A 57,830-nucleotide genomic window follows, 5' to 3' on the forward strand; every position below is an offset into this window, starting at 1 on the left:
GTTTAGATTAAAGAAGTGTGTTGCTGTTGGTAGAGAATTAAACCAGGAAGACTTTCTACACTTAAACACGGGAATTAGAATTTTATCATATAGTTTAACAGTGCATTAACCCTTTGAGTACTAGATTTTATATGATTTTATCACTCATTCATTATCTACAGGGTCAGGTAGTAAAGATAGCAAAATACTGCGGATGCTGGAAATCTGAAACAACAACAGAAAATGCTGGAAACACTCAACGGGTCAGGCAGCACCCATGGAGAGAGAAACAGAGTTAAGGTTTCAGGTCGCTGACCCTTTGCCAGTCTGACTCTGTTTCTCTCTCCACGGATGCTGCCTGACCCACTGAGTGTTTCCAGCATTTTCTGTTGTTGTTTCAGGTATAAAGATATTTGCCCCAAATTTCCATGGGGTTGTCCTGATTTCCCACTGTAACTTCGGCACCAGCCATGGAGAGTTACAGTAACCGGCTGTTTTTATCATTTCTCCAAGAGTTCCATCAATTTCCTACCAGAGAAGCCCCAGGAAATTCCAGGTGATCAGGGGCATCCAAAATAAATTAATTTGATACTAAGACAGAAATTGAAGGACTAGAGGGTGGGACATCAATGGCAGAGTTAGGGGACCAGAGGGATGGGCTTCGATGGGAGAGTTAGGGGACTGGAGGGATGGGCTTCGATGGGAGAGTTAGGGGACTGGAGGGATGGGCTTCGATGGGAGAGTTAGGGGACTGGCGGGATGGGCTTCGATGGGAGAGTTAGGGGACTGGAGGGATGGGCTTCGATGGGAGAGTTAGGGGACCGGAGGGATGGGCTTCGATGGGAGAGTTAGGGGACTGGAGGGATGGGCTTCGATGGGAGAGTTAGGGGACTGGAGGGATGGGCTTCGATGGGAGAGTTAGGGGACCGGAGGGATGGGCTTCGATGGGAGAGTTAGGGGACCGGAGGGATGGGCTTCGATGGGAGAGTTAGGGGACTGGAGGGATGGGCTTCGATGGGAGAGTTAGGGGACTAGAGGGATGGGCTTCGATGGGAGAGTTAGGGGACTGGAGGGATGGGCTTCGATGGGAGAGTTAGGGTACTGGAGGGATGGGCTTCGATGGGAGAGTTAGGGGACTGGAGGGATGGGCTTCAATGGGAGAGTTAGGGGACTGCAGGAATGGGCTTCGATGGGAGAGTTAGGGGACTGGAGGGATGGGCTTCGATGGGAAAGTTAGGGGACTGGAGGGATGGGCTTCGATGGGAGAGTTAGGGGACTGGAGGGATGGGCTTCGATGGGAGAGTTAGGGGACTGGAGGGATGGGCTTCGATGGGAGAGTTAGGGGACTTGAGGGATGGGCTTCGATGGGCGGGTTAGGGGGCTGGAGGGATGGGCTTCAATGGGAGAGTTAGGGGACTTGAGGAATGGGCTTCGATGGGAGAGTTAGGGGACTGGAGGAATGGTCTTCGATGGGAGAGTTAGGGGACTGGAGGGATGGGCTTCGATGGGAGAGTTAGGGGACTGGAGGGATGGGCTTCGATGGGAGAGTTAGGGTACTGGAGGGATGGGCTTCGATGGGAGAGTTAGGGGACTGGAGGGATGGTCTTCAATGGGAGAGTTAGGGGACTGGAGGGATGGGCTTTGATGGGCGGGTTAGGGGACTGGAGGAATGGTCTTCGATGGGAGAGTTAGGGGACTGGAGGGATGGGCTTCGATGGAAGGGTAAGGGGACTTGAGGGATGGGCTTCGATGGGAGAGTTAGGGGACTGGAGGGATGGGCTTCGATGGGAGAGTTAGGGGACTGGAGGGATGGGCTTTGATGGGCGGGTTAGGGGACTTGAGGGATGGGCTTCGATGGGAGAGTTAGGGGACTGGAGGGATGGGCTTCCATGGAAGGGTAAGGGGACTTGAGGGATGGGCTTCGATGGGAGAGTTAGGGGACTGGAGGGATGGGCTTCGATGGGAGAGTTAGGGGACTGGAGGGATGGGCTTCGATGGGAGAGTTAGGGTACTGGAGGGATGGGCTTCGATGGGAGAGTTAGGGGACTGGAGGGATGGGCTTCGATGGGAGAGTTAGGGAACTAGAGGGATGGGCTTCGATGGGAGAGTTAGGGAACGAGAGGGATGGGCTTCGATGGGAGAGTTAGGGGACCAGTGGGATGGGCTTCGATGGGCGGGTTAGGGGACTGGAGGAATGGTCTTCGATGGGAGAGTTAGGGTACTGGAGGGATGGGCTTCGATGGAAGGGTAAGGGGACTTGAGGGATGGGCTTCGATGGGAGAGTTAGGGGACTGGAGGGATGGGCTTCGATGGGAGAGTTAGGGGACTGGAGGGATGGGCTTTGATGGGCGGGTTAGGGGACTGGAGGGATGGGCTTCGATGGAAGGGTAAGGGGACTTGAGGGATGGGCTTCGATGGGAGAGTTAGGGGACTGGAGGGATGGGCTTCGATGGAAGGGTAAGGGGACTTGAGGGATGGGCTTCGATGGGAGAGTTAGGGGACTGGAGGGATGGGCTTCGAGGGGAGAGTTAGGGGACTGGAGGGATGGGCTTTGATGGGCGGGTTAGGGGACTGGAGGGATGGGCTTCGATGGAAGGGTAAGGGGACTTGAGGGATGGGCTTCGATGGGAGAGTTAGGGGACTGGAGGGATGGGCTTCGATGGAAGGGTAAGGGGACTTGAGGGATGGGCTTCGATGGGAGAGTTAGGGGACTGGAGGGATGGGCTTCGAGGGGAGAGTTAGGGGACTGGAGGGATGGGCTTCGATGGGCGGGTTAGGGGACTGGAGGGATGGGCTTCGATGGAAGGGTAAGGGGACTTGAGGGATGGGCTTCGATGGGAGAGTTAGGGGACTGGAGGGATGGGCTTCGATGGGAGAGTTAGGGGACTGGAGGGATGGGCTTTGATGGGAGAGTTAGGGTACTGGAGGGATGGGCTTCGATGGGAGAGTTAGGGGACTGGAGGGATGGGCTTCGATGGGAGAGTTAGGGAACTGGAGGGATGGGCTTCGATGGGAGAGTTAGGGAACTAGAGGGATGGGCTTCGATGGGAGAGTTAGGGAACTAGAGGGATGGGCTTCGATGGGAGAGTTAGGGGACCAGTGGGATGGGCTTCGATGGGAGAGTTAGGGGACTAGAGGGATGGGCTTCGATGGGAGCGTTAGGGGATTGGAGGGTTGCCACATTGGGGAAACACTGTGTGTATGTAGATAAACCTGTATAATCCCATTTTAACTGCTGTATTCCCCTCCCCCTGCAAGACAGTTGCAAGCTGAGAGGAGTAAGGCATGTTCAGACTTGCCTGCTGCTGATAGAAGGAAAACCAATCAGGTTCCAGCAGGTGACCAATCCATGAGTCATCACAGGTTCGCGGGCTTCACGAATTTAGTACTGTATTGTGAGAGTTGGAGTAAAGACCTATTTCTTGTAGCTCGCTGTGTTGCCTATTTCTTTACGCGGGAGACCGTAGTCCCCCACATTGGTGACCCCAAATGTCGGCGGCCGAAGCCCCCGACTCACACAGCCCTACAGAGGCCAGCAACGACCCGATGGCAACCAGCAGCAGCTTGATGTCGGCCGGCGCCGCGTCCTTGAAGCTCCCCACCTTCTGGGAACACCAAGCACCAGCTTGGTTCACGCACTCGGGGGCCCAATTCACCCTTCGCAGGGTTCAAGACGATGAAGAAAGGTACCTCCACGTAGTCTCAGCACTAGCAAGCTCCACCGCCGCCGAAGTTCTCGACCTGCTGGGGAACCCACCACAGACTGGCAAGTACTCAACCATTAAGGGCCGCTTGCTGCAGGCTTACAGCCTGTCCAAGGAGGAGAGGGCCCGCAGGCTTCTCTCACTACCAGGCCTCGGCGATTCTACCCCGACCCAATTGATGAGCCGGATGCTTGCGCTCCTGGGCTCTGAACCGCAGTGCTTTTTGTTTCGGGCCCTTTTCCTCAGCCTGCTTCCTCAGCAGGTACAGACTGCCCTCGCGGGGTCCCCGATCACGGACTGTGTACAACTGGCAGCCGCCACGGACAAAGTTTTCACCGTCGCCCAACTCGGCTGTGCAGCCGCGAGGCTCCCCGACACCACCGAGCGCGCGCCGCCACGCCAGGCCGCAGAACTATGCTACTACCACGCGCGTTTCGGCCACAAGGCCCAACGCTGCAGAGCACCCTGCTCTTTTGATCAAACCAAGATGGCCGCCCGGCCCAACGCACCAGCTCCGCGCTGCCGCCTAGGCCCGCTTGACCGCACCCCCGCCGCCACGATGGCCATTGGCACCGCAGGTAAACTGCTGTACATAACCGACTCTCTTTCAGGGCGCAGATTCCTTTGCGACACCGGAGCCCAATGCAGCATAATTCCTGCCTCCCAGCTCGACATCCAGGCAGGCCGTAGCGGCCCACCCCTCGTGGCGGCAAATGGCGCAGCCATCGCTACTTTCGGAAAGCGACGGGCCGAGGTTTGTTTCAACGGCCAGCGATTTACGTGGGATTTCGTGACAGCCTCGGTGGCACATCCTTTGCTGGGCGCCGATTTTCTTTGCGCCCACGGACTCCTGGTCGACGTCCGCGGCAGGCGCCTGATCGACGCAGCAACTTTCGCTTCACTGGCCTGCCAGCAGAGCAACAGCCCGGCCCTCATCGGGTCCTGCTCCGCCCCGGCGCATGATGACTACGCCCGCCTACTCGCAGATTTCCCAAGGCTCACACAACCGACCTTCTCAGCCACGGCAGCCAAGCATGGGGTCGAGCACCACATCGCCACCACGGGACCACCAGTGTTCGCTCGAGCCAGACGCCTGGACCCAGCCAAGATGGCGGTGGCCGAGGAAGAATTCGCCACGATGGAAAAACTGGGCATCATCCACCGCTCGAACAGCCCTTGGTCGTTCCCCCCTCCATATTGTGCCCAAGCCGGGCGGTGGCTGGCGCCCCTGTGGCAACTACAGATGGCTCAACGACGCCACCACGCCCGATAGATACCCCATTCCGCACATCCAAGACTTCTCGGCACACCTAGCAGGAAAGTCCGTCTTTTCCAAGGTCGACCTGATTCGCGGCTACCATCAGGTCTCCGTCCACCACGCAGACGTCCAGAAGACGGCGGTCATCACCCCCTTCGGACTGTTCGAGTTCCTGCGCATGCCCTTTGGGCTTAAGAACACCGCACAGGCCTTCCAACGGCTCATGGACTCCGTCCTACGGGACCTGAGCTTCCTGTTCGTCTATCTGGATGATATTCTCGTGGCCAGTACCAGCAAGGCCGAGCACATTGCGCATTTGCGCTCCCTTTTCCAGCGCCTCAGCCAACACGGGCTAATCGTCAACCCGGCCAAATGCCAGTTCGGAGCAGCCCAAATTGACTTTCTCGGCCACAGAATCTCGCCAAGGGGAGCCATTCCCCTACCTTCCAAGGTGCAGGCGGTGGTGGACTTTCCCCAGCCCACCTCGGTTAAGGCACTGCAGGAATTTTTGGGGATGGTCAATTTCTATCATCGGTTCGTGCCCAAGGCCGCCGCACTCATGCGCCCCCTCTAAGAAGCCACCAGGGGCAAAACGGGCAAAGAGCAACTCGAGATGGCGACAGCCTTCCACCAGACCAAAAGCGCCTTGGCCAACGCCACACTACTGGCCCACCCCATCCCAGGCGCCAAGACCGCCCTCACCACGGACGCCTCGGATTATGCCGTCAGCGCCGTCCAGCAACAGTGGGTCGAAGGCGCGTGGCAGCCACTGGCATTTTTCAGCCGACAGCTGCGCAAGAACGAGCAGGCTTACAGCACGTTCGACAGAGAGCTCCTGGCCCTGTTCCTGGCAATCCAGCACTTCCGTTTCCTTCTGGAAGGCCGGCCGTTCACCGCATTCGTGGACCACAAGCCGCTCACTTTCGCCATGGCCAAAGTAACAGAACCCTGGTCCGCGCGCCAACAGCGCCAACTCAACTTCATCTCGGAGTTCACCACGGACATCCGCCACGTCGACGGCAAGGATAATTTGGTGGCCGACTGCCTCTCAAGACCCTTGCTCCACGCAGTGCACCTGGGCGTCGACTACGCCAGCATGGCGAGAGACCAGGCTGCCGACGCGGAGATCCAGGCCCTCAGGACGTCAACTACCAGTCTCACCCTGGCCGACATCCACTTCCACGCAGCTCGCACAACCCTCCTGTGCGACGTCTCAGTCCCTTCGCCTAGGCCGGTCGTTCCATCCACCTGGGGCAAGCGAGTTTTCGACATCATCCACGGCCTCTCACATCCAGGGATGCGTGCGTCTCAGAAACTTATGTCCGCCAAGTTCGTCTGGCCTGGACTCCACAAGGATGTGAGAGACTGGACCAACACATGCGTGCCGTGTCAGCGCGCTAAGGTCCAGCAGCACACCAAGGCGCCATTGGAGTGTTTCCCGGTACCCGAGAGGCGTTTCGACCACGTCCACGTCGATCTGGTAGGCCCCTTGCCGCCGTCGCATGGTTTTACACACCTGCTCACGATCATCGACCGCACCACCAGATGGCCCGAGGCGGTTCCCCTCGCCTCCACCACCACGACCGACGTCGCGCGAGCATTCGTCTCGACATGGGTGGCCCGGTTCGGCGTGCCGACCGACATATCCTCGGACAGAGGCCTCCAGTTCACCTCCCACTTGTGGAATGCCATCATCGCCGGCCTCGGCACCAAGTTGCACAGGACAACAGCCTACCACCCGCAGGCCAACGGGCTCTGCGAGCGCTGTCATCGTTCTTTGAAAGCCTCTCTCCACGCCAGCCTGGTCGATACCAGCTGGATCGACAAACTACCCTCGGTTCTCCTGGGATTGCGTTCCGCGCCCAAAGAGGACCTCCGCGCCTCTGCGGCCGAGATGGTTTACGGCCAACCGCTCAGAGTACCAAGCGGCTTTCTCCCCCTGACAACGGAGCCATGGTCGGCCGCCAGACAGCTTTCCCTGCACCAGGACGCGGCCCAGCAATTCCGTCCAGTGCCCACTTCGCAACACGGCCCACAGCTGTCCTACGTGCCTCGAGACTTACGACATGCGGAGTTCATCTTCGTGCGCCGGGACGCGCACAGAGGCCTGCTGCAGGCACCATACACCAGCCCCTTCCCAGTATTGGAGACGGGGGACAAAGCTTTTCTTATCGATGTCGGCGGGAAGCCGGACCTGATTTCAGTAGACCGCCTCAAACCGGCGCACCTGGACCTTAGCTTCCCGTTTCGGCCGGCTCTTCCCCCATGGCGGGGCAGACCTCCCGCGTTGACGGCGGCCCCACAAGAGGACCAAGACACGCCAGAACCTTACTTTCCAGCCGCCGCCCCACCTTCGCCGGTAGCCTGTCCAGCCAGCCCACCGGCAGACCAGCTGCCAGACCAGCCGACGAACCAACCGGCCGACCTCCCAGACAGCCCTCCTCACACGCCAGATGGCTACTACAGCCGCTACGGCCGCTTGGTCAAACCTCCGCAGAGACTGACTTTTACAGTTAACGAGGATTCTGGGGGGGCGTATGTGGCATTGCCACATTGGGGAAACACTGTGTGTATGTAGATAAACCTGTATAATCCCCTTTTAACTGCTGTATTCCCCTCCCCCCGCAAGACAGTTGCAAGCTGAGAGGAATAAGGCATGTTCAGACTTGCCTGCTGCTGATAGAAGGAAAACCAATCAGGTTCCAGCAGGTGACCAATCCGTGAGTCATCACAGGTTCGCGGGCTTCACGAATTCAGTACTGTATTGTGAGAGTTGGAGTAAAGACCCATTTCTTGTAGCTCGCTGTGTTGCCTATTTCTTTACGCAGGAGACTGTAGTCCCCCACAAGGGATGGGCTTCGATGGGAGAGTTAGGGGACTGGAGGGATGTACTTCGATGAGAGAGTTAGGGGACTGGAGGATGGGCTTCGATGAGAGAGTTAGGGGACTGGAGGATGGGCTTCGATGGGAGAGTTAGGGGACTGGAGGGATGGGTTTCGATGAGAGTTAGGGGACTGGAGGGATGGGCTTCGATGGGAGAGTTAGGGGACTGGCGGGATGGGCTTCAATGGGAGAGTTAGGGGACTGGAGGGATGGGTTTCAATGGGAGAGTTAGGGGACTGGAGGGATGGGTTTCAATGGGAGAGTTAGGGGACTGGAGGGATGGGCTTCGATGGGAGAGTTAGGGGACTGGCGGGATGGGGTTTGGTGGGAGAGTTAGGGGACTGGAGGGATGGGTTTCAATGGGAGAGTTAGGGACTGGAGGGATGGGTTTCAATGGGAGAGTTAGGGGACTGGAGGGATGGGCTTCGATGGGAGAGTTAGGGGACTGGAGGGATGGGCTTCGATGGGAGAGTTAGGGGACTGGCGGGATGGGGTTTGGTGGGAGAGTTAGGGGACTGGAGGGATGGGTTTCAATGGGAGAGTTAGGGGACTGGAGGGATGGGCTTCGATGGGAGAGTTAGGGGACTGGAGGGATGGGTTTCAATGGGAGAGTTAGGGGACTGGAGGGATGGGCTTCGATGGGAGAGTTGGGGTACTGGAGGGATGGGCTTCGATGGGAGAGTTAGGGGACTGAAGGGATGGGCTTTGATGGGAGAGTTAGGGGACTGGAGGGATGGGCTTTGATGGGAGAGTTAGGGGACTGGCGGGATGGGCTTCGATGAGAGAGTTAGGGAACTAGAGGGATGGGCTTCGATGGGAGAGTTAGGGGACTGGAGGGATGGGCTTTGATGGGAGAGTTAGGGGACTGGAGGGATGGGCTTTGATGGGAGAGTTAGGGGACTGGAGGGATGGGCTTCGATGGGAGAGTTAGGGGACTGGAGGGATGGGTTTCGATGGGAGAGTTAGGGGACTGGAGGGATGGGCTTCGATGGGAGAGTTAGGGCACAAGAGGGATGGGCTTCCTTGGGAGAGCATGCGTACCCTGCTGGACGTCAACCCAGTATTCAGAGACCAGACCTTTGGTCTCCACTCCCGGGGATGTCTGGAGTGGGGTTCGAATCCCCCCTGTGGACAGGTCTCCACTGCACTTGGTGCCTCCAACTCACCAAGATCAGGAGCTCGTGGTTTGGAAGCTGAGTTTAGTAATGAGTTTGAATGGGGTTTTAGACGTGGCCCATCTCTTACCCTCACACTAGCAGCTCTGGTGCAGAACAGAGGGGCCACATATCAGAGTAATGGCGAGAGGAGCTCGGCGAATCCAACTCTCGCATTATATTTGCTCATAATCCAATAATGTAACCAATAAATTTACCCTTCAAGTAATTTGTGTACCTTGTTTTGCTCTGTTGGCTCTGAGCTGACTCATCTATTCTGTTCCCAATAATTTAAACTTTACATTCAGAGTTAGTGCTGTGTCTGCCCACTAACTCTGATGTCACTGCAGTGCAGAATTGCAATCAGCGCCGTTCCTGTCCGAATGCTTCCAGCGCTCAGACTGAAATCTCTCGGTGCTATTTTAAGGTGGGACAACCTGGATTATCGCCTGCATTAAAACAGCACCGAGTGGGATCCGGGCTGAGTGTTGGCCATTGTCCCCACCCTCTCTCTAAACTGCGACAGACACTGAACGATTGCAATTTATTGCATCAATTGAGCAAGCCAGTGTTCAATTTAAAGACCATTTGTGTTAAAGTAGTGAAAAATAATGATTGATAGACTTATTGGAAAGAATTGCAATATTAGTGGGCCAGCATTTAATCTGTCTGGATGACAGTATTTTGCCTGCTAATTTAACAGAGGTGTGAACCCACAAACGTCATACCAAGACTCTGTAGAATGAGGCCAGTCTTTATCATTTTAAAATGAGACACGAACCGCCCCTTAGTATCTTCCTTCAGTCAAAAATGAACAGAAATTCTCCTGAGATCTAATGTTTCGGATGGGTTGTGCTGTGTTGTATTCAGCGGGTGAACAAGGATGTGCTGGTTTGTGATGAGGTGAGGTTTCACATACTGATTCATTCTCATTCTCCTGCAGGTTTGGAGATGATATTCCCGGAATGGAGAGGCTTGGCACAGGTAAGTGTGGAGACTGTTCCCAACCGCTCACTTTCAGGTACTGGACTCTAGTCTGGCCAATAAGGGGTCGGCCATTTAGGACTGAGATGAGGAGAAATTTCTTCACTCAGAGGGCTGTGAATCTTTGGAATTCTCTACCCCAGAGGGCTGTGGAGGTTCAGTCATTGAGTATATTCAAGACAGAGATCGATAGATTTTTGGACTCTCGGGGAATCAAGGGATATGGGGATAGTGCAGGAAAGTGGAGATGAGGTAGAAGATCAGCCATGATCTTATTGAATGGTGGAGCAGGCTCGAGGGGCCGAATCCTGCTCCTATTTCCTATGTTATGTTCAATCTCACACTTGCTCTCGGATTCTGCTAGAAAGTGTATGTCGGGTGGGGACAGAACTGGCTGTGGCTGGAATGCCCTCCATGTACTGACACTAAATATGATCAGTGCTTGAGGAAAGGAGCAAGGAGAACATTGATAGAGTAAAGAATATTGGTGTAAGGATGTCTAATTCTCACTCTGTTTCTCACAGATATCACGGTGATCTGTCCCTGGGAGGCATTCAACCACTTGGAGCTGCACGAGCTGGCACAGTGCGGTATTGTCTGAGCCCGGGAGATGCGAGCCAGGCATCAGAAACTGGCCCATGTTTCAGCTTCAACATCAACCATAGTGAAGCAGACGGAGGGGGCTGGGTTACTATTAGAAGTCACTGTGTGCTGTACTTCACCAGCACTCTCCAACTCCATTAACCTGAACATTAATGTAGCTGTCAGTATTCAGACAACATAGAAACATAGAAGATAGGAGCAGGAGTAGGCCATTCGGCCCCTTGAGCCTGCTCCGCCATTTAATGAGATCATGGCTGATCATCCAAATTCAGTACCCTGTCCCTGCCTTCTCCCCATATCCCTTGATCCCTTTAGCCTTAAGAAATATATCCAACTCCTTCCTGAATATATTTAATGAATTGGCCTCAACTGCCTTCTGTGGTAGAGAATTCCACAGATTCACCACTCTCTGGGTGAAGAAATTCCTCCTCATCTCTGGCTTACCCCTTATCTTTAGACTGTGACCCCTGGTTCTGGACTCCCCGGCCATCGAGAACATCCTTCCTGCATCTAGTCTGTCTAGTCCTGTTAGAATTTTATAAGTTTCAATGAGATCCCCTCTCATTCTTCTAAACTCCAGCAAATATAAGCCCAATCGACCCAATCTCTCCTCATACGTTATTCCTGCCATCCCAGGTATCAGTCTGGTAAATCTTCGCTGCATTCCCTCCATGGCAAGAACATCCTTCCTCAGATAAGGTGACCAAAACTGCACACAATACTCAAGGTGTGGTCTCACCAAGGCCCTGTACAACTGCAGCAAGACATCCTTGCTCCTGTTTGCAACGATTGTTGAGGAGCAGTGTATAGTCTAAAGTCTAAATACATTTAAGTTGCTTATGTGGCATTCCGTTGTATGGTAAAGTTCTATTTTTTAATAATATAGAACTGCAATCTTTGCATCCATCTTTTGTTTGATTTGTAAAACTCTGTCTATGTGGATCCTCTCCTGTGAATTGGGAGAGGCGGTGAAAGGATTTTAATTCTTGCTGTCGATGAGTCGGCTCAGCTGCGAAAGTGAAATTGGAATAAGCATCAATGTCTAGGGAATAAAAGTAAAAATGCGTAATTTAAATTTTGCTGTCTTTGAAGTAGACAAGAATTGGGTTAGAAAATGGTCCCTTGGTTGAGATCCTGGTGTTCCCTTGGCTCCATCATGGTTTGGAACCTGATCTGTTGTAGCTCGCTTCTTCTTCTTAGGCAGTCCGTCTGAACCGAGGATGACTTGCTTCCACATTAAAAATGAATTCTCAGGTGACTGATGAGTCCAATGTGGGACCGACAGTCTCTGTCACAGGTGGGGTTGTCCATGAGGGTCCTGACATTCCAGGTCCCGAACTTTATTTTAAAGGGTGGAAGATGCCTGTGCGTGAATTCTTTTAACGTGGGATGGCCGTTGCACACCAGCTACCACACGGGCTTGACAGAGCAAGGTCTTGGTCCAATGGCAAGGGGATCCAAGACGATTGGAGACCAGGCTCTGCTACATCGGCCTAGCACACACACACACAAACAAACATACTCCTACTGTCCTCCTCCCTCCTTCCCGCTGGTCCTCTCTGCCTGGGTTTCATAGACTGCAGTGTGCTCCCCCCGACCCTGCTGCTGGTCCACGCTGCGCCACTCCTGGGCCTTGACTTATCAACTTACATAGTAACAGAGTAACAGTGTAACAGTGTTAGACAGGAGAAAACCATCCGTCCATCTCGCCCTCCGAACCACAGTATTCCTTTGGTAGATATCTAAAAGCCCTGTATCACATTTATTGACAGGTTCTGACTAGTTCCTCTTGAACCCATTAAGATTTCTTGTTCCACCACCCGTGCCGATAATTTGCTCCACATACTTACCACACTTTTGGTTAAAAAGAATTACTCCTGCACTTCCTATTTTCTGTTTTCTTTAATTTGTTAATATGATCCCTTGTGCTTAAATTCTGTACATGGCAGAAAAGATTACTTCTATCCAATTTGTCCAAACATTTCAGTTTTAAACACTTCTATCATATCCCCTCGTAGTCTTCACTTTTCAAGGGAGAAAAGACCAGGGTAGTCAATTTTCCCTCATTAGTCATTCCCTTAAACTCAGGGATTAACCGTGTTGCTCTTCTCTGGACCCCGCCACTTGTCAGCCCACTTTTAAAGCTCTACTCACCTCACGGCTGGCCACATCTCTAGAACCTGCCCTATTGTGTCTGTTCCTCACTATTAAAAACTGTAAGAATAAACTCACAGAAACCAGCTGGTATAACATTTATTGTAACAGAATAAAGTGGGAAAGCCCCCCCCCCACCCCGAGGGGGGCGGTCACTGAGCCTGTAACTGTCCCGTCTTCACCCACTCAATTTTTTTCTTGATGCCGTAGGTGTTGAGCGTCAGATCAGCGTGTCGCCGCCTCAGCACCTCCAGCTTGTGGTGCAGTCTGTCACTGGCGTCCACATTCTCCTCGAAGTCACGAAGCAGCACCTTGTTGCACAGCAAGCCGCACTCCTGCTTCAGCTTGTAGTTGGCCGCCCGGACTCTGTCCCGCGCCTGTTTGGTTTTGGTCAGGATTTCCCGTTTCTGTAACAACCCCAAATGGAAGCCGGGTTAGAGATCAGGGCATGGTCACTGCAACCAAGAATCAAAGCTGTCGCGACAATGTAAAGAGAAAATAAAATCTCTACCCAGTTTCTATTGGGCCAGGTCTTGTCTCAAACCTGCCCATTATTCAGCATTAAAGCTGGGGAATGACTGTTACTGAAACCAGCCCACTAAGCACGTGCTTCTATTTTAACAGAGGCATTAGCACATATAAATCAAAAGGATTAATACTTTCTGAAAAACAATCACATCTAGAATAACATAGAATTTACAGCACAGCAAAAGGCCATTCGGCTTTCTCTCTCTCTCCTGGTACCTGCGCTCTCTCCTGGTACCTGCGCTCTCTCCTGGTACCTGCGCTCTCTCCTGGTACCTGCGCTCTCTCTCCTGGTACCCGCGCTCTCTCCGGGCACCCGCGCTCTCTCCTGGTACCCGCGCTCTCTCCGGGTAGCCGCGCTCTCTCCTGGTACCTGCACTCTCTCCTGGTACCTGCTCTCTCTCCTGGTACCTGCGCTCTCTCCTGGTACCTGCGCTCTCTCTCCTGGTACCTGCTCTTGCTCCTGGTACCTGCTCTCTCTCCGGGTACCCGCGCTCTCTCCTGGTACCTGCGCTCTCTCCTGGTACCCGCGCTCTCTCCTGGTACCTGCTCTCTCTCCTGGTACCCGCGCTCTCTCCTGGTACCTGCGCTCTCTCCTGGTACCTGCTCTCTCTCCTGGTACCTGCGCTCTCTCTCCTGGTACCTGCGCTCTCTCCTGGTACCTGCTCTCTCTCCTGGTACCTGCGCTCTCTCCTGGTACCCGCGCTCTCTCCTGGTACCCGCGCTCTCTCCTGGTACCTGCGCTCTCTCTCCTGGTACCCGCGCTCTCTCCTGGTACCTGCGCTCTCTCCTGGTACCTGTTCTCTCTCCTGGTACCCGCGCTCTCTCCTGGTACCTGTTCTCTCTCCTGGTACCCGCGCTCTCTCCTGGTACCCGCGCTCTCTCCTGGTACCTGCTCTCTCTCCTGGTACCTGCGCTCTCTCCTGGTACCTGCTCTCTCTCCTGGAACCCGCACTCTCTCTCCTGGTACCCACGCTCTCTCTCCTGGTACCCGCGCTCTCTCCTGGTACCTGCGCTCTCTCTCCTGGTACCTGCGCTCTCTCTCCTGATACCTGCGCTCTCTCTCCTGGTACCTGCGCTCTCTCCTGGTACCTGCGCTCTCTCCGGGTACCTGCGCTCTCTCCGGGTGCCTGCGCTCACTCCGGGTACCTGCGCTCTCTCCGGGTACCTGCGCTCTCTCTCCTGGTACCTACGCTCTCTCTCCTGGTACCTGCGCTCTCTCTCCTGGTACCTGCGCTCTCTCCTGGTACCTGCGCTCTCTCCGGGTACCCGCGCTCTCTCATGGTACCTGCGCTCTCTCTCCTGGTACCTGCGCTCTCTCTCCTGGTACCTACGCTCTCTCTCCTGGTACCTGCGCTCTCTCTCCTGGTAGCTGCGCTCTCTCCTGGTACCTGCGCTCTCTCCTGGTACCCGCGCTCTCTCATGGTACCTGCGCTCTCTCTCCTGGTACCTGCGCTCTCTCTCCTGGTACCTGCGCTCTCTCTCCTGGTACCTGCGCTCTCTCCGGGTACCTGCGCTCTCTCCTGGTACCTGCGCTCTCTCCGGGTACCTGCGCTCTCTCCGGGTACCTGCGCTCTCTCCGTGTACCTGCGATCTCTCTCCTGGTACCTACGCTCTCTCTCCTGGTACCTACGCTCTCTCTCCTGGTACCTGCGCTCTCTCCGGGTACCTGCGCTCTCTCCGGGTACCTGCGCTCTCTCCGGGTACCTGCGCTCTCTCCGTGTACCTGCGCTCTCTCCGGGTACCTGCGCTCTCTCCTGGTACCTGCTCTCTCTCCTGGTACCTGCTCTCGCTCCTGGTACCTGCTCTCGCTCCTGGTACCTGCTCTCGCTCCTGGTACCTGCTCTCTCTCCTGGTACCTGCTCTCTCTCCTGGTACCTGCTCTCTCTCCTGGTACCTGCTCTCTCTCCTGGTACCTGCGCTCTCTCTCCTGGTACCTGCTCTCTCTCCTGGTACCTGCTCTCTCTCCTGGTACCTGCTCTCTCTCCTGGTACCTGCGCTGTCTCCTGGTACCTGCGCTGTCTCCTGGTACCTGCTCTCTCTCTCCCGGTACCTGCTCTCTCTCCTGGTACCTGCTCTCGCTCCTGGTACCTGCTCTCGCTCCTGGTACCCGCGCTCTCTCCTGGTACCCGCTCTCTCTCCTGGTACCTGCGCTCTCTCCTGGTACCTGTGCTCTCTCTCCTGGTACCTGCTCTCTCTCCTGGTACCTGCGCTCTCTCTCCTGGTACCTGCGCTCTCTCTCCTGGTACCTGCGCTCTCTCTCCTGGTACCTGCGCTCTCTCTCCTGGTACCTGCGCTCTCTCTCCTGGTACCTGCGCTCTCTCCTGGTACCTGCTCTCTCTCCTGGTACCTGCTCTCTCTCCTGGTACCTGCTCTCTCTCCTGGTACCTGCTCTCTCCTGGTGCCTGCACTCTCTCCTGGTACCTGCTCTCTCTCCTGGTACCTGCTCTCTCTCCTGGTACCTGCTCTCTCTCCTGGTACCTGCTCTCTCTCCTGGTACCTGCTCTCTCTCCTGGTACCTGCTCTCTCTCCTGGTACCTGCGCTCTCTCCTGGTACCTGCGCTCTCTCCTGGTACCTGCTCTCTCTCCTGGTACCTGCGCTCTCTCCTGGTACCTGCTCTCTCTCCTGGTACCTGCTCTCTCTCCTGGTACCTGCTCTCTCTCCTGGTACCTGCGCTCTCTCCGGGTACCTGCGCTCTCTCCTGGTACCTGCGCTCTCTCCTGGTACCTGTGCTCTCTCTCCTGGTACCTGCTCTCTCTCCTGCTACCTGCGCTCTCTCCTGGTACCTGCGCTCTCTCTCCTGGTACCTGCGCTCTCTCTCCTGGTACCTGCGCTCTCTCCTGGTACCTGCTCTCTCTCCTGGTACCTGCTCTCTCTCCTGTACCTGCTCTCTCTCCTGGTGCCTGCACTCTCTCCTGGTACCTGCTCTCTCTCCTGGTGCCTGCTCTCTCTCCTGGTACATGCTCTCTCTCCTGGTACCTGCTCTCTCTCCTGGTACCCGCACGCTCTCTCCTGGTAACTGGTCTCTCCTGGTACCTGCGCTCTCTCCTGGTACCTGCGCTCTCTCCTGGTACCCGCTCTCTCTCCTGGTACACGCGCTCTCTCCTGGTACCTGCGCTCTCTCTCCTGGTACCCGCGCTCTCTCCTGGTACCTGCGCTCTCTCCTGGTACCTGTTCTCTCTCCTGGTACCCGCGCTCTCTCCTGGTACCTGTTCTCTCTCCTGGTACCCGCGCTCTCTCCTGGTACCCGCGCTCTCTCCTGGTACCTGCTCTCTCTCCTGGTACCTGCGCTCTCTCCTGGTACCTGCTCTCTCTCCTGGAACCCGCACTCTCTCTCCTGGTACCCACGCTCTCTCTCCTGGTACCCGCGCTCTCTCCTGGTACCTGCGCTCTCTCTCCTGGTACCTGCGCTCTCTCTCCTGATACCTGCGCTCTCTCTCCTGGTACCTGCGCTCTCTCCTGGTACCTGCGCTCTCTCCGGGTACCTGCGCTCTCTCCGGGTGCCTGCGCTCACTCCGGGTACCTGCGCTCTCTCCGGGTACCTGCGCTCTCTCTCCTGGTACCTACGCTCTCTCTCCTGGTACCTGCGCTCTCTCTCCTGGTACCTGCGCTCTCTCCTGGTACCTGCGCTATCTCCGGGTACCCGCGCTCTCTCATGGTACCTGCGCTCTCTCTCCTGGTACCTGCGCTCTCTCTCTTGGTACCTACGCTCTCTCTCCTGGTACCTGCGCTCTCTCTCCTGGTACCTGCGCTCTCTCCTGGTACCTGCGCTCTCTCCTGGTACCCGCGCTCTCTCATGGTACCTGCGCTCTCTCTCCTGGTACCTGCGCTCTCTCTCCTGGTACCTGCGCTCTCTCTCCTGGTACCTGCGCTCTCTCTCCTGGTACCTGCGCTCTCTCCGGGTACCTGCGCTCTCTCCTGGTACCTGCGCTCTCTCCGGGTACCTGCGCTCTCTCCGGGTACCTGCGCTCTCTCCGTGTACCTGCGATCTCTCTCCTGGTACCTACGCTCTCTCTCCTGGTACCTGCGCTCTCTCCGGGTACCTGCGCTCTCTCCGGGTACCTGCGCTCTCTCCGGGTACCTGCGCTCTCTCCGTGTACCTGCGCTCTCTCCGGGTACCTGCGCTCTCTCCTGGTACCTGCTCTCTCTCCTGGTACCTGCTCTCGCTCCTGGTACCTGCTCTCGCTCCTGGTACCTGCTCTCGCTCCTGGTACCTGCTCTCTCTCCTGGTACCTGCTCTCTCTCCTGGTACCTGCTCTCTCTCCTGGTACCTGCTCTCTCTCCTGGTACCTGCTCTCTCTCCTGGTACCTGCTCTCTCTCCTGGTACCTGCTCTCTCTCCTGGTACCTGATCTCTCTCCTGGTACCTGCTCTCTCTCCTGGTACCTGCGCTGTCTCCTGGTACCTGCGCTGTCTCCTGGTACCTGCTCTCTCTCTCCCGGTACCTGCTCTCTCTCCTGGTACCTGCTCTCGCTCCTGGTACCTGCTCTCGCTCCTGGTACCCGCGCTCTCTCCTGGTACCCGCTCTCTCTCCTGGTACCTGCGCTCTCTCCTGGTACCTGTGGTCTCTCTCCTGGTACCTGCTCTCTCTCCTGGTACCTGCGCTCTCTCTCCTGGTACCTGCGCTCTCTCTCCTGGTACCTGCGCTCTCTCTCCTGGTACCTGCGCTCTCTCTCCTGGTACCTGCTCTCTCTCCTGGTACCTGCTCTCTCTCCTGGTACCTGCTCTCTCTCCTGGTACCTGCTCTCTCTCCTGGTACCTGCGCTCTCTCCTGGTACCTGCGCTCTCTCCTGGTACCTGCTCTCTCTCCTGGTACCTGCGCTCTCTCCTGGTACCTGCTCTCTCTCCTGGTACCTGCTCTCTCTCCTGGTACCTGCTCTCTCTCCTGGTACCTGCGCTCTCTCCGGGTACCTGCGCTCTCTCCTGGTACCTGCGCTCTCTCCTGGTACCTGTGCTCTCTCTCCTGGTACCTGCTCTCTCTCCTGGTACCTGCGCTCTCTCTCCTGGTACCTGCGCTCTCTCTCCTGGTACCTGTGCTCTCTCTCCTGCTACCTGCGCTCTCTCCTGGTACCTGCGCTCTCTCTCCTGGTACCTGCGCTCTCTCTCCTGGTACCTGCGCTCTCTCCTGGTACCTGCTCTCTCTCCTGGTACCTGCTCTCTCTCCTGTACCTGCTCTCTCTCCTGGTGCCTGCACTCTCTCCTGGTACCTGCTCTCTCTCCTGGTGCCTGCTCTCTCTCCTGGTACATGCTCTCTCTCCTGGTACCTGCTCTCTCTCCTGGTACCCGCACGCTCTCTCCTGGTAACTGGTCTCTCCTGGTACCTGCGCTCTCTCCTGGTACCTGCGCTCTCTCCTGGTACCTGTGCTCTCTCCTGGTACCTGCGCCCTCTCCGGGTACCTGCGCTCTCTCCGGGTACCTGCGCCGTCTCCGGGTACCTGTGCTCTCTCCGGGTACCTGCGCTCTCCCCTGGAACCTGCACTCTCTCCTGGTACCTGCTCTCTCTCCTGGTGCCTGCACTCTCTCCTGGTACCTGCTCTCTCTCCTGGTACCTGCTCTCTCTCCTGGTACCTGCTCTCTCTCCTGGTACCTGCTCTCTCTCCTGGTACCTGCTCTCTCTCCTGGTACCTGCTCTCTCTCCTGGTACCTGCGCTCTCTCCTGGTACCTGCGCTCTCTCCTGGTACCTGCTCTCTCTCCTGGTACCTGCGCTCTCTCCTGGTACCTGCTCTCTCTCCTGGTACCTGCTCTCTCTCCTGGTACCTGCTCTCTCTCCTGGTACCTGCGCTCTCTCCGGGTACCTGCGCTCTCTCCTGGTACCTGCGCTCTCTCCTGGTACCTGTGCTCTCTCTCCTGGTACCTGCTCTCTCTCCTGCTACCTGCGCTCTCTCCTGGTACCTGCGCTCTCTCTCCTGGTACCTGCGCTCTCTCTCCTGGTACCTGCGCTCTCTCCTGGTACCTGCTCTCTCTCCTGGTACCTGCTCTCTCTCCTGTACCTGCTCTCTCTCCTGGTGCCTGCACTCTCTCCTGGTACCTGCTCTCTCTCCTGGTGCCTGCTCTCTCTCCTGGTACATGCTCTCTCTCCTGGTACCTGCTCTCTCTCCTGGTACCCGCACGCTCTCTCCTGGTAACTGGTCTCTCCTGGTACCTGCGCTCTCTCCTGGTACCTGCGCTCTCTCCTGGTACCCGCTCTCTCTCCTGGTACACGCGCTCTCTCCTGGTACCTGCGCTCTCTCTCCTGGTACCCGCGCTCTCTCCTGGTACCTGCGCTCTCTCCTGGTACCTGTTCTCTCTCCTGGTACCCGCGCTCTCTCCTGGTACCTGTTCTCTCTCCTGGTACCCGCGCTCTCTCCTGGTACCCGCGCTCTCTCCTGGTACCTGCTCTCTCTCCTGGTACCTGCGCTCTCTCCTGGTACCTGCTCTCTCTCCTGGAACCCGCACTCTCTCTCCTGGTACCCACGCTCTCTCTCCTGGTACCCGCGCTCTCTCCTGGTACCTGCGCTCTCTCTCCTGGTACCTGCGCTCTCTCTCCTGATACCTGCGCTCTCTCTCCTGGTACCTGCGCTCTCTCCTGGTACCTGCGCTCTCTCCGGGTACCTGCGCTCTCTCCGGGTGCCTGCGCTCACTCCGGGTACCTGCGCTCTCTCCGGGTACCTGCGCTCTCTCTCCTGGTACCTACGCTCTCTCTCCTGGTACCTGCGCTCTCTCTCCTGGTACCTGCGCTCTCTCCTGGTACCTGCGCTATCTCCGGGTACCCGCGCTCTCTCATGGTACCTGCGCTCTCTCTCCTGGTACCTGCGCTCTCTCTCTTGGTACCTACGCTCTCTCTCCTGGTACCTGCGCTCTCTCTCCTGGTACCTGCGCTCTCTCCTGCTACCTGCGCTCTCTCCTGGTACCCGCGCTCTCTCATGGTACCTGCGCTCTCTCTCCTGGTACCTGCGCTCTCTCTCCTGGTACCTGCGCTCTCTCTCCTGGTACCTGCGCTCTCTCTCCTGGTACCTGCGCTCTCTCCGGGTACCTGCGCTCTCTCCTGGTACCTGCGCTCTCTCCGGGTACCTGCGCTCTCTCCGGGTACCTGCGCTCTCTCCGTGTACCTGCGATCTCTCTCCTGGTACCTACGCTCTCTCTCCTGGTACCTGCGCTCTCTCCGGGTACCTGCGCTCTCTCCGGGTACCTGCGCTCTCTCCGGGTACCTGCGCTCTCTCCGTGTACCTGCGCTCTCTCCGGGTACCTGCGCTCTCTCCTGGTACCTGCTCTCTCTCCTGGTACCTGCTCTCGCTCCTGGTACCTGCTCTCGCTCCTGGTACCTGCTCTCGCTCCTGGTACCTGCTCTCTCTCCTGGTACCTGCTCTCTCTCCTGGTACCTGCTCTCTCTCCTGGTACCTGCTCTCTCTCCTGGTACCTGCTCTCTCTCCTGGTACCTGCTCTCTCTCCTGGTACCTGATCTCTCTCCTGGTACCTGCTCTCTCTCCTGGTACCTGCGCTGTCTCCTGGTACCTGCGCTGTCTCCTGGTACCTGCTCTCTCTCTCCCGGTACCTGCTCTCTCTCCTGGTACCTGCTCTCGCTCCTGGTACCTGCTCTCGCTCCTGGTACCCGCGCTCTCTCCTGGTACCCGCTCTCTCTCCTGGTACCTGCGCTCTCTCCTGGTACCTGTGGTCTCTCTCCTGGTACCTGCTCTCTCTCCCGGTACCTGCGCTCTCTCTCCTGGTACCTGCGCTCTCTCTCCTGGTACCTGCGCTCTCTCTCCTGGTACCTGCGCTCTCTCTCCTGGTACCTGCTCTCTCTCCTGGTACCTGCTCTCTCTCCTGGTACCTGCTCTCTCTCCTGGTACCTGCTCTCTCTCCTGGTACCTGCTCTCTCTCCTGGTACCTGCGCTCTCTCCTGGTACCTGCGCTCTCTCCTGGTACCTGCTCTCTCTCCTGGTACCTGCGCTCTCTCCTGGTACCTGCTCTCTCTCCTGGTACCTGCTCTCTCTCCTGGTACCTGCTCTCTCTCCTGGTACCTGCGCTCTCTCCGGGTACCTGCGCTCTCTCCTGGTACCTGCGCTCTCTCCTGGTACCTGTGCTCTCTCTCCTGGTACCTGCTCTCTCTCCTGGTACCTGCGCTCTCTCTCCTGGTACCTGCGCTCTCTCTCCTGGTACCTGTGCTCTCTCTCCTGCTACCTGCGCTCTCTCCTGGTACCTGCGCTCTCTCTCCTGGTACCTGCGCTCTCTCTCCTGGTACCTGCGCTCTCTCCTGGTACCTGCTCTCTCTCCTGGTACCTGCTCTCTCTCCTGTACCTGCTCTCTCTCCTGGTGCCTGCACTCTCTCCTGGTACCTGCTCTCTCTCCTGGTGCCTGCTCTCTCTCCTGGTACATGCTCTCTCTCCTGGTACCTGCTCTCTCTCCTGGTACCCGCACGCTCTCTCCTGGTAACTGGTCTCTCCTGGTACCTGCGCTCTCTCCTGGTACCTGCGCTCTCTCCTGGTACCTGTGCTCTCTCCTGGTACCTGCGCCCTCTCCGGGTACCTGCGCTCTCTCCGGGTACCTGCGCCGTCTCCGGGTACCTGTGCTCTCTCCGGGTACCTGCGCTCTCCCCTGGAACCTGCACTCTCTCCTGGTACCTGCTCTCTCTCCTGGTACCTGCGCTCTCTCCTGGTACCTGTGCTCTCTCCTGGTACCTGCGCTCTCTCTCCTGGTACCTGCGCTCTCTCCTGGTACCTGCGCTCTCTCTCCTGGTACCTGCGCTCTCTCCTGGTACCTGCGCTCTCTCTTCTGGTACCTCCGCTCTCTCTCCGGGTACCTGCGCTCTCTCTCCTGGTACCTGCGCGCTCTCTCCTGGTACCTGTGCTCTCTCCTGGTACCTGCGCTCTCTCCTGGTACCTGCGCTCTCTCTCCTGGTACCTGCTCTCTCTCCTGGTACCTGCTCTCTCTCCTGGTACCTGCGCTCTCCCCTGGTACCTGCTCTCTCTCCTGGTACTGCGCTCTCTCCTGGTACCTGCGCTCTCTCTCCTGGTACCTGCGCTCTCCCCTGGTACCTGCGCTCTCTCTCCTGGTACCTGCGCTCTCCCCTGGTACCTGCGCTCTCTCCTGGTACCTGCGCTATCTCCTGGTACCTGCGCTCTCTCCTGGTACCTGCGCTCTCTCTCCTGGTATCTGCGCTCTCTCCTGGTACCTGCACTCTCTCCTGGTACCTGCTCGCTCCTGGTATCTGCGCTCTCTCCTGGTACCTGCACTCTCTCCTGGTACCTGCGCTCTCTCCTGGTACCTGCTCTCTCTCCTGGTACCTGCGCTCTCTCCTGGTACCTGCTCTCTCTCTCCTGGTACCTGCGCTCTCTCCTGGTACCTGCTCTCTCTCCTGGTACCTGCGCTCTCTCCTGGTACCTGCTCTCTCTCCTGGTACCTGCGCTCTCTCCTGGTACCCGCGCTCTCTCCTGGTACCTGCTCTCTCTCCTGGTACCTGCGCTCTCTCCTGGTACCTGCACTCTCTCCTGGTACCTGCCCTCTCTCCTGGTACCCGCGCTCTCTCCGGGTACCCACGCTCTCTCCGGGTACCCGCGCTCTCTCCTGGTACCTGCGCTCTATCCTGGTACATGCTCTCTCTCCTGGTACCTGCTCTCTCTCCTGGTACCTGCGCTCTCTCCTGGTACCTGCTCTCTCTCTCCTGGTACCTGCTCTCGCTCCTGGTATCTGCTCTCTCTCCTGGTACCCGCGCTCTCTCCTGGTACCTGCGCTCTCTCCTGGTACCTGCTCTCTCTCCTGGTACCTGCGCTCTCTCTCCTGGTACCTGTTCTCTCTCTCCTGGTACCTGCGCTCTCTCCTGGTACCTGCTCTCTCTCCTGGTACCCGCGCTCTCTCCTGGTACCTGCTCTCTCTCCTGGTACCCGCACTCTCTCCTGGTACCTGCACTCTCTCCTGGTACCTGCGCTCTCTCTCCTGGTACCTGCGCTCTCTCTCCTGGTACCTGCGCTCTCTCCTGGTACCTGTGCTCTCTCCTGGTACCTGCTCTCTCTCTCCTGGTACCTGCGCTCTCTCCTGGTACCTGCTCTCTCTCCTGGTACCTGCGCTCTCTCCTGGTACCTGCTCTCTCTCCTGGTACCTGCGCTCTCTCCTGGTACCTGCGCTCTCTCCTGGTACCTGCGCTCTCTCCTGGTACCTGCGCTCTCTCCTGGTACCTGCTCTCTCTCCTGGTACCTACGCTCTCTCTCCTGGTACCTGCGCTCTCTCTCCTGGTACCTGCGCTCTCTCCTGGTACCTGCGCTCTCTCCTGGTACCCGCGCTCTCTCCTGGTACCTGCGCTCTCTCTCCTGGTACCTGCGCTCTCTCTCCTGGTACCTGCGCTCTCTCTCCTGGTACCTGCGCTCTCTCCGGGTACCTGCGCTCTCTCCTGGTACCTGCGCTCTCTCCGGGTACCTGCGCTCTCTCCGAGTACCTTCGCTCTCTCCGTGTACCTGCGATCTCTCTCCTGGTACCTACGCTCTCTCTCCTGGTACCTGCGCTCTCTCCGGGTACCTGCGCTCTCTCCGGGTACCTGCGCTCTCTCCGGGTACCTGCGTTCTCTCCGTGTACCTGCGCTCTCTCCGGGTACCTGCGCTCTCTCCTGGTACCTGCTCTCTCTCCTGGTACCTGCTCTCGCTCCTGGTACCTGCTCTCGCTCCTGGTACCTGCTCTCGCTCCTGGTACCTGCTCTCTCTCCTGGTACCTGCTCTCTCTCCTGGTACCTGCGCTCTCTCCTGGTACCTGCGCTCTCTCCTGGTACCTGCTCTCTCTCCTGGTACCTGCTCTCTCTCCTGGTACCTGCGCTCTCTCTCCTGGTACCTGCTCTCTCTCCTGGTACCTGCTCTCTCTCCTGGTACCTGCTCTCTCTCCTGGTACCTGCGCTGTCTCCTGGTACCTGCGCTGTCTCCTGGTACCTGCTCTCTCTCTCCCGGTACCTGCTCTCTCTCCTGGTACCTGCTCTCGCTCCTGGTACCTGCTCTCGCTCCTGGTACCCGCGCTCTCTCCTGGTACCTGCTCTCTCTCCTGGTACCTGCGCTCTCTCCTGGTACCTGTGCTCTCTCTCCTGGTACCTGTGCTCTCTCTCCTGGTACCTGCTCTCTCTCCTGGTACCTGCGCTCTCTCTCCTGGTACCTGCGCTCTCTCTCCTGGTACCTGCGCTCTCTCTCCTGGTACCTGCGCTCTCTCCTGGTACCTGCTCTCTCTCCTCGTACCTGCTCTCTCTCCTGGTACCTGCTCTCTCTCCTGGTACCTGCTCTCTCCTGGTACCTGCGTTCTCTCCTGGTGCCTGCGCTCTCCCCTGGAACCTGCGCTCTCTCCTGGTACCTGCTCTCTCTCCTGGTACCTGCGCTCTCTCCTGGTACGCGCGCTCTCTCCTCCAGTACCTGTGCTACGATGGCCTCAACCTCCATGAGCTGGGCTTTCTTCCCCGCGTTCTCCACCTCCACATACTCCAGCTTCTCTTTAATATGGGTCATCACCTCAATGGTAACTGCAATTTTCTTCTGCATTTTCGTGACCTCCTGTAAAATGAACACCAATTCTGAATACCTGTCGTTGCTTCTGATATTCCGTTTACATATTTAAAAGCAAATCAAATATCAAACAATTGCCTCATTGTGTGAAACAAAAACAGAAAATTCTGGAAATACTCAGTCGGTCATGCAGCATCTGTGGAGCAAGAAACAGGGTTAACGTTTGCTTTTGAGATGTCCGGTGGTCGTGAAAGGCGCTATATAAATGCAAGTCTTTCTTTCTGTCAGTTCTGATGAAGGATCATCGAGCTGAAACGTTCACTCTGTTTCTCTCTCCACGGATGCTGCCTGACCCGCTGAGTATTCCCAGCATTTTCTGTTTATGTTTCAGATTTCCAGCATCCGCTGTATTTTGCCTCACAATGTGATGCTTTCGATGTTGAAATCCTGCTTGCATCCAAATGTTTTCATATCTCATTTTGTTTTGCATCCTTCCCCTTCCTCTAGTTCTTGAGCAGGTACTGACTGTCACTGGGTTGCAGTGAGTGACAGAAAGCTCTGTGAGCATCCTCTTGTCACACACCCTTTACCAGCAGCAGCATCAACAGGAATGCTGAATTATTCTTGCCCACTGAGACCAGTTGTGTTTCCCTGTGCTGGTCCCAACAACACATTCAGTGGAGTTCCGACATCCTCACATCAAGGAGCTTGGTGCACGTTTTCCTTTCGGTTTAGCCTTTACATACATGGAGCACTGGACTCTTCCAGGATTATCGCCAGCAGTTGAAGAAGTTAAATACAATCTATCAATCGTTCTAACTTGGTTCCCATGTGGTCTATAAAATCATAGAGCGTCTAGCTCGGGTTGTGTGTCGGACGGATACAAGTTCCTCTGTCCCAGGCCTCAGGCACATCGGAGTTTAGTGGGCCGGGTGGAGACCCGGAGTTTTCATGTCCTTTTTTTATTTGTTTATGGGATGTGGGCGTCGCTGGCAAGGCCAGCATTTATTGCCCATCCCTAGTTGCCCTGGAGAAGGTGGTGGTGACTGCCTTCTTGAACCGCTGCAGTCCGTGTGGTGAAGGTACTCCCACAGTGCTGTTAGGGAGGGAGTTCCAGGATTTTGACTCAGCAATGATGAAGGAACGGCTGATATATTTCCAAGTCGGGATGGTGTGTGACTTGGAGGGGAACTTGGAGGTGGCGGTGTTCCCATGCACCTGCTGCCCTTGTCCTTCTAGGCGGAAGAGGTTTGGGAGGTGCTGTCGAAGAAGCCTTGGCGAGTTGCTGCAGTGCATCTTGTAGAGGGTACACACTGCAGCCACGGTGCGCCGGTGGTGGAGAGTCCTGCCCATTTCCTGCCCTCTTCACTGCACTCCTGGCCAAATTAGGTCTCAAGCCCTGAGGAAATCCAGGGCCCTAGGCTGCTGCATCTCTTTTCCATGTTAGGAGCAGTCTCTACACTAGATGGTGCTGTTTAACATTTATTATACAGAGTGCAAGTCTGGCATCTGTTGCCAAAAAATGTGGCGTTGCAAAAATTATTTTTATGCCAAATTTTTTTCCTTCCTGCTTTCCAGGCTAGAATACAGTTCGACCATAACTGAGCCTTGGAGTTAGCACCTTCAGGAATGGAGAGAGGAAACAGGGCAAAAAGGAGCATTTCAAAGTGTACTTAGTCTATTATCTCCATTCTTTTAAAACAGTACACTTTAGCCCTGTTTCCTCCCGGTTCCTGAAGGTGCTAACTCTTGCTGTCTGCCACCTCCTTCAAATGGCCATGTTTCCCGTGTGAGCTATAATGGTAAGTGTAGGCTATGTGACAGTGGGAGGGGATTCACAGCTGAGACAGTCCTGTCCTCACCCGATGTCCATGAAGACACACTGACCAGCTGAAATCAATGGACGGTGATTAACAGCGGGAGCTCGGGCTGATTTTTTCCCTCCCCAGCTCAAACCTCACCTGATAATTCAGACTGGGAAACCATCTTTTTTTTTATTGCCCATCTCGAAATGCCCTTCAGAAGATGGTGGTGAGCCGCTTTCTTGAACTGAGGGCAGTTAAGAGTCAACCACATTGCTGTGGGTCTGGAGTCACATATAGGCCAGACCGGGTAAGGGCGACAGCTTCCCTTCCCTAAAGGACATTAGTGAACCAGATGGGTTTTTAATGACAAAAGCAAAATACTGCGAATGCTGGAAATCTGAAATAAAAACAGAAAATGCTGGAAATACTCAGCAGGTCAAGCAGCGGCTATAGAGCGAGAAACATAACATTTCAGGTCGATGATCCTTCATCAGGGTTTTTACGACAAGCTTTTTAATTCCAGATTTATGGTGCCAGCTGCCGTGGTGGGATTTAAACTCCTATCTCCGGATCATTAGTCCAGGTCTCTGGATTACTGGTCCAGTAACGTAACCATTATGCTACCGTACCCTTAAACCGTATTTGTGGTCCGTATGGCTTAGTGTTACACTGGACAATGCCTTAAGGGAAATCTTCTACTTTTCTCTAAGCAGTCTATTGAACCACGTTGTTGCAACAGTAACGTAAATGGGCCCTCCAGCTAGCGGGTGGGCGCGAGCTCTCTTCCAGCTCTTTGTCCCCCTGCTTACCTCATTGCGTTCCTCAATTTTCTCACTGTAAGACTGGTTCTCAATCTTCAGCTGCTCATAGTCAATCAGGTTCAATCCACCTGCCAGTTCCTCCTTCGCCTTCAGCTGATGCTCGTAATACATCAGTTTATTCTTCATCTTGATAGTTAGGAATCGAATCTGCCTCATCTCCTTCTCTTTCTGCTCCTCAATAACCTGAATGTGTTCCAACTCCTGCACAGACACCACGCACACATATACCACGCACACACCATGCACACACAAACACCACGCACACACCATGCACACACAGACACCACGCACACACAGACACCACGCACACACACCACACACACACACCACACACACATACCACGCACACATACCACGCACGCACAGACACCACGCACACACCATGCACACACACACACCACGCACACACACACCACGCACACACCATGCACACACACACACCACGCACACATACCACGCACACACAGACACCACGCACACACCATGCACACACAGACACCACGCACACACACACCACGCACACACACCACGCACACACCATGCACACACACACACCACGCACACATACCACGCATACACACCACACATACCACGCACACACCATGCACACAGACACCACGCACACACCATGCACACACACACACCACGCACACACACACACCACACACACATACCACGCATACACACCATGCACACACACAGATACCACACACAGACACCACGCACACACACCATACACACATGCACACACACACACACGCACGTGCGCGCACACACACGCACACGCACACACCACGCACACACACCATGCACACACACACACGCACACACACACACCCACGTGCGCACACACACGCACACACACCACACACACACATACACACACACAGACACCACGCACACACACACGCACACAGACACCACGCATGCATACACGCATACGCACACACACACGCACAGACACCACGCACGCATACACGCATACGCACACACACACGCACACAGACACCACGCGCACACACACACACATGCACACACACACGCAGACACCACGCACACACACACGCACACACACAGACACCACACAGGCACACACACAGACACCACACAGACACGCACACACACATGCACACACACAGACACCACACACAGACACGCACACACACATGCACACAGACACCATGCACACACACACACCATGCACACACACACACGCACACACACATACCATGCACACACGCGCACACACCACACACACACAGACACCACACGCACACACACACACACACAGACACAAACAGAAAAAACAATGAGTTGTGTTTTTATTTACTTTTCTTGTTGTGAATTTAAGAATTGCTCTCCTGAGTTTAGGATCAAGAAACATTGTTGGGGCAGAATTGAAGCTTTACTCTATATCTAAGCCATGCAATTCCTGATCTGGGAGTGCTTGATCCTGACACTGGGTGCCCACAATGGAAAGTGCCTAATTCCAGCATAACATTCACAAACAAAAGAAGGATCTTGATAACGAGACTCCCAACCAGATTTGGAGGTCTAAAGGCTGAAACTCTAAATGTTGTGCAGATTTGTAGTTGCAGGATGAGAGAGAGAGAGAGCGGGACAGTCTGGGGCCCGTCATTCTACCTTATTGGCTGTAGGTTACAACTGAGCTACATGGGACGGTAACTGGAAAAGCTGCTAACTTTTCTGCAACTCCCACTTGAGATTGTAAAATTGCCAGTGAATCCACTTGGTGCCTTCCCAAATCAAAATGTTTCAGTTGAATTGGCCCAGCACTTCTGCCTCTCAACAACAGCAGCTAACTCTCTATACAGCTCGCATCTGTCCCGGATCTAATAAGGGAGATTCTGTGATCTGCTGCCCCTCAAGGGAACTCACACTCATATGGGGCTTGGATCAGGGAACTGGGGTTCCAGTGTTGTAGTTCTAATTCTGACCCGTGCTCCCTTTGAGAACAGCTTCCTCGCTGGGAGTGTGTGATCTTGGAATCGCCTTGACTACTGCCCCAATAACCAGGGAGGCTCTTCCAGCATCTCTCTTACTCTTGGGTACAATTCAAAGAAAATCTTGTTCTCTCACCTCTCGTCTCCAACCTCTCGGTCTCCATCTCAATAGTTCCTGCCTTTCTCCATCTTACCAACAGGTCTCTGAACTTTCCACTCTTGTTCCTACTAAGTTCCAACTACACTATCCTTCCTCCCTACCTCCGCACGGTGTTAAATTTTGCAAGTCAGACAAAAATGGAGCTGTAATGGCTCATGGGGCATGCTATTGCATGGGAAAATGCAACGAGGCAGCAGCTTTTAAAGGCTGCAGCTTGCCATAAAAGGGTGAGTTGTTGTGGTGACAGAAAAGTGGCCTGATTGTTCACAATGACACAGTGGAGACCCATAGGCAACACTCTGTCCCTTTACACACAGTTTTTCATTATGTCTAAGCCGCAGGGTAAGGTGGGGGCGACAAGCTAAGGTCCAGCAGAGAGATGCCGAGGTGTCTGGGTCAAGTTGCGGCTCTGCTGTTGGGGAGTTCCTGAGTGGGGTCCACGGCCATGGATGCAGAGGATCGCTGTACGCGTGAGAGCCAGCCACCCAGTGCTTCTTGTTCAACATAATGCGGGCGCAAGGACTACCTCACAATGAAGGCCTCACGGCAGGTCAGGCACTTGATTTTCCGACCCGCACCCATGGCCAGTAAGGCCCCAAACGGCCAGTGGAGCCTCATAAAATCTCTCAGTCCTCCATTCCCCCTGAAGATGTTTAAAACCTAAGCTAGCTGCCAAACTAATACACGTCTGATTTATCTCATCTCCTCTCTTGCTTTCCTCACCCTCGGTGCTGTTGTGCATTATAGGCCTCGCCTCTTCACCCAGGTTTCTCAATTTGAAAAAATTACACACTGAGGACTAAACAACACTAATTTCCATTTATAGGGAGCTCGTCATGTAGAAAAACATCCCAAGGTTCTTTAAAGAAGTGGATAGGTGGGGGGGGGGGGGTGGTGGTGAGCGGGGGGAGAGAAAAACAAGAAGCACAATCTGACATTTGCAAGTGGCTGATAGTTTATGCAGTTTGTGTTTTGTTATAAAGGTAACACATTTTAGGAGATAATATGTCCTCTGTCACTGCCAGAAACCGCAGACAGCAATGGTCAACCTACTAGTAGTGCTGCATGTCTTCCTGGCCGTTTGTTTATTGCAGTCTTTGCCACGGCTTTCTTCCTAGACTGAAACATCTTCCATGCATAGTCTGTCGACTGCTGCTTCTCCTCACAATCGGCGCTGAGATCAGTAATCTGTTCCTGGTAGGACTCGAGCTCCTCCCTATAACTGGCCTGCAACTTAGCCAGAGAGTCTGTGCCAGACAAGCAAACATCAGTCAGTCCCGTCAATTCCAGCTCTTCTTTAACCCCTTCGATTTTCTCCCCTCCTTTCCTGAAGGAGCTAATACTTACTGGGGTAGACGATTGTGGGCTACAGGTCTGCCCACTGGTACATGTCCATGTGGCCATTCGACATGTAAATCTAGACAGTGAGAGTCACCAGGCTATTCAATTGTGGAAATCGCCAAGGCCAAACCTGATCCTGTCGTTAACTGACAACCCACACACGTGCACTTCCCAGCAGGTTTCACTGGATTCAGGGTGAAGGAACCCTGGCTGATTTAGGTTTTCCTCCCTAGCTGAGGGTGATTTAAGCCAATCGTAGCAAACTGGCTGTCTGTCTAAACCTTCTCGCTCTAAGGAGAACAACTCCAGCTTCTCTAGTCTCTCCACATAACTGAAGTCCCCCATCCCTGGGACCATTCTAGTAAATCTCCTCTGCACCCTCTCCAAGGCCTTGACATCCTTCCTAAAGTGTGGTGCCCAGAATTTGACACAATACTCCAGCTGAGGTCTCACCAGTGTTTTATAAAAGGTTTAGCATAGCTTCCTTGCTTTTTTACTCTATGCCTCCACTTATAAAGCCCAGGAACCCTTATGCTTTTTTAACAGGCTTCTCAACTTGTCCAGTCACCTTCAAAGGTTAGTGTAAATACACCCCCACCCCCATCCCCTGGTTTCTCTGTTCCTGTACCTTTAAAATTGTACCATTTAGTTTATAAATGAACTCGCCCCTGGGTTGTTCAGGAGTGCTAGAAGTAGCCAGCTGATAACTGCCTGGATGGAATCCAGTCCGGACTGAACATGTCTTTTGTTGAGAAAGGTCCCTTACTGAAGATCTCTCGAATATGTGTGGCCTTTCTAATAGGCTAACTGAAAGGGGGTGCGGTGAATGATAGAATTACTCTGAAGTCGACAGGCTCTTATGTGGAACCCTATCAAATGCCTTCAAAAAGTCCATATAAATAACTTCCATAGACACTCCCTTATCTACCACGTTAGTTAACAGCTCAAAAAATTCAATTAGGTTAGTTAGTTCAAATCTTCTTTGTCAACACTGGATTTAAACCCATTCCCAGAGTTGCCATGGCAGTGTTTCGATGTCAACCACTCCTTTTCACACCCTCATTTTTCCCTTACCCATGAACCTCAGGTATCGTGGCTCGTAGTCTGACTGGGGTTTCTTTATCTCGCTCTTTGTTTCCTCTTTCTTCTTGCGGTAGTGATCAGCTAGCTTGTTCTGGATTTGTTTATTATGGTTCCTCAACTTCTCCCGTTCCACAAAGAGCATCTGAGCAACAACGGGAGGAAGAGGATTTCAATCACCTTTGTCTTTCATAATCGTCAATCTACCTCCCAACAGCTTCGGATCATTAAATCAGAATGGACAGGTCAGAGATTTACTTTGTTCTTTGACATTGTACAAAATCTCTATAGTTTAAACTGTGTAAGAGTAGGAATAGACTGTATGTGGGGCAGTTCTTCTTTACATAGAATAGTACAGCACAGAAGGAGGCCATTCGGCCCATCGAGTCTGTCAGCTCTTTCGAAGAGCAATCCAGTTAATCCCACTCCCCTGCTCTTTCCCCATATCCCTGCAATTTTTTTCTCCTTCAAGTATTTTTTCCCAGAGAGCAGTGAGCCTCGGGAATGTGTTGCCTGGTGCGGTGGGCGCTGAATCTTCGCCTTCAAGAGGGAGCTGGACCGGTTCCTGACTGGGGCTGAGATCACATCATATAGAGGGTTAAGTGTCTTTCTGGATAACATTTGGTCCACATGAACTCCTGGACTGGTTTCGATCGCCTAAGGGGGGGTCGCAGAGGAATTATGCAGAATATTTTTTTCCCTTATTGGCCCGGGTTTTTTTCTCTGATTTTTGCCTCTCCCGGGATATTACACAGCTGCTGGGTCGGGGGGGGGGCAAGGAAGGAGGAAGTGCTTAGTCACGATGCTGCAGCCATCATGAGCGTGGGGCAGGCTTGATGGAGCAGCTGGTCTTTTCTTGTCCGTCCATCTCGTATGTTCTTATGTCATAACTAAGCTTGGCACTTCAGTAATGTATTCTGCATCGTCAGAGCTGCGGTCCTTTGAATCAGACAGTAAAGCCAGAGCTTGTCTGCCTATTCAGGTGGATATTAAAAATCCCAATGGTATTATTCAATGAAGGGCAGGGAGTTCTCCCAGTGTCCCGGTCAACATTCTTCCCTCAGCTAACACATCCAAAAACAAATGAATTAGTCATTCATCTGATGGTTGTTTATGGAACCTTGCGAGATGTTATGTAGGCAAGTGCAGCAGCTAACAGTCAATTCACTTCAAAGCAAATAATTGTATACAAAGCACTTTCAGACATTTTTGAGAGTTGTGATAAGGTGCTACATAATACAAGTCTTTTTTCTATATAATACGACACTGGGAATGTCATAGATTGGATCTTATAACTGATCAATTTACCTTACCTCCCTTAGTATTCTCTTCCTCCTATAACCTACACGCTTTAAGAAACCAGAAGGAGAAGTAAATGAATTGGAAGGAAGAAAGATAGGCTTGCCTTTATATAGTGCTCTAGCATGATTTTCAGAAACATCTCAGTTCAGTGCCTATTGTTATGTGAGTAAGTGTGAAAGAAAAGAAAGAACTTGCATTTCGATAGCATCTTTCATAACCTCAAGATGTCCCAAAGCGTTTTACAGCCAATGATTTTTTAAAAATTCATTCATGGGATGTGGGCGTCGCTGGCAAGGCCGGCATTTATTGCCCATCCCTAATTGCCCTTGAGAAGGTGGTGGTGAGCCGCCTTCCTGAACCGCTGCAGTCCGTGTGGTGAAGGTGCCCCCACAGTGCTGTTAGGGAGGGAGTTCCAGGATTTTGACCCAGTGACGATGAAGGAACGGCCGATATATTTCCAAGTCAGGATGGTGTGTGACTTGGAGGGGAACTTGGAGGTGGCGGTGTTCCCATGCACCTGCTGCCCTCGTCCTTCTAGGTGGAAGAGGTCGCGGGTTTGGGAGGTGCTGCCGAAGAAGTTGGTGAGTTGTTGCAGTGTATCTTGTAGATGGTGCACACTGCAGCCACGGTACGCCGGTGGTGGAGGGAGTGAATGTTTAAAGTGGTAGATGGGGTGTCAAACAAGCGGGTTGCTTTGTTCTAGATGGTGTCAAGCTTCTTGAGTGTTGTGGGCCTGGAGTCACATATAGGCCAGACCAGAGAAAGGACAGCAGATTTCCTTCCCTAAAGGACATTAGTGAACCAGATGGGCTTTTACGATAAGCTGGTAGTTTCATCGTCGCCATTACTGATACTAGTATTTTTTATTCCAGAATTATTTAATTAACTGAAGTTAAATTCCCCAGCTGCTGTGGTGGGATTTGAACTGTTCTCTCTGGATCATTAGTGCAGGCCTCTGGATTATTAGTCCAGTAACATAATCACTATGCCAGTGTTCCCTTATGATGTACTTTTTGAAGTGTAGTCACTGTCATGAAACACGGCAGTCAATTTACATTCAGCAAGATCCCACAAACAGCAATGTGATAACGATCAGATAATCTGTTTTTAGTGATGTTGGTTGAGGGATAAATATTAGCCAGGACCCCAGAGAGAACTCCCCTGCTCTTCTTTGTAATCGTGCCATGGGATCTTTTATATCCACCTGAGAGAGCAGACAGGGCCTCGGTTTAACGTCTCATCATACATCGGATATACGGCACAGAAACAGGCCATTCGGCCCAACCAGTCCATGCCAGAGTTTATGCTCCACTCGAGCCTCCTCCCGTCTTTCCTCATCTAAATCTATCAGCATAACCCTCTATTCCCTTCTCCCTCATATGCCTGTCCAGCCTCCCCTTAAATGCATCGATACTATTTGCCTCAACCACTCCCTGTGGTAGCGAGTTCCACTTCTCATCATCCTCTGGGTAAAGAAGTTTCTTCTAAATTCGCTATTGGATTTCTTGGTGACTATCTTATATTGATGGCCTCTAGTTATGCTCTTCCCCACAAGTGGAAACACTCTCTCTGTATCCACTCTATCAAAACCTTTCATAATTTTAAAGACCTCTATTAGGTCACCCCTCAGCCTTCTTTTTTCAAGAGAAAAGAGACCCAGCCTGTTCATCCTTTCCTGATATGTGTACCCTCGCATTTCTGGTATCATCCTTGTAAATCTGCTCTGCACCCTCTCCAGTGCCTCTATATCCCTTTTATAATACGGCAACCAGAATTATACGCAGTACTGTAAGTGTGGTCTAACCAAGGTTCGATACAAGTTTAGCATAATTTCACTACTTTTCAATTCTATCCCTCTAGAAATAAACCCTCGTGCTTGGTTTGCTTTTTTTTATGGCCTAGTTAACCTGTGTCTCTATTTTTGTGATTTGTGTATTTGTACTCCGAGATCCCTTTGCTCCTGTACCTCACCCAGACTCGCATCCTCCAAGTAATAAGTGACCTCCCTACCAAAATGTAATACCTCACATTTATCGGTGTTGAAATTCATTTGACAATTATATGCCCATTCTGCAAGTTTATTAACGTTTTCCTGTAATTTGTTGCAGTCCTTCTCAGTATTGACTATCTCCCCTCAATTTGGTGTCATCCAACTTGCAAAAGAGGCAACATGAGGAAAAACTTTTTTACACAAGGAGTGGTTAGGATTTGGAATGCACTGTCTGATGGGGCGGTGGATACAGATTCAATAGTAGCCTTCAAAAGGGAATTGGATAAATACTTGAAGGAGAAAAATTGCAGGGATCTGGGGAAAGAGCGGGGGAGTGGGACTGACTGGATTGTTCTGTGAAAAAGACACAGACTCGATGGGCTGAATGGTGTCAACCTAGATTATGTGTGGGATTCTCTGGAGTGGGATTTGAACCCACGACCATTGGACTCAGAGGCTAACAATTTGGTAGCTAGCTGGTACAGAGAAAGATCCTATGAATGCAATGAGATGAATGGCCAGCTACTCTATAGGAGAGTATAGCAAAAAAGAGAAAAGTGAAGTAGAGAATGTAACAAACCAAATTAACTGCGAGTGAGTAAGGTACTAGGAGGTAATGTAAAAATAGAGAAAGAGGGGTCAAAAAGGAAGGGATTTACTTGATATTTGTGCTCCAGCTCGAGACGATCATTAGCTTTTTGTTCATCATCTTCCTGCTCACTTCCACCTTTCTCTTCTGCAGTGGGTGTCTCTAACAAAACATGAAAGGCACCCTTTAAATGGCATCGTGGCTGGTGTGGCAATTGATTGTTACTCTTCTGAATTCTAATGTACATTCCTTACAACAGCATCAGAAACATTTGTTCTGATTTATAAAATGAAGTCAGACTCTTTTCTGAAGACCTTCTGCACGCAGCAAGTGTGGCCATGGGGGGGCGCACAGGTGAAAACCTTTCAAAGCTGACAAAGGTGGCACGGTAGATTATCCTGGTCCTGCATTTGGCTGCATTGGATTACCTGGGCACAGTGAGTACACGAGAACTGGGCAGGGAGCAATCTACGCTTGGAAAGGAGCCTGGCCAATTCCTGTACATTAATTTAAATGGATGAAATCTCAGGCGGGCTCCCTTACATGCTTCTCCCTGCCTGACTTTCCTATGTTCGTTGCACCCAGGAGATACAGTACACCAGGCGGAGGACTAGGAAAATCTACCCTGAGATTTTCAAAAGTCCAAATAGCTGAAATCACTCTGTAATGCTTTGACTGGATTTACCTAGACTAAAGGGGGATGGGCAACAATTATTACAAAGTAGACTTGTGTACGTACAGTGCTTAGTGAGGCTGAAACAGAGTGAGCAAAATGTGCTTTCATTCAAGCACAAGATCCGATGGCATGAATATCTGAAACTCAGACATGAGGTACAACATATGGCCCCTGTAAGAGTTGGCACGTTTGTCAGATCTCCTGCTGCCAACTACATCCTATAATTGACTGCAGTCAAGTCTCTCATCAGAACTATTCCCTCTCCTCCTTGGTATCATCCTACTGAATTTATGTTACACCTTTTCCATGGTTCCAAGATCCTTTCTATAATGGGCTGCCCAAAATTGCGCACAGCATTCCAAACTGTGGCCTAGCAACTGCATTATAAACATTAAGTATTACTTGCAATTGTATCCCATAATATGAAACCGAGAATCCCATTTGCCCTTTTTATGGTTTTTTCCATCTGTATCAATTGGGAGTCATGGAAATTTACGGCACAGAAGGAGGCCATTTGACCCATCTATCCAAAAGATTTCTCGATGACTGTGCGCATTGCTGTACCATGATTATCCGTGGAAAGGAGCACTTATGAGCAAGACATCTTTAACCAGCTCCACTGTTTCTCCAATGTACAAGCCTGCTGATAGGCATTCCACTAACTGTTCAGCTGAGATGGATTTTTAATCATTTACAGTGGACAACAATTTTTTCCAAGTTATAATCCCTCACTAAATTGATAGTGGCTTTTTCTTTCTTTGGTTCCAAGTTCTATAGTGCCCCTACATCAAAAGTCCCTTCTTTTGGTGGTATCAAAGGATGGTATCAAATTGAAAACGAAGGCTTACAATGTTGCCAAGATTGGTGGGAGGCCGGAGGATTGGGAAATTTTTAAAAACTAGCAAAGGATGACTAAAAAAATAATAAAGAGAGAGAAGATGAATTATGAGAGTAAACTGGCAAGAAATATTAAAACAGATAGTAAGCGCTTCCATAGGTATATAAAAAGGAAGAGAGTAGCTAAAGTAAATGTTGATCCCCTAGAGGATGAGACTGGGGAATTAATAATGGGGAACGGGGAAATAGCAGAGACTCTGAACAAATATTTTGTATCTGTCTTCACGGTAGAAGACACTAACAACATCCCAATAATGGATAGTCAAGGGGCCACAGAGAGGGGGGGAACTAAAGACAATCACTATCACTAAGGAAAAAGTACTTGGTAAAATAATGGGACTAAAAGACGACAAGTCCCCTGGACCAGATGGCCTGCATCCCAGGGTCTTAAAAGAAGTGGCTCCTGTAGTGTATGTAACCGTTCTACCTTTAAGAGAACTATTGTATGTAACCGTCCACCTTTAAGAGAACTATTTTAGGTGTTGCACTACTTTATTTTGGCTGCTGTATACTGTAATACCGGGAGTGACCACACCGGTATATAAGTGCTGTGTAAGGATTTATTGGGCAGATTCGCCCTGACCTTCGAATAGTAAAGTCCTGTTAAAGTTACTCTTGTAGTCTGTGTATTAATTCACCATATAACCCACAGACCTTACAGCTCCAGAGATAGTGGATGCATTGGTTGCAATATACCAAAATTCCGTGGACTCTCGAGAGGTCCCAGCGGATTGCAAAACCGCAAATGTAACACCCCTATTTAAGAAAGGAGGGAGACAGAAAGCAGGAAACTATAGACCAGTTAGCCTAACATCTGTCATTGGGAAAATGCTGGAGTCCTTCATTAAGGAAGCAGTAGCAGGGCATTTGGATAATCATAATGCAGTCAAGCAGAGTCAGCATGGTTTTATGAAAGGGAAATCATGTTTAACAAATTTGCTGGAGTTCTTTGAGGATGCAAAGAGCAGGGTGGACAAAGGTCAGCCAGTGGATGTGGTGTATTTGGATTTCCAGAAGGCATTCGATAAGGTGCCACTTAAAAGGTTACTGCATAAGATAAGAGCTCTCGGAGTTGGGGGTAATATATTAGCATGGATAGAAAATTGGCTAACTAACAGAAAGCAGTGAGTCGGGATAAATGGGTCATTTTCCGGTTGGCAAACAGTAACTAGTGGGGAGCCACAGAGATCGGAGCTGGGGCCTCAACTATTTACAATCTACATTAATGACTTGGATGAAGGGATCGAGTGTAATGTAGCCAAGTTTGTGGATGATACAAAGATGGGTGGGAAAGCAAGTTGTGCAGAGGACTCAAAGAATCTGCAAAGGGATAGAGACAGGCTAAGTGAGTGGGCAAACATTTGGCAGATGGGAGTATAATGTAGGAAAGTGCAAGGTTATCCACTTTGACAGGAAAAATAAAAAAGCAAATTATTATTTAAATGGAGAGAGATTACAAAATGCTACAATTCAGAGGGACCTGGGGGTCCTTGTGCATGAAACACAAAAAGTTAGCATGCAGGTACAGCAAGTAATTAGGAAGGCAAATGGAATGTTGGCCTTTATTGCAAGGGGGTTGGAGTATAAAAGCAGGGAAGTCCTGCTACAACTGTACAGGGCGTTGGTGAGACCACACCTTGAGTACTGCGTACAGTTTTGGTCTCCTTATTTAAGGAAGGATATACTTGGATTGGAGGCAGTTCAGAGACAATTCACTAGGTTAATTCCAGAGATGAGGGGGTTGACTTATGAAGAAAGGTTGAGCAGATTGGGCCCATACTCATTGGAGTTTAGAAGAATGAGAGGTGATCTTATTAAAACATATAAGATACTGAGGGGGCTCAACAAGGTAGATGCAGAGAGGATGTTTCCCCTCATGGGAGAAGTGGGGAAAGCATGCTGACAGCTCACATAGTGATGTGCAAGTGGCAGTGGCAGACATGAAAAACCATATGCATGAGGTGCGGTCAAAGCTGACCGTGTAAACAGACACCAGTTCTAAGAAAAACTTTGTTTGTGCACCTAAGCTGCTCTTATGGTTTTGCTGTCTGGGTCACAATGATAACATGTTATTTTTTCTTAGCATTTCAGCAGTTTAGGTTAACAATTAGTTATGCAGCTTGCATATGTACACCTTAAGATATGTAATCCAATCCGTGAAGGTGCACGCGGGCCAAGATCCAATTAAGTTGCGAGAGCGGATTGTGCATGAGGCTACCATGACTTTTGAATGCATAAATATGTAACGCTTACTGTATCAATTTGGAGAAGTCTCCTGGCACGCCAGTAGAGATTGTCTCCCCATCGATCGATAAAGACAACTTGACTTGGAAACCTTGTGTCGAGTGTTGGTCTAAAATAGTCCACAACATGGGGAAATCTAGAACTCGGGGGCATAGTTTCAGAATAAAGGGTTGCCCTTTTAGAACTGAGATGAGGAGGAATTTCTTCTCTCAGACGGTCGTAAATCTGTGGAATTCTCTGCCCCAGAGAGCTGTGGAGGCTGGGTCATTAAATACATTTAAGGTGGAGATAGACAGATTTTTGCAAGATAAGGGAGTGAAGGGTTATGGGGAGTGGGCAGGGAAGTGGCTTTGAGCCCAAGATCAGCCATGATCTTATTGAATGGCGGAGCAGGCTCGAGGGGCCAAGTGGCCTATTCCTGCTCCTATTTCTTATGTTCTTATGTTCTTTCGGTCCTAAGATATAGTCCTCCTTTCTCCATACATCTAAGATAATGTACCTTTCATGGTTCATTGGAAGCTGTACCCTCTTTCTTCAATCTAGTGCCACCCAATGATAACGGTTCTGGTTTCCACGATAACCTCACGATCCAACCCAATTGAAAGTCATAACTTTCCATTGGTGTAATTTCCTCTGTGCCATCCACTTCAATGCTAATAGTACCTTCTCTCTCTGGTGTCCCAGGTTCTAAGGTTGGTAGACCTTTTGCAAATTCCTCCTTTACAGGACTATCATCACGTGCTAAATCTTCACCAAAAAGAGTCAGTGGTTCTTCCTTCTCCCCTTTTGAAAAGGTGTCACTAGTGGGCAAAGGAAATGAGGTCATCTCCATTTCTGTTGTTACTTCATCCTGGTTAGTGATAGAAAAGGGTCAGTTAGATTAAACAGTATAAATAAGGCTGATGATACACTGAAGTGGTAGCATGATTGGAATCTGAGTCTGAAAGATTAAATTACAGAATGTGGATTGGAATGAATGTCAAATCTTCCTCAGTCCAGTATGATATTGGCCAATGCCCATCTAAAGTACATTCTACATAAAAGTTGATACACATCTTTTATTACAGTAGCATACCATTTATATATGGCACATTCATAGTAACCATAATTATAACTGCTTCATTGCTAATATTACAGTATTTGTCTAGTTCCCAGGCTTCAGTGCTTATACTTATCTGGGTTTATGACCTGCTCAAGTTTACAAATTACACAATGCTCAGTCAAACCCAAGACATACATTAGCTCCCCCGCTGGCTCGCTGGGTAAACGTGCCACCCAGTGTGATACTGGGTCACGCAGAGCGGAAAGGTACCAGGTTTGAGCCCCAGTCTGTTCAGAAGCTGCTAGTCTCAGCTGGAGCTTTAGTTCGGGCGCTACAATTGACTTCAGCACTCGGACTATTGAGGGAAAAAGATTAGCCAAGTTTCCCACTCCTGATTGCTATTCAATGACTCCTGCAAGAAAGTCTGTATGTTTGGATAGAACAAGACTGAGCTCGACTGTGATGGTCCTGCAGCCACAAAGCCCTTCAGCTACACTACCCATGAAGACAGTTGGATGATGTACTGAAGGGCTTCTGGTACCTGTGGAGTCATACTCCAGCAAACAATTGTGCATCAGGAAAGGAGTAAACAAGGGGGAGAATATTAAAAAAAAACACAAGGCATAAAGTACTACATGCAATTGCATGGTGCTTGCACAACTCTAGGTAACAGACTTCAACAATTTTATACATCGATATTCAGTCCTGTGCCCATCCAACTGCAGACTATTATTTTTAACATTGATTTTCAGAGTTTACACATTGATTGAACCATTATCCATTTTGTTCATGCAGTATTTCCAAGGGCAATAAACGTTAGGTTTTATTAGGCATATAAATAGTAAACGGGTAGTAAGAGGTGGGGTGGGACCAATTAGGGACCAAAATGGAGACCTACGCATAGAGGCAGAGGGCATGGCTGAGGTACTAAATGAGTAATTTGCATGTGTCTTTACCAAGGAAGAAGATGCTGCCAAAATCATAGTGAAAGAGGAGGTAGTTGAGATACAGGATGGGATAAAAATTGATAAGGAGGAGGTACGAGAAAGGCTGGCTGTACTTAAAGTAGATAAGTCACCAGGACCAGATGGGATGCATCCTAGGATGCTGGGGGAAGTAAAGGTGAAAATTGCGGAGGTACTGGCCATAATCTTCCAATTCTCCTTGGATACGGGGCTGGTGCCAGAAGACTGGAGAATTACAAATGTTACACCCTTGTTCAAAAAATGGTGTAAGGATAAACCCAGCAACTACAGGCCAGTCAGTTTAACCTCGGTAGTGGGGAAGCTTTTAGAAATGATAATCCGGGACAAAATTAACAGTCACTTGGACAAGTGTGGATTAATTAAGGAACGCCAGCACGGATTTGTTAAAGGCAAATCGTGTTTAACTAACTTCATCGAGTTTTTGATGAGGTAACAGAGAGGGTTGATGAGGGCAATGCGATTGACGTGGTGTACATGGATTTCCAAAAGGCGTTTGATAAAGTGCCACATAATAGGCTCACCAGCAAAGTTGAAGCCCATGGAATAAAAGGGACAGTGGCAGCATGGATACGGAATTGGCTAAGTGACAGGAAACGGTGAACGGTTGTTTTTCGGACTGGAGGAAGGTATACAGTGGTGTTCCCCAGGGGTCGGTACTAGGACCACTGCTTTTCTTGATATATATTAATGACCTAGACTTGGGTGTACAGGGCACAATTTCAAAATCTGCAGATGACACAAAACTTGGAAGGAAAATGAACAGTGAGGAGGATAGTGATAGACTTCAAGAGGACATAGACAGGCTGGTGGAATGGGCGGACACGTGGCAGATGAAATTTAACGCAGAAAAGTGCAAAGTGATACATTTTGGTATGAAGAACGAAGAGAGGCAATATAAACTAAAGGGTACAATTCTAAAGGGGGTGCATGAACAGAGAGACCTGGGGGTATGTGTGCACAAATCGTTGAAGGTGGCAGGGCAGGTTGAGAAAGCGGTTAAAAAAGCATAAGATAGAGAGAAACTGTTCCCATTGGTGGAAGGATCGAGAACCAGAGGACACAGATTTAAAGTGATTGGCAGAAGAACCAAAGGCAACATGAGGAAAAACATTTTTTACGCAGCGATTGGTTATGATCTGGAATGTACTGCCTGAAAGGGTGGTGGAGACAGATTCAATCACGGCTTTCAAAAGGGAGTTGGATAAGTACCTGAAGGAGAAGAATTTGCAGGGCTACGGGGAAAGGGCGGGGGAGTGGGACTAGCTGAAGTGCTCTTGCAGGGAGCCGGCACGGGCTCGACGGGCCGAATGGCCTCCTTCTGTGCTGTAACCATTCTGTGTTTCTATGATTAGTACAGCAGTGTATACTTGGGCAATGTTGCACACTTTAGGGAATGAGATGGGTTGTTACCAGTGGGTTCAGTTGGTTAGTTGGGCTCTCAAATGGAACAGTTCATCACTAACATGCCAATGGCCAGCTGCCTGTCCACTGGTAACTGAGGCCAATAATAGCTGGAATATCTTAACTATATTCAAAGCCACTAGTTTGTGGGTTTCAGACAAATAGACAGAATCATGGAATGGGATCCCCCAAAGCACCAGTAAAAATCCTGGAAGCCCGTGTAATAATAATAGGATATGACTATTGTCACTGTAAACCAGAGCACCTAACTGTTATACTGATAAAAACAAAAAGGAAAATCCAGGTTTATGTAAAATCAAAATCAAACTTTCAGAAGTGATTTACACAGCTTTCTGATGTCAGAAAGAATGGGTAATGAATTATAAATTATAAGTATATTTATTTTATCATGTTTGTTGAGAGGGTTAGAAATAGTATTAGCATTGTACCAGTCACATGTCTTAACTTCAAGCTCCTACATGATTATCTCAATTCCCTTTTCACCTGTGTCACACTGCCTATAACACTGTGTAACAATCAAGAGTTTTTGATAATTAAATAAAAACATCAGGCAATGAGCCTTTGGGTTCTGTGACAATTCTAATTCACAAGAGCATTACTGGGATTATTCAGCTGAATTACCGGCTCGTAGCTCACTGTGATTTGCGGGCTTTGCTAGAGACCAACATTTCCCCCCACCACCCACATCTCCTTAAGGAGCTAACTCTTGCTGGGGTTTAATGACATAGGTACCAGGAGCCCACCGGTACAGTACACAGGCGACCGGTCTTTGTACGAGTGCAGATGATGAGTGCCTGTTTGACCATCACAGCCGGACCTTATCCTGTTCTTGCCCAAAATCAGCGCATGGCACCTTCCATTAGAAGTTGCTGGATAGTGATCGAGTGCTTGATTTTCCTCTTCCTAGCCCAGTGGCATAGAGTCCATTTGTACATAGATTTTCTTTTTAATCACTATATGTATTAGTCCATCTCCCGTGGCATTGCACACAGAGAGTGAAGGCCAAGAGTGGTCTTCAGGTGAGGAGGAGTTAGAGATTGGGCTATAATTCAACCAAGGCACAGAGATGTAATTCAGTCCTAATTTTAAAGTTGTACATTCTGTCCTTATTTTATATAATACTTTGATTTTATATTATTATAGTTAAACAACAATTTGCCTCTAACGTAGCAAAACAGGAGCATAATCAGACAAAGATTGACACTGAGGAGGGGTGACTAAATGCTTGGTCAAAAAGGTAGGTTTTAAGAAGCATTTTAAAGGAGGAGAGAGAAAGGTGGAGATGCAGAGAAGTTTAGAAAGGTAATTGCAGAGCTTCAAGCCTAGATTGCTGAAGGCACGTCCACCAATGGTGGAGCGAAGGCAGTGGGGTACGCACCAGGGGCCAGAGTTGGAAGAACACAGATCTCGGAGGGTTGTAGGAATGGAGGAGATTACAGAGATAGGGAGGGGTTGAGCCGTGGAGGGATTTGAACACAAGGATGAGCATTTTAAAATCCAGGCATTGCTGGGCCAAGAGCAATGTAGGCCAGCGAACACAGAGTTGATGGTTGAACAGGACGTGGTCCGAGTTAGGATACGGGCAGCAGAAGTTTGGATGAGTTCAAGTTTATAGAGGGTGGAAGATGGGGGGTCGGTCAGGAGAGCGTTGTACTAGTCGAGCCTGGAGGTAAGAAAAGCATGGATGAGCATTTCAGCAGGAGATGGACTGAGGCAGGGACAGAGACGGCTAATGTTACGGAGGTGGAAGTAGGCGATCTTTGTGGCAGAGAGAGAATATGGGTTTGGAAGCTCAGCTCAGGGTCAAATGGGACACCGAAGTTGCGAACGGTCTGGTTCAGCCGGAGACAGTGGCCATGGAGGGGGATAGAATTTGTGGCGGGTGCTGAAGACAATGGTTTTTGTCTTCCCAATGTTTAATTGGAGGAAATTTTGGCTCATCCGGCACTGGATATTGGACAAGCATTTGGGAAACACAAGAGCAGTGGAGCAAAACTTGCAGAAATTTGGGAAGTAGAGTTAGTTGGAACAGAGGAGTTTCTTGGCAGTACAGGCTGAGGAGCTGGGAGAGGCAAACCTGAGAAGCTGCAGTGCCACGGCTGGCGGGAGGGTGTAATTACAATGTGACATGCCAAAGAGGCAGTTATAATGTGGTCATAAGAATTTATATGTAGATTATATATTCTTTTTAATCACTCTTTGAATCTTTTGTAGAAAGGGGAGCAGATACTCACATCAGACAGTGTTACAATCACTTTCAGATCATCTGGCTTTTCTCCCTCTGAATTAAAAGACTCACAGTTAATACATTAATAAAAGGCTGTAACTATTTGTAACACTAGATTTCTGATTGGTCCCCTTGGAAGAAAAGACACACTCAGCAGTTTGTCTGGAATGTGCAATTAGATCCTGCCTGCCTGAGTAATCAAGTACTTTGCAATGTGTAATATGATCCATTCATTGTGACAGCCAGTTCCAGAGCTCAACAGTGCAATTAGGAGCACTCACACTGCTGAGCTCAGATAGGAAGGGGTGCGGCCATGGAGAGATTTGTTGTGACGGAAGGTCATCGACCCGAAATGTTAACCCTGTTTCTCTCTCCACAGATGCTGCCTGACCTGCTGAGTATTTCCAGCACTTTCTGTTTTTATTTCAATCTCTCCCCCTAATTTTGTTTTGGCTGTGCAATCCCTTTAACGGGCTGCGCGGGACCTCCGGACAACTACGCGGCCTCGCAGCTTAGCGAGCACAGGGATGATGGGTGAACGGGACTTGCTGCGTGTTTGGAGACGTGCAGCAGAGTTTTGGATGAGCTCAGGTTCATTGAGGGTGGAAGATGGGAGGCCGGCCAGGAGAACATCGGAATAGTCGAGTCCGGCAAATAACACATCAATGTAATGTTAGGCATGTTGTAGGACCAACACAGGATAGGCTCTCGTTTTTTAAAATTCATTTATTTATTGCCCATCCCTAGTTGCACTGGAGAGGGTGGTAGTGAGCTGCTTTCTTGAACCACTGCAGCCTGGGGCCGGGGATGGGGAAGGAGGAGAGGGCGAACGTGGTGCAGGTGGAAAGGGGGTGGGTGTGGGGGTGGAAGAACATGATCCAGACCTAACAGAGAGCGGGAGAACGTGATCTATCTTGCCATCTGGATCACGTTCTTCCCCCCTCCCCACCACACTGTGCTCCTCCCCCACCCCCAACAAGTTCCTGAGCTCCCCCCCAACCCCCTACATGCCCCCCCTCCCCCACCAGCTCCGGACATTCTCCCGCCCCTCCCCACTCCGAGCTCCTCTTTCTCTCTCTCTCTTTGATCTCCTCTCTCTCTCTCTCTCCCGCCTACGATCTCACCTTTCTCTCTCTCTCTCTGATCCCTTCTCTCTCCCCCCCCACCCCCGACCTCCCCTCTCTCGCTCCGATCTCCTCTCTCACCCCCCCCTTTGATCTCCCCTCTCTCTCCCCCCCCCTTTCGATCCTTTCTCTCCCCCACCCCAACCCCCACCCCCCTACCCCCCTTCCCCGGCCACCAATGGATCACCTGACCTTCTCCCCACGGAGCCAAGGAAAGCGTGGCGGTGTAGGCCCCAACTGTGGTGCCGTTGGGTACTGCGCATGTGCTGTTCCGATATACAGCGCACATGCGCAGAAGGCTGCAAAGGTGTTCATGTAAATAATCACCGTGTTAATCAGGTCCAAATGCAAGGACCAAAAAAACAGTATTGTGGAAAATCTATACATTCAATGTTGTATCTTACTCTCCTTTGTTCATCCTAATCCCTACCCTCTAATTCTCCTCTCTGCAATTTGACTAAATTGAAATCAAGGCTCACCATGCTGTCTCCTACTCTAACTCATCGTTCCCTCATCTCAACACAATGAACTCGTCCCTTCACTTAGCCTTTCCTTCCTGCTACAATCTACAGGAATAGAACAGTCAAACCTTGCTATCCTTTAATCATCACTTCTTGCTTTGTCCTTTCTCCCACTTTTTAATCCTGTTGGTGTCCTACACTATGGGCCCAGCCCTTCACCTCAGGTAGTCAACTTAAAATGGTAGTTAATCTGAATTCAAATTAACTTAGTTGCTTAGTAGAGAAACGATTAAAGGATTGTGGCATATAATTTCTTTTTTTAAACTTTACATCCTCTGCCCTTTTTCTTCCTCCATGTTATCCAGTTATTTATTGCCCATCCCTAGTTGCACTCGAGAGGGTGGTACTGAGCTGCTTTCTTGAGCCGCTGCAGCCTGGGGCGGGGGTCGGGGACGGCGAACATGCTGCAGGTGTAAACATAGAAGATAGGAGCAGGAGTAGGCCATTCGGCCCTTCGAGCCTGCTCCGCCATTCAACGAGATCATGGCTGATCATCCAAACCCTAGCACCCGGTCCCTACACCGACAGCCATCCCACCCAAGCCCTATCCCCGTAACCCCACGTATTTAATCCCCCCTAACACTAAGGGCCAATTTAAAAAAAAAATTTTTTTTTTATCATGGCCAATCAACCTAACCCGCACATCTTTGGACTGTGGGAGGAAACCGGAGCACCCGGAGTAAACCCACGCAAACACGGGGAGAATGTGCAAACTCCACACAGACAGTCACCCGAGGCCGGATTTGAACCCGGGTCCCTGGCGCTGTGAGGCAACAGTGCTAACCACTATGCCACCGTGCTAAAGGGGGTGGAGGTGGAAGACGTGATCCAGGGATGATAGATCACGTTCTCCCGCCCTCCGGCCCTCTTCTTCAAGGTGATTCCTTCACATCTAATCATTATTGCCACTCTGGAATCAGTCTGCATTATAGAGGAACGCCAATAGCATTCAAGTGGAAAATATAAATGGTGTCAATACATTCTTCTCCTTCTTTAATACAGATACCATGCAGGTGCTTGTTTGGCAGCCAAGCAAGAAGTCGAAAACTCTCCTACAGGAGGCAAGGCGCTCAGCCACTTGAGTTAGTACGCTGCCTTGGGTAGCTCGGTTTCTGAATGCTCTCTCACTCTTTTACTCATACATACAAACATACCTACATTGCTACTTGTTTCAATTTGTTTCTCTGATACTTCCTTTGGTATTTCATCACTTTTAGGTTCCTCAATTTCCTGAGTATCTTCATCACTTTTAATTTCTTGAGCTTCTTGGGTAGCTTCATCATTGTCAGAAGGTAGGTTTACTTCCATCTCGTCACTGACCATCTCTTTCTCTCCTGCAGCTTCTTCAACAGCTTCTGGTTGTTCTTCCTCCTCTTCTGCTGCTTGTTCAGGGATCTCTGCAACTAGGAGAAACAAAACAATTACTTTCTTTCCAGCGGAACTGAAAGGCACTGGGACTATGGATCAGAACTATTCGTGGCTGAAAACACAGTGTAGCCCAAGGATTGCTCCATGATTATTGTCAATGCCTCTCTCTACCTGTCCAGAGTCAGGCAGGGTAATTAGTCCTACCACTCCTCCCCTCACTCCCCATATCCTGCACCAGCTCTCCATCTGGTAATCTGCATGCAAAGTAACAAAACTAACTCAATGGAACCAAGGAAGGTTGTGAAATGTAAGTGACTGGCACAGATTTGAACCAGTGACTTTCCTTGTCACAAGTGCCCAATCATGTGAGCAGTGGTGCTTCCACCTCTCTCGGAGTTTTTGAGTTTGCTTATTACACACACTCATCCACATACGTATTTCTTTCTTTCACCTTGTTCATCTTCCACTTCTTCTTCAATGTCAAATTGCACTATGGGGGGGTTAACCTCAGGCGTCGGGGCCTGCGGAGATCCTGCAGTCCCATCTTCCTCTTCATCTTCTTCTTCAATAAGGGCGTCTAAGATGATAAAAAAGAAATACAGCCGTTTGCATTCTTTCACACTGAGGTTTAAAGCTAACACTTCAGGGTGGCATTAATCAGCATATGCCTTTGAATAAATTGAGTTGTTATGGCACAATAAAGAATACATACTAGGTGAACAATTACATGATAGATAGAAAGAAAGAACTTGCATTTATATAGCACCTTTCAGGACTTCATGCCATCCCAAAGCACTTCACAGCCAATAAGAACATAAGAATTAGGAGCAGGAGTCAGCCATTCGGCCCCTCGAGCCTGCTCCGCCATTCAATAAGATCATGGCTGATCATCGACCTCAACTCCACTTTCCTGCACTATCCCCATATCCCTTGATTCCCTTAATATCCAAAAATCTATCGATCTCTGTCTTGAATATACTCAACGACTGAGCCTCCACTGCCCTCTGGGGCAGAAAATTCCAAAGATTCACCACCCTCTGGGTGAAGAAATTTCTTCTCATCTCAGTCCTAAATGGCTGACCCCTTATTCTGTGACTGTGACCCCTGGTTCTAGATTTCTCAGCCAGGGGAAACATTTTCTCAGCATTAACCCGGTCAAGCCCCTTAAGAACTTTATATGTTTCAATTAGATCAACTCTCCTTCTAAACTCTAGGGAATCTGGGCCTAGTCTACTCAATCTCTCCTCATAGGGCAATCCCCTCATCCTAGGAACCAGTCTAGTGAACCTTTGTTGCACTCCCTCTAAGGCAAGTATGTCTTTCCTTAGGTAAGGAGACCAGAACTGTACACAATACTCCAGGTGTGGCCTCACCAATGCCCTGTGTAATTGCAGTAAGACTTCTTTACTCTTATACTCTAATCCCTTTGTAACAAAAGCTAACATACTATTTGCTTTCCTAATTGCTTGCTGTACCTGCATGTTAACTTTCTGTGATTCATGTACAAGGACACCCAGGTCCCTCTGAATGCAAACATTTCCCAGTCTCTCACCATTCAAAAAATATTCTGATTTTTTGGTTTCCTACCACGGTGGATAACTTCACACTTTGTATTCCATTTGCCATGTTCTTGCCCACTCAATTAACCTGTCTATATCCCTTTGGAGCCTCTTTGCATCTTCCTCACAGCTTACTTTCCCACCTAACTTTGTATCATCAGAAAACTTGGATATGTTACACTCAGTCCCTTCATCTAAGTCATTTATATAGATTGTGAATAGCTGAGGCCCAAGCACTGATCCTTGCAGTACCCCACTAGTTACAGCCTGCCAACCCGAAAAAGTCCCATTTATTCCTCCTCTCTGTTTTCTGTCCATTAACCAATCGTCAATCCATGCTAATATATTACCCCCAATCCCATGTGTCCTAATTTTGTGTAATAACCTCTTGTGTGGCACCTTATCGAATGCTTTTTGAAAATCCAAATACACTACATCCACTGGTTCCCCCTTATCCATCCTATTAGTTACAGCTTCAAAACATTTGTCAAACACGATTTCCCTTTCATAAAACCATGTTGACTCTGCCTAATCATGTTACGATTTTCTAAGTGCCCTGTTACCATGTCCCTAATAATAGATTCTAGCATCGTGCCTACTCGTGATGTCAGGCTGACTGGCCGATAGTTCCCCGTTTTTTCTCTTCCTCCTTTCTTAAATAGCGGAGTTATGTTTGCTACCTTCCAATCCTTGGGGACTGTTTAGATGTCTCGAATCTAGGGAATTCTGGAAGATTAATACCAGTGCATCCACTATCTCTGCAGCTACCTCTTTTAAAACCCTAGGATGCAGGTCGTCAGGTCCAGGGGATTTGTCGCCACTTAGGCCCATTAATTTCTCCAGTACTGTGTCTTTACTTATACTGATTTCTTTAAGTTCCTCATTCTCTCTAGACCCTTGGTTCCCCATTATTTCCAGAATATTTTTTGTGTCTACTACCATGAAGACAGATACAAAGTATTTGTTTAATGTCTCTGCCATTTCCTTAATGCCCGTTATAATTTCTCCTGTCTCTGCCTCTAATGGGCCCACATTTACTTTCACTAATCTCTTCCTATTTACATACCTATAAAAACGCTTACAACTATTGTTAGGGCTCCTATAAACAACTCCCACCAATGTTTTCTGCCCCTTGCTGTTTCTTAGCTCCACCCAAACGGATTCTACTTCTTGATTTTCGGAGCTAAGATCCTTTCTCTCTACTGTCTTTATCCCATCCTTTATTCTCAGGGCTACCCCTCCTCCTTTTCCATTTTGCCTATCTCTTCTAAAAGTTAAGTAGTCTGGAATATTTAGTTCCCAACCTTGGTCACTTTGCAACCACATCTCCGTAATGGCTATTAGATCAAACCTATTAATTTCTATCTGCGCTATTAATTCATCTATTTTGTTGCGAATGCTTTGCGCATTCAGATATAGTGCCTTTAGCTTTGACTTATTTCTATTTTTCCCTTAATCACTGATGCCCTAGTACCATTGTTACTCTCTCTACCCTTCCTGACCCATGCTGCTTATTTTTACTCAAAACTCTGCTCTGCTCTAGAGCCTTGACATTTCTCTTGCTGCTTTTAAATTTACACTTTCCTGAATCTTCCCACTCCCCCTTCATTAGTTTAAACCCTGACTACTGCCCTAGTTATTCAATTCGCCATGACACTGGTTCCAGCCCGGTTTGAGTGGAGCCCGTCCCAACGGAACAGCTCCCTCTTTCCCCAGTACTGGTGCCAGTGGCCCATGAAGTGACACCCCTTCCTCCCACAACACTCTTTGAGTCACTCATTTAACCTTCTAATCTGCTTATCCCTATGCCAATTGGCGCGTGGCTCAGGTAACAATCCAGAGATTATTACCTTTCAGGTTCTGCTTTTTAATTTGGACCCCAATTCCTCAAACTCTCTCAGCAGAACCTCATTCCTGGTTCTACCGATGTCGTTGGTTCCTACGTGAACCATGACAACTGGATCCTCCCCTTCCCAGCCCCTCCCCTTCAAAGCCCTGCAGCGGGTAGTCAAAACTGCCCAACGCATTACCGGCACCCGGCTACCGACCATAGAGCACATATACCAGAAACGCTGTCTACGGAGGTCACGGTCCATCATCAAAGACCCTACCCACCCCAGCCACAGTCTGTTCGCCCTCCTGCCATCTGGGAGACGCTACAGATGCATTCGCACCCGTACGACCAGATTTAGGAACAGCTTCTTCCCAAGGGCTGTCATCCTACTGAACTCCACAAATAAACTCTAAAGCCTGCACATCTGCCAATGCACTTTATTATGGTTATGTTTATGTTAATATACTACAAGCCAAATGTATGTTGAATGTTTAAATGTCTTAATCTAAATGTACACTCTCGGGAGCCGCAAGCCCACATTTCGTTGTACTGCACATGTGCACTAACAATGACAATAAAAGTTGATTTGATTTGATTTGATTTGAAGTTCTCCTCCAGCCACGAGGAGAAGACTTGAACCCTGGCACCGGGCAGGCAACACAACCTTCGGAACTCCTGGTCGCGGCTGCAGAGAACAGTATCTATCCCTCTGACTATACTGTCCCCTACCACAACTACATTCCCTTTCACTCCCCCCACTTGAATGACCTCCTGCACCATGGTGCTATGGTCAACTTACTCATCCATTCTGCAGGCTTTTCCCTCATCCACACAGGCAGCAAGAACCTCATACCTGTTGCACACGGGCAAAGGCTGAGGCTCCTCCAGCGCTGCACCTGGGGTCCCTTTACCTGCCTGAGTTGCAGTCACACCCTCCTGTCCCTGACCACTAACCAGACCTGTACCACTACATGACCTAAGGGGTGTGACTGCCTCCTGAATCAAAGTGTCCAGGTAACGCTCCCCATCCCTGATGCCCCACAATGTCTGCACCTCGTACTCCAGCTCAACAACTCTGAGCTGAAGTTCCTCAAGATGCAGGCACTTACTGCAAACGTGGTTGTCCGGGATCACAATGCTCTCCACAAACTCCCACATGCTGCAGTTGCGGCACACCACCTGTACTGCCATCCCTATATGACCTTGTTTTATTTAATTAAATTTGTATTTAAGTAACTTAGTTTACAGTTTAGTTTCTTGACTACTTATTTGATCTAGATTAAGTTATGGGTAAATTAAATTAAATATCTCCCTGTAACACAAAGCACTGTTTGTTGCATCTTGCTATGCATAAATTGACAGCTATGTCTGCCTACAAGTCTATTGGTGCCTTGGGATATTGTGAGAACCTATATAAACACAAGTTCTTCCTTTCTCAGGAGCTGTCTATTCGATGGTTGGGTTGGATTTTATTTTGGGAAGCTTCCAAAATACATTTGTTCACCATTAACATGGTACATAAATATCATCAACTTGGCTCATTTGAGAACACTCTGAGTCATAAAGCCGTGGGTTTAAGCATCACTGCAGAGCTGGAGCACAATCAGGCTGACACTTCAGCGCAGTACTGAGACATTAGTGCATTGTGGGAGGTGCTAGCCTTCAAATGAAAGGTTCTTCTCAGGTGGGTGATAAAGATCTCCTGATTGAAGAACAAGGAGTTCTCCCTCCGACATTCTCCCTCCAACCCGTGAGCTCCGCAGGACATTAACTGCACCATTGATTATGAGAATGAGATTGTGATTTCGTTTTATTTTGTGAATCTTTAAGTTTAATTCGGCTATTTTCAAAAGTGCCTTACTGCTCAGGTTGAGGGGGCACTTGTAGTGTTGTTTCTGTCCCAGTGCCACCCTTTTTGGTCCAATTAAAATCGGCCCAACCAACACCATGAAAGACACCATGATCATTCATCTCGTTGCTGCTTTTGCCTACTTTACAGCAGTGACTGCACTCCAATACAATCGCTTGTATGTGACGTGCATTTGGATGTCCCAGGAGATGCGATAAGCCATTATCTCAATGGAAATTGTTTCTCTTTGTGCACAGAAAATTCTGTGAAGGGAATCACAATCAAATATTCTTCTGACATTTAGTGCAGTGAAGGAATAGGCTGCTAGATGGAGCGGGAATGGGACAAATTAGTAGCACCAGAGGTTAAGTGGCTGGCTGGCTGTGAGCTCACCTATCGCTGTTAGTAATTCACTAAGTATGGACTTGGCTGCTATATGTTGCACAGTACTATGGAATCAATGTGTGGCCGGGAATGGCATATTCTGCTCAACCAGTTGAGAACACACCTCTCCTGAACATAAGAAATAGGAGCAGAAATAGGTCATTCGGCCCCTCGAGCCTGCTCCGCCATTCAATAAGATCATGGCTGATCTGATCTTGGCCTCAACTCCACTTCCCTGCCCGCTCCCCATAACCCTTGACTCCCCTATAGTTCAAAAATCTGTCTATCTCCACCTTAAATATATTCACTGACCCAGCCGCCACAGCTCTCTGGGGCAGAGAATTCCAAAGATTCACGACCCCCTGAGAGAAGAAATTCCTCCTTATCATTGTTTTAAATGGGCGACCCCTTATCCTGAAACTATGCCCCCTGGTTCTTGATACCCCCACGAGGGGAAACATCCTCTCAGCATCCACCCTGTCAATCCCCCTCAGAATCTTATATGTTTCAATAAGATCACTCTCATTCTTCTAAACACCAATGAGTACAGGCCCAACCTGCTCAACCTTTCGTCATATGTCAACCCCTTTCCGCCGAAGTTATGGCAGCCGATTAGGATGAGCCCCTGAGAAAATTCCCCAAACTTGTTTTCATCTGAATAAGTCAACATTGAGTTTAAAAACTGAGAACCCACTGTAACAGTTGGTGCATATTACACTCTTACTACTCTAAAATATTTTAAATCAGTAAGAATTATAATCAAGCGAATTTTAAGAACTACATTTGTACACAAGAACGACTCACCTTGACTTAGGTGGGCTTGTGGCGTACTTGGCTGTTGCTATTGGGGAATAAATGAATAAACGTCAAAGGCTTGGATTATTCATGCCATCACTGCAGGTTGGATTGGGGCCCAAGTTCACAGAGGTGAAAGTTCAGTGTCCAAACCATTGCACCAGGCAGTCTCAGCCTTCAAACTCCTTTGAAGGTGTGATGACGTGGGCAGTGCCTCTTTACTGAGGCTTTGCCATTGCCATGTGAATTATTCATACTGGCTCAGTTCCCGGAGCAGCTTCACTGGAACCACTGAAAGGCCAGGACACTGTCCCCAGAGCAAACCCCAATGCAACTCCATAACTCCATTTAGCCAAATGTTTTTTTAAAGTTAGTTTTGTTTACAAACTTCACGGCAGGAACAACTATACAACAGCATTGTATGCAACACTGGTCAAACTTGGCGAAGTGCCTTTCATATCAGGAGTTGCATTATATGCGAAGAGCTTGGAGATATGATCAGGCGGTTTAAAATGCAAATATTATTTTCTGTCGTTTGCCGCAGAGTAAAACAATGGATAATAAACTAATAATTTTCTTCCAAATACCAAGATTTCATTTGCAGAAGCAACCACTTATTTCCAGAGTTATATTTCCAGATTTAAAAATATTCTAATATTAAAACTGATAGATATATGTGTTAATGAAATAAACATATTGGGAGATGACTTTCTTTAATTTATTCTCTTATGTTCATATATAAGATCCAGATAGACACAGACAGATTGGATTGGCAAAATGCGCTAAGCTATCTGACCTTTACTGGGATTGCAATTCACCTCTGAGCCCCTGGGCTAGGTAAGGTTCCCACTCCTGATTCCTGTGTAACCACCCCCCCCCCCCACCCAGAAAGTTGGAGCTGGATCTGGGTCAGGGGTCTGGGGATCAGGGTCAGGGGTCTGGGGATCAGGGTCAGAGGGCTGGGTTCTGGGTCAGGGGTCTGGGGATCAGGGTCAGGGGGCTGGGGACCAGGGTCAGAGGGCTGGGGATCAGGGTCAGAGGGCTGGGGATCAGGGTCAAGGGGCTGGGGATCAGGGTCAGAGGGCTGGGTTCTGGGGATCAGGGTCAGGGGGCTGGGGATCAGAGTCAGTGGTTGGGGTCAGAGTGCTGGGGGTCAGGGATGAGGGTCAGAGTGCTGGGGTCAGGCTCAGGAGTCGGGGTCAGGGGTCAAAGGTCTGTGGTCAGGCTCAGGCTCGCCCTATGGGTCTCCCCTGTGGGCGCTGCTGTCCGGGACCACACACCAACAATGGTGATGATGTGGAGATGTCGGAGTTGGACTGGGGTGGACAATTGTGAGAAGTCACACAACACCAGGTTATAGTCCAACAGCTTTATTTGAAATCACAAGCTTTCGGAGCGCTGTTTCTTCCTCAGGTGAAGTGAAGAGATGCATGCTGTGCCTATATGCATCTCTTCACTTCACCTGACGAAGGAGCAGCGCTCCGAAAGCTTGTGATTTCAAATAAAGCTGTTGGACTATAACCTGGTGTTGTGTGACTTCTCACAACCAACAATGGTGATCTGGAGCGCTGCGCCAGGAACCGTCCCCCGGCCAGAGGCCGCGGCGCCAGGAGCGGGGCGGCGAGGATGGACGCGGAGGGCCCAATGTTGATATTTTTAAATTGAGGAAATTAAATTTGAGCAGCGCTTTAAACTGAACAAACCGTTCGGTCCCGTTCACCAATCAGCACACGGCGTATCGCGTCAATCACATTAACCAACCAATAGGACTAATCGGAGGGCGGGAGCTACGCTGATTGACAGCTCAACCGACCAATAGGACGGCTCGGAGGGCGGGACCGCGGCCGGCGGCCCGGGGACGGTTATAAATAAGCCGCAGATTTGATTAAACTCGTTCAAGCGAAGTTCGGATAAATGGCTGGACTTGTTGATTAGTTGCAGGCGCCGCTTTAGTCTCCGTCGGAAGGGATTGTCGGGCTGAATAGACTGAAAACCCGGCGCGGCTCCCGCTCACCTCACTGAGCTTCACCATGGCGGCGCCTCGGTTACCATGGAGACCCAGCCTGCCCCGCGCTGGGCCCGGATTTAAAGGGACAGCGCCCACCCTGAGTTCCAGGACTGGTCACTGGCATATGTCAATGCTCAGCTATTTGGGGGGGAATATCCCAATTAAAAGTTTAAAATATGTCCCTATTACCATCCAACTGTAAAATATAATGGAGTAAAACTGCAAATGTTGGAAATAAACAGGTCAGGCAGCATCTGAAAAACAAGTCATAAATGTTTAGATGTGTGCCCTTCATTAGACCTGAACCGTGCAATGCTGTTACTTGTTTTTTTTTAATGCAATTTATTGCAGTTTTGAATGTGTGAAAGTTAGATTTTTAAAGTGAGGTCAAAATTGTCAGATAATGCTAGAAAACTCGTAATGGAAGATTAAGCTCTGTAGTTGTAACAGACCAACAAAGCTAGAGATTAACTGGATTGAAAGGTCCCTCTCGTTTCTGATATCCTTGTTTTCAAATCGCTCCACGGCCTCACCCCTCCCTATCTCTGTAACCACCTCCAGTCCCACACCCCAACAAGATCTCTGCACTCCTCCAATTCGGGCCCCTCGTGCACATCCCAGATTTTAATTGCTCCACCAGTGGCAGTCGTGCCTTCAACTGCCTAGGACCTAAGCTCTGGAATTCCCTCCCTAAATCTGTCTCGCTTCTTCTCCTTTAAGACACTCCTTAAAACCTACCTCTTTGACCAAGCTTTTGGTCACCTGCCCTAATGTCTCATGTGGTTTGGTGTCAAATTTTGTTTGATAACGCTCCTATGAAGTGCCTTGGGACGTTTTACTATGTTAAAGGTGCGAAATAAATGCAAATTGTTGTTGATAATCAGGGTATACTATAATGATCCTTTCACACTGCAGCATTTAAAAACTCACAAATGCTGGGAGTACAATAAAATCTTTGTATTTTTCTTGTGATCTTATATTGAGTCAAACTGTAGCTCAGTGGTAGCACTCTCACCTCTGAGTTAGAAGGTTGTGGGTTCAAGGTGCCCTCTATCAGATGAGACGTTAAACTAAGACTCTGTCTGCCACCTCATAACACTATTCAAAGAGCAGGAGAGTTTTCCTGGTATCCTAGCCAATATTTATCCCTCAA

General features: G+C 50.5%; 1 protein-coding gene across 3 annotated transcripts; it reads right to left on the minus strand.

Annotated features, from left to right (window-relative positions):
* Positions 1-12,802: 12,802 nt before the first annotated feature.
* On the minus strand, positions 12,803-56,748 carry cfap184 (cilia and flagella associated protein 184). 3 transcript variants are annotated; one of them, XM_085969032.1, is made up of 12 exons: positions 56,684-56,747; positions 54,679-54,715; positions 48,700-48,825; positions 48,035-48,277; positions 45,243-45,289; positions 40,222-40,408; positions 35,812-35,903; positions 31,855-32,005; positions 30,493-30,686; positions 27,304-27,516; positions 24,600-24,737; positions 12,803-13,126 (listed from the first exon to the last, which is right to left on the minus strand). In XM_085969032.1, exons 1-12 carry the CDS (start codon positions 56,699-56,701, stop codon positions 12,872-12,874), a joined length of 1,701 nt encoding a protein of 566 aa, XP_085825158.1. In that variant the 5' UTR covers positions 56,702-56,747; the 3' UTR covers positions 12,803-12,871. The 3 variants fall into 3 exon arrangements, with proteins under 3 accessions (XP_085825158.1, XP_085825157.1, XP_085825159.1); XM_085969031.1 differs by having other exon boundaries at positions 48,035-48,283; XM_085969033.1 differs by lacking the exon at positions 24,600-24,737 and having other exon boundaries at positions 48,035-48,283; positions 56,684-56,748.
* Between the last annotated feature and the right edge of the window lie 1,082 nt (positions 56,749-57,830).

Source organism: Somniosus microcephalus, chromosome 28 (assembly GCF_052327205.1).
Source record: "Somniosus microcephalus isolate GS21.2 chromosome 28, FLI_Smic_1.0, whole genome shotgun sequence".
In the NCBI taxonomy this organism is placed as follows: Eukaryota; Metazoa; Chordata; class Chondrichthyes; order Squaliformes; family Somniosidae; genus Somniosus; species Somniosus microcephalus.

Coding starts and splice junctions, on each gene's coding strand:
- cfap184 (XM_085969031.1), bottom strand. Junction 48,284..48,699: donor AGAAGTGGAAGATGAACAAG/GTGAAAGAAAGA, acceptor TGTTTCTCCTAG/TTGCAGAGATCCCTGAACAA. Junction 30,687..31,854: donor ACGATACCTGAGGTTCATGG/GTAAGGGAAAAA, acceptor TGTCTGGCACAG/ACTCTCTGGCTAAGTTGCAG.